The sequence below is a fragment of the Rutidosis leptorrhynchoides genome, chromosome 5, assembly GCF_046630445.1.
Source record: "Rutidosis leptorrhynchoides isolate AG116_Rl617_1_P2 chromosome 5, CSIRO_AGI_Rlap_v1, whole genome shotgun sequence".
Lineage (NCBI taxonomy): Eukaryota > Viridiplantae > Streptophyta > Magnoliopsida > Asterales > Asteraceae > Rutidosis > Rutidosis leptorrhynchoides.
This window is the reverse complement of record NC_092337.1, coordinates 53,990,420-54,062,508: the sequence shown is the minus strand read 5'-3', so window position 1 is coordinate 54,062,508 and position 72,089 is coordinate 53,990,420.

Below are 72,089 nucleotides of genomic sequence, written 5' to 3'. Positions count from 1 at the left end.
AAGTGTCTTGAAGTCTTTCAAAAGTTTATGAATACATATTAAAACACTACATGTATATACATTTTAACTGAGTCGTTAAGTCATCGTTAGTCGTTACATGTAAATGTTGTTTTGAAACCTTTAGGTTAACGATCTTGTTAAATATTGTTAACCCAATGTTTATAATATCAAAAGAGATTTTAAATTATTATATTATCATGATATTATGATGTACGAATATCTCTTAATATGATATATATACATTAAATGTCGTTACAACGATAATCGTTACCTATATGTCTCGTTTCAAAATCATTAAGTTAGTAGTCTTGTTTTTACATATGTAGTTCATTGTTAATATACTTAATGATATGTTTACTTATCATAATATCATGTTAACTATATATATAACCATATATATGTCATCATATAGTTTTTACAAGTTTTAACGTTCGTGAATCACCGGTCAACTTGGGTGGTCAATTGTCTATATGAAACCTATTTCAATTAATCAAGTCTTAACAAGTTTGATTGCTTAACATGTTGGAAACATTTAATCATGTAAATATCAATCTCAATTAATATATATAAACATGGAAAAGCTCGGGTCACTACAGTACCTACCCGTTAAATAAATTTCGTCCCGAAATTTTAAGCTGTTGAAGGTGTTGACGAATCTTCTGGAAATAGATGCGGGTATTTCTTCTTCATCTGATCTTCACGCTCCCAGGTGAACTCGGGTCCTCTACGATCATTCCATCAAACCTTAACAATTGGTATCTTGTTTTTCTTAAGTCTTTTAACCTCACGATCCATTATTTCGACGGGTTCTTCGATGAATTGGAGTTTTTCGTTGATTTGGATTTCATCTAACGGAATAGTGAGATCTTCTTTAGCAAAACATTTCTTCAAATTCGAGACGTGGAAAGTGTTATGTACAGCCGCGAGTTGTTGAGGTAACTCAAGTCGGTAAGCTACTGGTCCGACACGATCAATAATCTTGAATGGTCCAATATACCTTGGATTTAATTTCCCTCGTTTACCAAATCGAACAACGCCTTTCCAAGGTGCAACTTTAAGCATGACCATCTCTCCAATTTCAAATTCTATATCTTTTCTTTTAATGTCAGCGTAGCTCTTTTGTCGACTTTGGGCGGTTTTCAACCGTTGTTGAATTTGGATGATCTTCTCGGTAGTTTCTTGTATAATCTCCGGACCCGTAATCTGTCTATCCCCCACTTCACTCCAACAAATCGGAGACCTGCACTTTCTATCATAAAGTGCTTCAAACGGCGCCATCTCAATGCTTGAATGGTAGCTGTTGTTGTAGGAAAATTATGCTAACGGTAGATGTCGATCCCAACTGTTTTCGAAATCAATAACACATGCTCGTAGCATGTCTTCAAGCGTTTGTATCGTCCTTTCGCTCTGCCCATTAGTTTGTGGATGATAGGCAGTACTCATGTCTAGACGAGTTCCTAATGCTTGCTGTAATGTCTGCCAGAATCTTGAAATAAATCTGCCATCTCTATCAGAGATAATAGAGATTGGTATTCCATGTCTGGAGACGACTTCCTTCAAATACAGTCGTGCTAACTTCTCCATCTTGTCATCTTCTCTTATTGGCAGGAAGTGTGCTGATTTGGTGAGACGATCAACTATTACCCAAATAGTATCAAAACCACTTGCAGTCCTTGGCAATTTAGTGATGAAATCCATGGTAATGTTTTCCCATTTCCATTCCGGGATTTCGGGTTGTTGAAGTAGACCTGATGGTTTCTGATGCTCAGCTTTGACCTTAGAACACGTCAAACATTCTCCTACGTATTTAGCAACATCGGCTTTCATACCCGGCCACCAAAAATGTTTCTTGAGATCTTTGTACATCTTCCCCGTTCCAGGATGTATTGAGTATCTGGTTTTATGAGCTTCTCTAAGTACCATTTCTCTCATATCTCCAAATTTTGGTACCCAAATCCTTTCAGCCCTATACCGGGTTCTGTCTTCCCGAATATTAAGATGCTTCTCCGATCCTTTGGGTATTTCATCCTTTAAATTTCCCTCTTTTAAAACTCCTTGTTGCGCCTCCTTTATTTGAGTAGTAAGGTTATTATGAATCATTATATTCATAGATTTTACTCGAATGGGTTCTCTGTCCTTCCTGCTCAAGGCATCGGCTACCACATTTGCCTTCCCCGGGTGGTAACGAATCTCAAAGTCGTAATCATTCAACAATTCAATCCACCTACGCTGCCTCATATTCAGTTGTTTCTGATTAAATATGTGTTGAAGACTTTTGTGGTCGGTGTATATAATACTTTTGACCCCATATAAGTAGTGCCTCCAAGTCTTTAATGCAAAAACAACCGCGCCTAATTCCAAATCATGCGTCGTATAATTTTGTTCGTGAATCTTCAATTGTCTAGACGCATAAGCAATCACCTTCGTTCGTTGCATTAATACACAACCGAGACCTTGATTTGATGCATCACAATAAATCACAAAATCATCATTCCCTTCAGGCAATGACAATATAGGTGCCGTAGTTAGCTTTTTCTTCAATAACTGAAACACTTTCTCTTGTTCATCATTCCATTCAAATTTCTTCCCTTTATGCGTTAATGCAGTCAAGGGTTTTGCTATTCTGGAAAAGTCTTGGATGAACCTTCTGTTGTAACCAGCTAGTCCTAAAAACTGGCGTATGTGTTTCGGAGTTTTTGGGGTTTCCCACTTTTCAACAGTTTCTATCTTTGCCGGATCCACCTTAATACCTTCTTTGTTCACTATGTGACCGAGGAATTGAACTTCTTCCAACCAAAATGCACACTTTGAAAACTTAACGTACAATTCTTCCTTCCTCAATACTTCTAACACATTTCTCAAATGTTCACCGTGTTCTTGGTCATTCTTTGAGTAAATAAGTGTGTCATCAATGAAAACAATGACAAACTTGTCAAGGTATGGTCCACACACTCGGTTCATAAGGTCCATGAACACAGCTGGTGCATTAGTTAAACCAAACGGCATGACCATAAACTCGTAATGACCGTAACGTGTTCTGAAAGCAGTCTTTGGAATATCATCTTCTTTCACCCGCATTTGATGATATCCGGAACGTAAGTCAATCTTTGAATAAACAGACGAGCCTTGTAGTTGATCAAATAAGTCATCGATTCTCGGTAGTAGGTAGCGGTTCTTGATGGTAAGTTTGTTTAACTCTCGGTAGTCGATACACAACCTGAATGTACCATCTTTCTTCTTGACAAACAAAACAGGAGCTCCCCATGGTGATGTGCTTGGTCGAATGAAACCACACTCTAAAAGTTCTTGTAATTGGCTTTGCAGTTCTTTCATCTCGCTGGGTGCGAGTCTGTAAGGAGCACGAGCTATTGGTGCAGCTCCTGGTACAAGATCTATTTGAAATTCAACGGATCGATGTGGGGGTAATCCCGGTAATTCTTTCGGAAATACATCGGGAAATTCTTTTGCAATGGGAACATCATTGATGCTCTTTTCTTCAGTTTGTACTTTCTCGACGTGTGCTAGAATAGCATAGCAACCTTTTCTTATTAGTTTTTGTGCCTTCAAATTACTAATAAGATGTAGCTTCGTGTTGCCCTTTTCTCCGTACACCATTAAGGGTTTTCCTTTTTCTCGTATAATGCGAATTGCATTTTTGTAACAAACGATCTCTGCTTTCACTTCTTTCAACCAGTCCATACCGATTATCACATCAAAACTCCCTAACTCTACTGGTATCAAATCAATCTTAAATGTTTCGCTAAGCAGTTTAATTTCTCGATTCCGACATATATTATCTGCTGAAATTAATTTACCATTTGCTAATTCGAGTAAAAATTTACTATCCAAAGGCGTCAATGGACAACTTAATTTAGCACAAAAATCTCTACTCATATAGCTTCTATCCGCACCCGAATCAAATAAAACGTAAGCAGATTTATTGTCAATAAGAAACGTACCCGTAACGAGCTCCGGGTCTTCCTGTGCCTCTGCCGCATTAATATTGAAAAATCTTCCGCGGCCTTGTCCATTCGTGTTCTCCTGGTTCGGGCAATTTCTAATAATGTGGCCCAGTTTTCCACATTTATAACAAACTACATTGGCATAACTTGCTCCGACACTACTTGCTCCGCCATTACTCGTTCCGACACCATTTGTTCCTTTCGTTCTATTAACCCCTGGTCCGTAGACCTCACACTTCGCCGCGCTATGACCATTTCTTTTACACTTGTTGCAAAATTTGGTGCAGAACCCCGAGTGATACTTTTCACACCTTTGGCATAGCTGCTTCTGATTGTTGTTGTTGTTGCGGTTATTATTGTTGTTGGGATGATTGTTGTAGTTGTTGTTGTTGTTGTTGTTGTTGGGCCGTTTGTTGTAGTTGCGATTGATGTTGCGATTGTTGGGATAATTATTGCGATTATTGTTGTAATTGTTGTTGTTGTTGTATTGGTGATTCTTATCACTGTTTTCCTCCCACTTTCTTTTGACTTGCTTCACATTTGCCTCTTCAGCAGTCTGTTCTTTAATTCTTTCTTCAATCTGGTTCACTAGTTTGTGAGCCATTCTACATGCCTGTTGTATGGAGGCGGGCTAGTGTGAACTTATATCTTCTTGGATTCTTTCCGGTAATCCTTTCACAAACGCGTCGATCTTCTCTTCCTCATCTTCGAATGCTCCCGGACACAATAGGCACAATTCTGTGAATCGTCTTTCGTACGTGGTAATATCAAATCCTTGGGTTCGTAACCCTCTAAGTTCTATCTTGAGCTTATTGACCTCGGTTCTGGGACGGTACTTCTCGTTCATCAAGTGCTTGAATGCTGACCACGGTAGTGCGTACGCATCGTCTTGTCCCACTTGCTCTAGATAGGTATTCCACCATGTTAACGCAGAACCTGTGAAGGTATGCGTAGCGTACTTCACTTTGTCCTCTTCAGTACACTTACTTATGGCAAACACCGATTCGACCTTCTCGGTCCACCGTTTCAATCCGATCGGTCCTTCGGTTCCATCAAATTCCAAAGGTTTACAGGTAGTGAATTCTTTGTAGGTGCATCCTACACGATTTCCTGTACTGCTAGATCCAAGGTTATTGTTGGTATGTAGCGCAGCCTGTACTGCGGCTATGTTTGAAGCTAGAAAAGTACGGAATTCCTCTTCATTCATATTCACGGTGTGTCGAGTAGTCGGTGCCATTTCCTTCAAAATAATCAAATGGAACAAGTTAATCATACAGAATATTAAGAGTAGTTAATTGTATTTCGTAGCATAATATGAACTCATTTATAAAAGCTTTTTCTTCATATTAGCGATTTATAAGTTTAAATTCGGGTAGTACCTACCCGTTAAGTTCATACTTAGTAGCTAATATACAATTCAACTACTACAATTCTATATGAAAAACTGATTATAATAATATTTCGCGTTCAAACTTTTACACAATATTTTACAAACTTACAATACCGCTTATTTTACATATAGCATGAAATATAGCACACAATAAATTTAATTCAAGATGGTTGTGAAGATAATTCTAGCTAGTACACAAGTCGTTCAGCAAAGGCAATAAAGACACGTAATTCATACGTCCAGAAACAAGTCATGCATTCTGGTTTTACTAGGATTACTTCCCATCCTTGGTCTTGTGGAACATAACCGTTATGGCCGTTGATAAGACAGCGTGTTGTAACGTCGTCAAAGGGACGAGGGTTACGTAATGTCCAACAGTCCCGTAACAATCTAAAAACCTCATTTCTTACCCCAATTACCGACTCCGTCACTTGTGGGAACGTTTTGTTTAATAGTTGTAGCCCGGTGTTCTTGTTCTCACTTTGGTGAGAAACGAACATTACTAATCCGTAAGCATAACATGCTTCTTTATGTTGCATGTTAGCCGCTTTTTCTAAATCACGAAGTCCAATATTCGGATATATTGAGTCAAAATAATTTCTTAACCCATTGCGTAAAATAGCATTTGGGTTCCCCGCAATATATGCGTCAAAGTAAACACATCGTAACTTATGGATTTCCCAATGTGATATCCCCCATCTTTCGAACGAAAGCCTTTTATAAACCAAGGCATTCTTAGAACGTTCTTCGAATGTCTTATAAACTGATCTCGCCTTAAATAGTTGTGCCGAAGAATTCTGACCGACTCTAGACAAGATTTCATCAATCATGTCTCCGGGTAGGTCTCTTAAAATATTGGGTTGTCTATCTATTTTGTGTTTTTATACTGTAAAATAGACAAGAGTTAGATTCATAAAAAAAAATACTTATTAATACAAGCAATTTTTACATATATCATAAAGCATAAGCACACTATATTACATATATTACACCACACGAATACAACTATCTTATTCCGACTCGCTTGTTTCTTCTTCTTCGGTTTTGGTTCGTTTTGCCAAGTTTCTAGGGATATATGATGTTCCCCTAATACGAGCCGTCGTTTTCCACATTGGTTTAGAAAAACCTGGTGGTTTAGAGGTTCCCGGGTCATTGTTACAACTTAAGGACTTCGGGGGTTGACGATACATATAAAGTTCATCGGGGTTGGAATTAGATTTCTCTATTTTTATGCCCTTTCCCTTATTATTTTCTTTCGCCTTTTTCAATTCAGTTGGGGTAATTTCTATAACATCATCGGAATTTTCGTCGGAATCCGATTCATCGGAGAATTGGTAATCCTCCCAATATTTTGCTTCCTTGGCGGAAACACCATTGACCATAATTAACCTTGGTCGGTTGGTTGAGGATTTTCTGTTACTTAACCGTTTTATTATTTCCCCCACCGGTTCTATTTCTTCATCCGGTTCCGATTCTTCTTCCGGTTCCGATTCTTCTTCTGGTTCCGACTCTTCTTCCGGTTCCTCTTCGGGAACTTGTGAATCAGTCCACGAATCATTCCAATTTACATTTGACTCTTCATTATTATTAGGTGAGTCAATGGGACTTGTTCTAGAGGTAGACATCTATCACATAATATCAAACGCGTTAAGAGATTAATATATCACATAATATTCACATGTTAAAAATATATAGTTTCCAACAAAATTTGTTAAGCAATCATTTTTCAAGTAAACACGGTCGAAGTCCAGACTCACTAATGCATCCTAACAAACTCGATAAGACACACTAATGCAAAATTCTGGTTCTCTAAGACCAACGCTCGGATACCAACTGATTGTTTATATAACTTTAATAGCATATAACTATATTAAAGTTTTGCTTAAGTTATATTATAACTGAAATGTATGAATACGGGTGCATACGAGTAGAATTGTTGATGAAACTGAACGAGGATGTAATTGTAAGCATTTTTATTAAGTAGAAGTATTTTGATAAGTGTATTGAAGTCTTTCAAAAGTGTATAAATACATATTAAAACACTACATGTATATACATTTTAACTGAGTCGTTAAGTCATCGTTAGTCGTTACATGTAAGTGTTGTTTTGAAACCTTTAGGTTAACGATCTTGTTAAATGTTGTTAACCCAATGTTTATAATATCAAATGAGATTTTAAATTATTATATTATCATGATATTATCATGTATGAATATCTCTTAATATGATATATATACATTAAATGTCTTTACAACGATAATCGTTACATATATGTCTCGTTTAAAAATCATTAAGTTAGTAGTCTTGTTTTTACATATGTAGTTCATTGTTAATATACTTAATGATATATTTACTTATCATAGTATCATGTTAACTATATATATATATAAATCTATATATATGTCATCATATAGTTTTTACAAGTTTTAACGTTCATGAATCACCGGTCAACTTGGGTGGTCAATTGTCTATATGAAACATATTTCAATTAATCAAGTCTTAACAAGTTTGATTGCTTAACATGTTGGAAACATTTAATCATGTAAATATCAATCTCAATTAATATATATAAACATGGAAAAGTTCGGGTCACTACAGTACCTACCCGTTAAATAAATTTCGTCCCGAAATTTTAAGCTGTTGAAGGTGTTGTCGAATCTTCTGGAAATAGATGCGGGTATTTCTTCTTCATCTGATCTTCATGCTCCCAGGTGAACTCGGGTCCTCTACGAGCATTCCATCGAACCTTAACAATTGGTATCTTGTTTTGCTTAAGTCTTTTAACCTCACGATCCATTATTTCGACGGGTTCTTCGATGAATTGAAGTTTTTCGTTGATTTGGATTTCATCTAACGGAATAGTAAGATCTTCTTTAGCAAAACATTTCTTCAAATTTGAGACGTGGAAAGTGTTATGTACAGCCGCGAGTTGTTGAGGTAACTCAAGTCGGTAAGCTACTGGTCCGACACGATCAATAATCTTGAATGGTCCAATATACCTTGGATTTAATTTCCCTCGTTTACCAAATCGAACAACGCCTTTCCAAGGTGCAACTTTAAGCATGACCATCTCTCCAATTTCAAATTCTATATCTTTTCTTTTAATGTCAGCGTAGCTCTTTTGTCGACTTTGGGGGGTTTTCAACCGTTGTTGAATTTGGATGATCTTCTCGGTAGTTTCTTGTATAATCTCCGGACCCGTAATCTGTCTATCCCCCACTTCACTCCAACAAATCGGAGACCTGCACTTTCTATCATAAAGTGCTTCAAACGGCGCCATCTCAATGCTTGAATGGTAGCTGTTGTTGTAGGAAAATTATGCTAACGGTAGATGTCGATCCCAACTGTTTTCGAAATCAATAACACATGCTCGTAGCATGTCTTCAAGCGTTTGTATCGTCCTTTCGCTCTGCCCATTAGTTTGTGGATGATAGGCAGTACTCATGTCTAGACGAGTTCCTAATGCTTGCTGTAATGTCTGCCAGAATCTTGAAATAAATCTGCCATCTCTATCAGAGATAATAGAGATTGGTATTCCATGTCTGGAGACGACTTCCTTCAAATACAGTCGTGCTAACTTCTCCATCTTATCATCTTCTCTTATTGGCAGGAAGTGTACTGATTTGGTGAGATGATCAACTATTACCCAAATAGTATCAAAACCACTTGCAGTCCTTGGTAATTTAGTGATGAAATCCATGGTAATGTTTTCCCATTTTCATTCCGGGATTTCGGGTTGTTGAAGTAGACCTGATGGTTTCTGATGCTCAGCTTGACCTTAGAACACGTCAAACATTCTCCTACGTATTTAGCAACATCGGCTTTCATACCCGGCCACCAAAAATGTTTCTTGAGATCCTTGTACATCTTCCCCGTTCCAGGATGTATTGAGTATCTGGTTTTATGAGCTTCTCTAAGTACCATTTCTCTCATATCTCCAAATTTTGGTACCCAAATCCTTTCAGCCCTATACCGGGTTCGGTCTTCCCGAATATTAAGATGCTTCTCTGATCCTTTGGGTATTTCATCCTTTAAATTTCCCTCTTTTAAAACTCCTTGTTGCGCCTCCTTTATTTGAGTAGTAAGGTTATTATGAATCATTATATTCATAGATTTTACTCGAATGGGTTCTCTGTCCTTCCTGCTCAAGGCATCGGCTACCACATTTGCCTTCCCCGGGTGGTAACGAATCTCAAAGTCGTAATCATTCAACAATTCAATCCACCTACGCTGCCTCATATTCAGTTGTTTCTGATTAAATATGTGTTGAAGACTTTTGTGGTCAGTATATATAATACTTTTGACCTCATATAAGTAGTGCCTCCAAGTCTTTAATGCAAAAACAAAGGACGCCTAATTCCAAATCATGCGTCGTATAATTTTGTTCGTGAATCTTCAATTGTCTAGACACATAAGCAATCACCTTCGTTCGTTGCATTAATACATAACCGAGACCATGCTTTGATGCATCACAATAAATCACAAAATCATCATTCCCTTCAGGCAATGACAATATAGGTGTCGTAGTTAGCTTTTTCTTCAATAACTGAAACGCTTTCTCTTGTTCATCATTCCATTCAAATTTCTTTCCTTTATGCGTTAATGCAGTCAAGGGTTTTGCTATTCTGGAAAAGTCTTGGATGAACCTTCTGTAGTAACCAGCTAGTCCTAAAAACTGGCGTATGTGTTTTGGAGTTTTCGGGGTTTCCCACTTTTCAACAGTTTCTATCTTTGCCGGATCCACCTTAATACCTTCTTTGTTCACTATGTGACCGAGGAATTGAACTTTTTCCAACCAAAATGCACACTTTGAAAACTTAACGTACAATTCTTCCTTCCTCAATACTTCTAACACATTTCTCAAATGTTCACCGTGTTCTTGGTCATTCTTTGAGTAAATAAGTGTGTCATCAATGAAAACAATGACAAACTTGTCAAGGTATGGTCCACACACTCGGTTCATAAGGTCCATGAACACAGCTGGTGCATTAGTTAAACCAAACGGCATGACCATAAACTCGTAATGACCGTAACGTGTTCTGAAAGCAGTCTTTGGAATATCATCTTCTTTCACCCGCATTTGATGATATCCGGAACGTAAGTCAATCTTTGAATAAACAGACGAGCCTTGTAGTTGATCAAATAAGTCGTCGATTCTCGGTAGTAGGTAGCGGTTCTTGATGGTAAGTTTGTTCAACTCTCGGTAGTCGATACACAACCTGAATGTACCATCTTTCTTATTGACAAACAAAACAGGAGCTCCCCACGGTGATGTGCTTGGTCGAATGAAACCACGCTCTAAAAGTTCTTGTAATTGGCTTTGCAGTTCTTTCATCTCGCTGGTGCGAGTCTGTAAGGAGCACGAGCTATTGGTGCAGCTCCTGGTACAAGATCTATTTGAAATTCAACGGATCGATGTGGGGGTAATCCCGGTAATTCTTTCGGAAATACATCGGAAAATTCTTTTGCAAAGGGAACATCATTGATGCTCTTTTCTTCAGTTTGTACTTTCTCGACGTGTGCTAGAATAGCATAGCAACCTTTTCTTATTAGTTTTTGTGCCTTCAAATTACTAATAAGATGTAGCTTCGTGTTGCCCTTTTCTCCGTACACCATTAAGGGTTTTCCTTTTTCTCGTATAATGCGAATTGCATTTTTGTAACAAACGATCTCTGCTTTCACTTCTTTCAACCAGTCCATACCGATTATCACATCAAAACTCCCTAACTCTACTGGTATCAAATCAATCTTAAATGTTTCGCTAACCAGTTTAATTTCTCGATTCCGACATATATTATCTGCTGAAATTAATTTACCATTTGCTAATTCGAGTAAAAATTTACTATCCAAAGGCGTCAATGGACAACTTAATTTAGCACAAAAATCTCTACTCATATAGCTTCTATCTACACCCGAATCAAATAAAACGTAAGCAGATTTATTGTCAATAAGAAACGTACCCGTAACGAGGGAATTAACCCAATGATGAATTGTTGAATATAAAATGAAGATAATTCTACTCTAAGTTGATTCACGACCGTTATAGGATATTTATCTACTCATATTATAAACATTAAGTTTCTTGAATACAGAATGTATGATACCAACTGAAATGTCCCGTTCTTATTGATTAAAAACGTTCCATATTAATTGATTTCGTTGCGAGTTTTTGACCTCTATATGAGACGTTTTTCGAAGACTGCGTTCATTTTTAAAACAAACCATAACCTTTATTTCATAGATAAAGGTTTTAAAAAGCTTTACGTAGATTATCAAATAATGATAATCTAAAATATCCTGTTTACACACGACCATTACATAATGGTTTACAATACAAATATGTTACATCGAAATCAGTTTCTTGAATGCAGTTTTTACACAATATCATACAAACATGGACTCCAAATCTTGTCCTTATTTTTGTATGCAACAGCGGAAGCTCTTAATATTCACCTGAGAATAAACATGCTTTAAACGTCAACAAAAATGTTGGTGAGTTATAGGTTTAACCTAAATATATCAAATCGTAACAATAGACCACAAGATTTCATATTTCAATACACATCCCATACATAGAGATAAAAATCATTCATATGGTGAACACCTGGTAACCGACATTAACAAGATGCATATATAAGAATATCCCCATCATTCCGGGACACCCTTCGGATATGATATAAATTTCGAAGTACTAAAGCATCCGGTACTTTGGATGGGGTTTGTTAGGCCCAATAGATCTATCTTTAGGATTCGCGTCAATTAGGGTGTCTGTTCCCTAATTCTTAGATTACCAGACTTAATAAAAAGGGGCATATTCGATTTCGATAATTCAACCATATAATGTAGTTTCACGTACTTGTGTCTATTTTGCAAATCATTTATAAAACCTGCATGTATTCTCATCCCAAAAATATTAGATTTTAAAAGTGGGACTATAACTCACTTTCACATATTTTTACTTCGTCGGAAAGTAAGACTTGGCCACTGGTTGATTCACGAACCTATAACAATATATACATATATATCAAAGTATGTTCAAAATATATTTACAACACTTTTAATATATTTTGATGTTTTAAGTTTATTAAGTCAGCTGTCCTCGTTAGTAACCAACAACTAGTTGTCCACAGTTAGATGTACAGAAATAAATCGATAAATATTATCTTGAATCAATCCACGACCCAGTGTATACGTATCTCAGTATTGATCATAACTCAAACTATATATATTTTGGAATCAACCTCAACGCTGTATAGCTAACTCCAACATTCACATATAGAGTGTCTATGGTTGTTCCGAAATATATATAGATGTGTCGACATGATAGGTCGAAATATTGTATACGTGTCTATGGTATCTCAAGATTACATAATATACAATACAAGTTGATTAAGTTATGGTTGGAATAGATTTGTTACCAATTTTCACGTAGCTAAAATGAGAAAAATTATCCAATCTTGTTTTACCCATAACTTCTTCATTTTAAATCCGTTTTGAGTGAATCAAATTGCTATGGTTTCATATTGAACTCTATTTTATGAATCTAAACAGAAAAAGTATAGGTTTGTAGTCGGAAAAATAAGTTACAAGTCGTTTTTGTAAAGGTAGTCATTTCAGTCGAAAGAACGACGTCTAGATGACCATTTTAGAAAACATACTTCCACTTTGAGTTTAACCATAATTTTTGGATATAGTTTCATGTTCATAATAAAAATCATTTTCTGAGAATAACAACTTTTAAATCAAAGTTTATCATAGTTTTTAATTAACTAACCCAAAACAGCCCGCGGTGTTACTACGACGGCGTAAATCCGGTTTTACGGTGTTTTTCGTGTTTCCAGGTTTTAAATCATTAAGTTAGCATATCATATAGATATAGAACATGTGTTTAGTTGATTTTAAAAGTCAAGTTAGAAGGATTAACTTTTGTTTGCGAACAAGTTTAGAATTAACTAAACTATGTTCTAGTGATTACAAGTTTAAACCTTCGAATAAGATAGCTTTATATGTATGAATCGAATGATGTTATGAACATCATTACTACCTTAAGTTCCTTGGATAAACCTACTAGAAAAGAGAAAAATGGATCTAGCTTCAACGGATCCTTGGATGGCTCGAAGTTCTTGAAGCAGAATCATGACACGAAAACAAGTTCAAGGAAGATCATCACTTGAAATAAGATTGTTATAGTTATAGAAATTGAACCAAAGTTTGAATATGATTATTACCTTGTATTAGAATGATAACCTACTGTAAGAAACAAATATTTCTTGAGGTTGGATGATCACCTTACAAGATTGGAAGTGAGCTAGCAAACTTGAAAGTATTCTTGATTTTATGTAACTAGAACTTGTAGAATTTATGAAGAACACTTAGAACTTGAAGATAGAACTTGAGAGAGATCAATTAGATGAAGAAAATTGAAGAATGAAAGTTTTTGTAGGTGTTTTTGGTCGTTGGTGTATGGATTAGATATAAAGGATATGTAATTTTGTTTTCATGTAAATAAGTCATGAATGATTACTCATATTTTTGTAATTTTATGAGATATTTCATGCTAGTTGCCAAATGATGGTTCCCACATGTGTTAGGTGACTCACATGGGCTGCTAAGAGCTGATCATTGGAGTGTATATACCAATAGTACATACATCTAAAAGCTGTGTATTGTACGAGTACGAATACGGGTGCATACGAGTAGAATTGTTGATGAAACTGAACGAGGATGTAATTGTAAGCATTTTTGTTAAGTAGAAGCATTTTGATAAGTTTATTGAAGTCTTTCAAAAGTGTATAAATACATATTAAAACACTACATGTATATACATTTTAACTGAGTCGTTAAGTCATCGTTAGTCGTTACATGTAAGTGTTGTTTTGAAACCTTTAGGTTAACGATCTTGTTAAATGTTGTTAACCCAATGTTTATAATATCAAATGAGATTTTAAATTATTATATTATCATGATATTATCATGTATGAATATCTCTTAATATGATATATATACATTAAATGTCGTTACAACGATAATCGTTACATATATGTCTCGTTTCGAAATCATTAAGTTAGTAGTCTTATTTTTACATATGTATTTCATTGTTAATACACTTAATAATATATTTACTTATCATTTAACATAATTAACCAAGTGTATCAATATCTTAATATGATTCATATGTACCTAGTAAGACGTTGTTATAACGATAATCGTTATATATATCGTTTTCGAGTTTCTTAAATTAATAGTCTCATTTTTATGTATATAACTCATTGTTAAAATACCTAATGAGATACATACTTATAATAAAATCATGTTAACTATATATATAATCATATATATGTCATTCGTATAGTTTTTACAAGTTTTAACGTTCGTGAATCACCGGTCAACTTGGGTGGTCAATTGTCTATATGAAACATATTTCAATTAATCAAGTCTTAACAAGTTTGATTGCTTAACATGTTGGAAACATTTAATCATGTAAATATCAATCTCAGTTAATATATATAAACATGGAAAATTTTGGGTCACTACAGTACCTACCCGTTAAATAAATTTCGTCCCGAAATTTTAAGCTGTTGAAGGTGTTGACGAATCTTCTGGAAATAGATGCGGGTATTTCTTCTTCATCTGATCTTCACGCTCCCAGGTGAACTCGGGTCCTCTACGAGCATTCCATCGAACCTTAACAATTGGTATCTTGTTTTGCTTAAGTCTTTTAACCTCACGATCCATTATTTCGACGGGTTCTTCGATGAATTGAAGTTTTTCGTTGATTTGGATTTCATCTAACGGAATAGTGAGATCTTCTTTAGCAAAACATTTCTTCAAATTCGAGACGTGGAAAGTGTTATGTACAGCCGCGAGTTGTTGAGGTAACTCAAGTCGGTAAGCTACTGGTCCGACACGATCAATAATCTTGAATGGCCCAATATACCTTAGATTTAATTTCCCTCGTTTACCAAATCGAACAACGCCTTTCCAAGGTGCAACTTTAAGCATGACCATCTCTCCAATTTCAAATTCTATATCTTTTCTTTTAATGTCAGCGTAGCTCTTTTGTCTACTTTGGGCGGTTTTCAACCGTTGTTGAATTTGGATGATCTTCTCGGTAGTTTCTTGTATAATCTCCGGACCCGTAATCTGTCTATCCCCCACTTCACTCCAACAAATCGGAGACCTGCACTTTCTACCATAAAGTGCTTCAAACGGCGCCATCTCAATGCTTGAATGATAGCTATTGTTGTAGGAAAATTCTGCTAACGGTAGATGTCGATCCCAACTGTTTCCGAAATCAATAACACATGCTCGTAGCATGTCTTCAAGCGTTTGTATCGTCCTTTCGCTCTGCCCATCAGTTTGTGGATGATAGGCAGTACTCATGTCTAGACGAGTTCCTAATGTTTGCTGTAATGTCTGCCAGAATCTTGAAATAAATCTGCCATCCCTATCAGAGATAATAGAGATTGGTATTCCATGTCTGGAGACGACTTCCTTCAAATACAGTCGTGCTAACTTCTCCATCTTGTCATCTTCTCTTATTGGCAGGAAGTGTGCTGACTTGGTGAGACGATCAACTATTACCCAAATAGTATCAAAACCACTTGCAGTCCTTGGCAATTTAGTGATGAAATCCATGGTAATGTTTTCCCATTTCCATTCTGGGATTTCGGGTTGTTGAAGTAGACCTGATGGTTTCTGATGCTCAGCTTTGACCTTAGAACACGTCAAACATTCTCCTACGTATTTAGCAACATCGGCTTTCATACCCGGCCACCAAAAATGTTTCTTGAGATCCTTGTACATCTTCCCCGTTCCAGGATGTATTGAGTATCTGGTTTTATGAGCTTCTCTAAGTACCATTTCCCTCATATCTCCAAATTTTGGTACCCAAATTCTTTCAGCCCTATACCGGGTTCCGTCTTCCCGAATATTAAGATGCTTCTCTGATCCTTTGGGTATTTCATTCTTTAAATTTCCCTCTTTTAAAACTCCTTGTTGCGCCTCCTTTATTTGAGTAGTAAGGTTATTATGAATCATTATATTCATAGATTTTACTCGAATGGGTTCTCTGTCCTTCCTGCTCAAGGCATCGGCTACCACATTTGCCTTCCCCGGGTGGTAACGAATCTCAAACTCGTAATCATTCAATAATTCAATCCACCTACGCTGCCTCATATTCAGTTGTTTCTGATTAAATATGTGTTGAAGACTTTTGTGGTCAGTATATATAATACTTTTGACCCCATATAAGTAGTGCCTCCAAGTCTTTAATGCAAAAACAACCGCGCCTAATTCCAAATCATGCGTCGTATAATTTTGTTCGTGAATCTTCAATTGTCTAGACGCATAAGCAATCACCTTCGTTCGTTGCATTAATACACAACCGAGACCTTGCTTTGATGCGTCACAATAAATCACAAAATCATCATTCCCTTCAGGCAATGACAATATAGGTGCCGTAGTTAGCTTTTTCTTCAATAACTGAAACGCTTTCTCTTGTTCATCATTCCATTCAAATTTCTTCCCTTTATGCGTTAATGCAGTCAAGGGTTTTGCTATTCTGGAAAAGTCTTGGATGAACCTTCTGTAGTAACCAGCTAGTCCTAAAAACTGGCGTATGTGTTTCGGAGTTTTCGGGGTTTCCCACTTTTCAACAGTTTCTATCTTTGCCGGATCCACCTTAATACCTTCTTTGTTCACTATGTGACCGAGGAATTGAACTTCTTCCAACCAAAATGCACACTTTGAAAACTTAGCGTACAATTCTTCCTTCCTCAATACTTCCAACACCTTTCTTAAATGTTCACCGTGTTCTTGGTCATTCTTTGAGTAAATAAGTATGTCATCAATGAAAACAATGACAAACTTGTCAAGGTATGGTCCACACACTCGGTTCATAAGGTCCATGAACACAGCTGGTGCATTAGTTAAACCAAACGGCATGACCATAAACTCGTAATGACCGTAACGTGTTCTGAAAGCAGTCTTTGGAATATCATCTTCTTTCATCCGCATTTGATGATACCCGGAACGTAAGTCAATCTTTGAATAAACAGATGAGCCTTGTAGTTGATCAAATAAGTCGTCGATTCTCGGTAGTGGGTAGCGGTTCTTGATGGTAAGTTTGTTCAACTCTCGGTAGTCGATACACAACCTGAATGTACCATCTTTCTTCTTGACAAACAAAACAGGAGCTCCCCACGGTGATTTGCTTGGTCGAATGAAACCACGCTCTAAAAGTTCTTGTAATTGGCTTTGCAGTTCTTTCATGAAAATAATCAAACTTGATTCACGACTCAGTTAAAATGTATATACATGTAGTGTTTTAATATGTATTTATACACTTTTGAAAGACTTCAATACACTTATCAAAATACTTCTACTTAATAAAAATGCTTACAATTACATCCTCGTTCAGTTTCATCAACAATTCTACTCAAATTTGTTTTAGGATATTTATCTACTCAAAGTGGTATACATTTGATTACTCTTCATTTTAAACGCCTTAATTCTAATTAGAGTAGAATTATAGGATATGAGTAGATAAATATCCTATAACGGTTATAGTTATAAACATTGATATTATAATACTATTAGAAATACTATTAAAACGCCTTAATCAACGAAATCAAACGTTTTTAATAAATATTATCTTGAATCAAGGAAGACCCGGAGCTCGTTACGGGTACGTTTCTTATTGACAATAAATCTGCTTACATTTTATTTGATTCGGGTGCGGATAGAAGCTATATGAGTAGAGATTTTTGTGCTAAATTAAGTTGTCCATTGACGCCTTTGGATAGTAAATTTTTACTCGAATTAGCAAATGGTAAATTAATTTCAGCAGATAATATATGTCGGAATCGAGAAATTAAACTGGTTAGCGAAACATTTAAGATTGACTTGATACCAGTAGAGTTAGGGAGTTTTGATGTGATAATCGGTATGGACTGGTTGAAAGAAGTGAAAGCAGAGATCGTTTGTTACAAAAATGCAATTCGCATTATACGAGAAAAAGGAAAACCCTTAATGGTGTACGGAGAAAAGGGCAACACGAAGCTACATCTTATTAGTAATTTGAAGGCACAAAAACTAATAAGAAAAGGTTGCTATGCTGTTCTAGCACACGTCGAGAAAGTACAAACTGAATAAAAGAGCATCAATGATGTTCCCGTCGCAAAAGAATTTCCCGATGTATTTCCGAAAGAATTACCGGGATTACCCCCACATCGATCCGTTGAATTTCAAATAGATCTTGTACCAGGAGCTGCACCAATAGCTCGTGCTCCTTACAGACTCGCACCCAGCGAGATGAAAGAACTGCAAAGCCAATTACAAGAAATTTTAGAGCGTGGTTTCATTCGACTAAGCACATCACCGTGGGGAGCTCCTGTTTTGTTTGTCAAGAAGAAAGATGGTACATTCAGGTTGTGTATCGACTACCGAGAGTTGAACAAACTTACCATCAAGAACCGCTACCTACTACCGAGAATCGACGACTTATTTGATCAACTACAAGGCTCGTCTGTTTATTCAAAGATTGAATTACGTTCCGGGTATCATCAAATGCGGGTGAAAGAAGATGATATTCCAAAGACTGCTTTCAGAACACGTTACGGTCATTACGAGTTTATTGTCATGCCGTTTGGTTTAACTAATGCACCAGCTGTGTTCATGGACCTTATGAACCGAGTGTGTGGACCATACCTTGACAAGTTTGTCATTGTTTTCATTGATGACATACTTATTTACTCAAAGAATGACCAAGAACACGGTGAACATTTGAGAAAGGTGTTAGAAGTATTGAGGAAGGAAGAATTGTACGCTAAGTTTTCAAAGTGTGCATTTTGGTTGGAAGAAGTTCAATTCCTCGGTCACATAGTGAACAAAGAAGGTATTAAGGTGGATCCGGCAAAGATAGAAACTGTTGAAAAGTGGGAAACCCCGAAAACTCCGAAACACATACGCCAGTTTTTAGGACTAGCTGGTTACTACAGAAGGTTCATCCAAGACTTTTCTAGAATAGCAAAACCCTTGACTGCATTAACGCATAAAGGGAAGAAATTTGAATGGAATGATGAACAAGAGAAAGCGTTTCAGTTATTAAAGAAAAAGCTAACTACGGCACCTATATTGTCATTGCCTGAAGGGAATGATGATTTTGTGATTTATTGTGATGCATCAAAGCAAGGTCTCGGTTATGTATTAATGCAACGAACGAAGGTGATTGCTTATGTGTCTAGACAATTGAAGATTCACGAACAAAATTATACGACGCATGATTTGGAATTAGGCGTCCTTTGTTTTTGCATTAAAGACTTGGAGACACTACTTATATGGGGTCAAAAGTATTATATATACTGACCACAAAAGTCTTCAACACATATTTAATCAGAAACAACTGAATATGAGGCAGCGTAGGTGGATTGAATTGTTGAATGATTACGACTTTGAGATTCGTTACCACCCGGGGAAGGCAAATGTGGTAGCCGATGCCTTGAGCAGGAAGGACAGAGAACCCATTCGAGTAAAATCTATGAATATAATGATTCATAATAACCTTACTACTCAAATAAAGGAGGCGCAACAAGGAGTTTTAAAAGAGGGAAATTTAAAGGATGAAATACCCAAGGGATCGGAGAAGCATCTTAATATTCGGGAAGACGGAACCCGGTATAGGGCTGAAAGGATTTGGGTACCAAAATTTGGAGATATGAGAGAAATGGTACTTAGGGAAGCTCATAAAACCAGATACTCAATACATCCTGGAACGGGGAAGATGTACAAGGATCTCAAGAAACATTTTTGGTGGCCGGGTATGAAAGCCGATGTTGCTAAATACGTAGGAGAATGTTTGACGTGTTCTAAGGTCAAAGCTGAGCATCAGAAACCATCAGGTCTACTTCAACAACCCGAAATCCCGGAATGAAAATGGGAAAACATTACCATGGATTTCATCACTAAATTACCAAGGACTGCAAGTGGTTTTGATACTATTTGGGTAATAGTTGATCATCTCACCAAATCAGCACACTTCCTGCCAATAAGAGAAGATGACAAGATGGAGAAGTTAGCACGACTGTATTTGAAGGAAGTCGTCTCCAGACATGGAATACCAATCTCTATTATCTCTGATAGAGATGGCAGATTTATTTCAAGATTCTGGCAGACATTACAGCAAGCATTAGGAACTCGTCTAGACATGAGTACTGCCTATCATCCACAAACTAATGGGCAGAGCGAAAGGACGATACAAACGCTTGAAGACATGCTACGAGCATGTGTTATTGATTTTGAAAACAGTTGGGATCGACATCTACCGTTAGCATAATTTTCCTACAACAACAGCTACCATTCAAGCATTGAGATGGCGCCGTTTGAATCACTTTATGATAGAAAGTGCAGGTCTTCAATTTGTTGGAGTGAAGTGGGGGATAGACAGATTACGGGTCCGGAGATTATACAAGAAACTACCGAGAAGATCATCCAAATTCAACAACGGTTGAAAACCGCCCAAAGTCGACAAAAGAGCTACGCTGACATTAAAAGAAAAGATATAGAATTTGAAATTGGAGAGATGGTCATGCTTAAAGTTGCACCTTGGAAAGGCGTTGTTCGATTTGGTAAATGAGGGAAATTAAATCCAAGGTATATTGGACCATTCAAGATTATTGATCGTGTCGGACCAGTAGCTTACCGACTTGAGTTACCTCAACAACTCGCGGCTGTACATAACACTTTCCACGTCTCGAATTTGAAGAAATGTTTTGCTAAAGAAGATCTCACTATTCCGTTAGATGAAATCCAAATCAACGAAAAACTTCAATTCATCGAAGAACCCGTCGAAATAATGGATCGTGAGGTTAAAAGACTTAAGCAAAACAACATACCAATTGTTAAGGTTCGATGGAATGCTCGTAGAGGACCCGAGTTCACCTGGGAGCATGAAGATCAGATGAAGAAGAAATACCCGCATCAATTTCCAGAAGATTCGACAACACCTTCAACAGCTTAAAATTTCGGGACGAAATTTATTTAACGGGTAGGTACTGTAGTGACCCGAACTTTTCCATGTTTATATATATTAATTGAGATTGATATTTACATGATTAAATGTTTCCAACATGTTAAGAAATCAAACTTGTTAAGACTTGATTAATTGAAATATGTTTCATATAGACAATTGACCACCCAAGTTGACCGGTGATTCACGAACGTTAAAACTTGTAAAAACTATATGATGACATATATATGGATATATATATAGTTAATATGATACTATGATAAGTAAACATATCATTAAGACTACTAACTTAATGATTTTTATAGTTAATATGATACTATGATAAGTATATTAACAATGAACTACATATGTAAAAACAAGACTACTAACTTAATGATTTTTAAACGAGACATATATGTAACGATTATCGTTGTAAAGACATTTAATGTATATATATCATATTAAGAGATATTCATACATGATAATATCATGATAATATAATAATTTAAAATCTCATTTGATATTATAAACATTGGGTTAACAACATTTAACAAGATCGTTAACCTAAAGGTTTCAAAACAACACTTACATGTAACGACCAACGATGACTTAACGACTCAGTTAAAATGTATATATATGTATTGTTTTAATATGTATTTATACACTTTTGAAAGACTTCAATACACTTATCAAAATACTTCTACTTAATAAAAATGCTTACAATTACATCCTCGTTCAGTTTCATCAACAATTCTACTCGTATGCACCCGTATTCGTACTCGTACAATACACAGCTTTTAGATGTATGTACTATTGGTATATACACTCCAATGATCAGCTCTTAGCAGCCCATGTGAGTCACCTAACACATGTGGGAACCATCATTTATCAACTAGCATGAAATATCTCATAAAATTACAAAAATATGAGTAATCATTCATGACTTATTTACATGAAAATAAAATTACATATCCTTTATATCTAATCCATACACCAACGACCAAAAACACCTACAAACACTTTCATTCTTCAATTTTCTTCATCTAATTGATCTCTCTCAAGTTCTATCTTCAAGTTCTAAGTGTTCTTCATATATTCTACAAGTTCTAGTTACATAAAATCAAGAGTACTTTCAAGTTTGCTAGCTCACTTCCAATCTTGTAAGGTGATCATCCAACCTCAAGAAATCTTTGTTTCTTACAGTAGGTTATCATTCTAATACAAGGTAATAATCATATTCAAACTTTGGTTCAATTTCTATAACTATAACAATCTTATTTCAAGTGATGATCTTACTTGAACTTGTTTTCGTGCCATGATTCTGCTTCAAGAACTTCGAGCCATCCAAGGATCCGTTGAAGCTAGATCCATTTTTCACTTTTCCAGTAGGTTTATCCAAGGAACTTAAGGTAGTAATGATGTTCATAACATCATTCAATTCATACATATAAAGCTATCTTATTCGAAGGTTTAAACTTGTAATCACTAGAACATAGTTTGGTTAATTCTAAACTTGTTCGCAAACAAAAGTTAATCCTTCTAACTTGACTTTTATAATCAACTAAACACATGTTCTATATCTATATGATTTGCTAACTTAATGATTTAAACCTGGAGACACGAAAAACACCGTAAAACAGGATTTACGTCGTCGTAGTAACACCGCGGGCTGTTTTGGGTTAGTTAATTAAAAACTATGATAAACTTTGATTTAAAAGTTGTTATTCTGAGAAAATGATTTTTATTATGAACATGAAACTATATCCAAAAATTATGGTTAAACTCAAAGTGGAAGTATGTTTTCTAAAATGGTCATCTAGACGTCGTTCTTTCGACTGAAATGACTACCTTTACAAAAACGACTTGTAACTTATTTTTCCGACTATAAACCTATACTTTTTCTGTTTAGATTCATAAAATAGAGTTCAATATGAAACCATAGCAATTTGATTCACTCAAAACGGATTTAAAATGAAGAAGTTATGGGTAAAACAAGATTGGATAATTTTTCTCATTTTAGCTACGTGAAAATTTGTAACAAATCTATTCCAACCATAACTTAATCAACTTGTATTGTATATTATGTAATCTTGAGATACCATAGACACGTATACAATGTTTCGACCTATCATGTCGACACATCTATATATATTTCGGAACAACCATAGACACTCTATATGTGAATGTTGGAATTAGCTATACAGGGTTGAGGTTGATTCCAAAATATATATAGTTTGAGTTGTGATCAATACTGAGATACGTATACACTGGGTCGTCGATTGATTCAAGATAATATTTATCGATTTATTTCTGTACATCTAACTGTGGACAACTAGTTGTAGGTTACTAACGAGGACAGCTGACTTAATAAACTTAAAATGTCAAAATATATTAAAAGTGTTGTAAATATATTTTAAACATACTTTGATATATATGTATATATTGTTATAGGTTCGTGAATCAACCAGTGGCCAAGTCTTACTTCCCGACGAAGTAAAAATCTGTGAAAGTGAGTTATAGTCCCACTTTTAAAATCTAATATTTTTGGGATGAGAATACATGCAGGTTTTATAAATGATTTACAAAATAGACACAAGTACGTGAAACTACATTCTATGGTTGAATTATCGAAATCGAATATGCCCCTTTTTATTAAGTCTGGTAATCTAAGAATTAGGGAACAGACACCCTAATTGACGCGAATCCTAAAGATAGATCTATTGGGCCTAACAAACCCCATCCAAAGTACCGGATGCTTTAGTACTTCGAAATTTATATCATATCCGAAGGGTGTCCCGGAATGATGGGGATATTCTTATATATGCATCTTGTTAATGTCGGTTACCAGGTGTTCACCATATGAATGATTTTTATCTCTATGTATGGGATGTGTATTGAAATATGAAATCTTGTGGTCTATTATTATGATTTGATATATATAGGTTAAACCTATAACTCACCAACATTTTTGTTGACGTTTTAAGCATGTTTATTCTCAGGTGATTATTAAGAGCTTCCGCTGTCGCATACTTAAATAAGGACGAGATTTGGAGTCCATGCTTGTATGATATTGTGTAAAAACTGCATTCAAGAAACTTATTTTGTTGTAACATATTTGTATTGTAAACCATTATGTAATGGTCGTGTGTAAACAGGATATTTTAGATTATCATTATTTGATAATCTACGTAAAGCTTTTTAAACCTTTATTGATGAAATAAAGGTTATGGTTTGTTTTAAAATGAATGCAGTCTTTGAAAAACGTCTCATATAGAGGTCAAAACCTCGCAACGAAATCAATTAATATGGAACGTTTTTAATCAATAAGAACGGGACATTTCAGTTGGTATCATATAATTGACTTAATAATAATCTTGATGAACTCAACGACTCGAATGCAACGTCTTTTGAAATATGTCATGAATGACTCCAAGTAATATCTCTAAGGTGAGCAAATGCACAGCGGAAGATTTCTTTCATACCTGAGAATAAACATGCTTTAAAGTGTCAACTAAAAGGTTGGTGAGTTCATTAGTTTAACATAAATAATCATTTCATAATTTTAATAGACCACAAGATTTCATATTTCCATTTCTCATAAACATACGTCCCATGCATAGAGACAAAAATATCATTCATATGGATTGAACACCTGGTAACCGACATTCACAATATGCATATAAGAATATCCCCATCATTCCGGGATCCTCCTTCGGACATGATATAAATTTCGAAGTACTAAAGCATCCGGTACTTTGGATGGGGCTTGTTGGGCCCGATAGATCTATCTTTAGAGTTCGCGTCAATTAGGGTTTCTGTTCCCTAATTCTTAGATTACCAGACTATATAAAAAGGGCATATTCGATTAGATAATCCAACCATAGAATGTAGTTTCGATCACTTGTGTTCATTTCGTAAAACATTTATAAAAGCAGCGCATGCATTCTCAGTCCCAAAAATATATATTGCGAAAGCATTTAAAAAGGGATTAATGAAACTCACCAAATGTATTTTGTAGTAAAAATACATATAACTATATTGAACAAAGCAGGGTTGGCCTCAGATTCACGAACCTATATTAGTTATATATATTAACACATTATAATATAAATCAACTAAGTTTATGTATATTCTGATATGTATTAAGATTAATGTTTTTATATATAATTTCATTAATACTTATAATATGTTACGATACTTGTTTGATATTAATGTTACATTACTAATATTAGTTAAAATAAAATTTTATGTAATGGTAGTATACTTTGTATATATCTCATTAGGTATTTTAACAATGAGTTATATACATATTATTAAGTCATGAATGATTACTCATATTTTTGTAATTTTATGAGATATTTCATGCTAGTTGCCAAATGATGGTTCCCACATGTGTTAGGTGACTCACATGGGCTGCTAAGAGCTGATCATTGGAGTGTATATACCAATAGTACATACATCTAAAAGCTGTGTATTGTACGAGTACGAATACGGGTGCATACGAGTAGAATTGTTGATGAAACTGAACGAGGATGTAATTGTAAGCATTTTTGTTAAGTAGAAGTATTTTGATAAGTGTCTTGAAGTCTTTCAAAAGTGTATGAATACATATTAAAACACTACATGTATATACATTTTAACTGAGTCGTTAAGTTATCGTTAGTCGTTACATGTAAATGTTGTTTTGAAACCTTTAGGTTAACGATCTTGTTAAATGTTGTTAACCCAATGTTTATAATATCAAAAGAGATTTTAAATTATTATATTATCATGATATTATGATGTACGAATATCTCTTAATATGATATATATATACATTAAATGTCGTTACAACGATAATCGTTACATATATGTCTCGTTTCAAAATCATTAAGTTAGTAGTCTTGTTTTTACATATGTAGTTTAACAACAAAAATGTTGGTGAGTTATAGGTTTAACCTATATATATCAAATCATAATAATAGCCCACAAGATTTCATATTTCAATACACATCCCATACATAGAGATAAAAATCATTCATATGGTGAACACCTGGTAACCGACATTAACAAGATGCATATATAAGAATATCCCCATCATTCCGGGACACCCTTCGGATATGATATAAATTTCGAAGTACTAAAGCATCCGGTACTTCGGATGGGGCTTGTTGGGCCCAATAGATCTATCTTTAGGATTCGCGTCAATTAGGGTGTCTGTTCCCTAATTCTTAGATTACCAGACTTAATAAAAAGGGGCATATTTGATTTCGATAATTCAACCATAGAATGTAGTTTCACGTACTTGTGTCTATTTTGTAAATCATTTATAAAACCTGCATGTATTCTCATCCCAAAAATATTAGATTTTAAAAGTGGGACTATAACTCACTTTCACATATTTTTTTACTTCGTCGGGAAGTAAGACTTGGCCACTGGTTGATTCACGAACCTATAACAATATATACATATATATCAAAGTATGTTCAAAATATATTTACAATACTTTTAATATATTTTGATGTTTTAAGTTTATTAAGTCAGATGTCCTCGTTAGTAACCTACAACTAGTTGTCCACAGTTAGATGTACAGAAATAAATCGATAAATATTATCTTGAATCAATCCACGACCCAGTGTATACGTATCTCAGTATTGATCACAACTCAAACTATATATATTTTGGAATCAACCTCAACCCTGTATAGCTAACTCCAACATTCACATATAGAGTGTCTATGGTTGTTCCGAAATATATATAGATGTGTCGACATGATAGGTCGAAACATTGTATACGTGTCTATGGTATCTCAAGATTACATAATATACAATACAAGTTGATTAAGTTATGGTTGGAATAGATTTGTTACCAATTTTCACGTAGCTAAAATGAGAAAAATTATCCAATCTTGTTTTACCCATAACTTCTTCATTTTAAATCCGTTTTGAGTGAATCAAATTGCTATGGTTTTATATTGAACTCTATTTTATGAATCTAAACAGAAAAAGTATAGGTTTATAGTCAGAAAAATAAGTTACAAGTCGTTTTTGTAAAGGTAGTCATTTCAGTCGAAAGAACGACGTCTAGATGACCATTTTAGAAAACATACTTCCACTTTGAGTTTAACCATAATTTTTGGATATAGTTTCATGTTCATAATAAAAATCATTTTCTCAGAATAACAACTTTTAAATCAAAGTTTATCATAGTTTTTAATTAACTAACCCAAAAAAGCCCGCGGTGTTACTACGACGGCGTAAATCCGGTTTTACGGTCCTACAAACACTTTCATGAACATGAGGTTTTACGATTATCCCAAAAATTATAGTTAAACTCAAAGTGGAAGTATGTTTTCTAAAATGGTCATCTAGACGTCGTTCTTTCGACTGAAATGACTACCTTTACAAAAACGACTTGTAACTTATTTTTCCGACTATAAACCTATACTTTTTCTGTTTAGATTCATAAAATAGAGTTCAATATGAAACCATAGCAATTTGATTCACTCAAAACGGATTTAAAATGAAGAAGTTATGGGTAAAACAAGATTGAGGAAAACGGTGATAGGAATCACCAATACAACAACAACAGCAATTACAACAATAATCGCAACAACTATCCCAACAATCGCAACATCAATCGCAACTACAACAAACGGCCCAACAACAACAACAACAACAACAACAACAACAACAGCAACTACAACAATCATCCCAACAACAATAACAACCGCAACAACAACAACAATCGAAGCAGCTATGCCAAAGGTGTGAAAAGTATCACTCGGGGTTCTGCACCAAATTTTGCAACAAGTGTAAAAGAAATGGTCATAGCGCGGCGAAGTGTGAGGTCTACGGACCAGGGGTTAACAGAACGAAAGGAAAAAATGGTGTCGGAACGAGTAATGGCGGAGCAAGTAGTGTCGGAGCAAGTTATACCAATGTAGTTTGTTATAAATGTGGAAAACCGGGCCACATTATTAGAAATTGCCCGAACCAGGAGAACACGAATGGACAAGGCCGCGGAAGAGTTTTCAATATTAATGCGGCAAAGGCACAGGAAGACCCGGAGCTTGTTACGGGTACGTTTCTTATTGACAATAAATCTGCTTACGATTTATTTGATTCGGGTGCGGATAGAAGCTATATGAGTAGAGATTTTTGTGCTAAATTAAGTTGTCCATTGACGCCGTTGGATAGTAAATTTTTACTCGAATTTGCAAACGGTAAATTAATTTCAGCAGATTATATATGCCGGAATCGAGAAATTAAACTGGGTAGCGAAATATTTAAGATTGATTTGATACCAGTAGAGTTAGGGAGTTTTGATGAAGAAGGTGAAAGCAGAGATCGTATGTTATAAAAATACAATTCGCATTGTACGAGAAGAAGGAGAACCCTTAATGGTGTACGGAGAAAAGGGCAACACGAAGCTACATCTTATTAGTAATTTGAAGGCACAAAAACTGATAAGAAAAGGTTACTATGCTGTTCTAGCACACGTCGAGAAAGTACAAACTAAAGAAAAGAGCATCAATGATGTTCCCGTCGCAAAAGAATTTCCCGATGTATTTCTGAAAGAATTACGGGGACTACCTCCACATCGATCTGTTGAATTTCAAATAGATCTTGTACCAGGAGCTGCACCAATAGCTCGTGCTCCTTATAGACTCGCACCCAGCGAGATGAAAGAACTGCAAAGTCAACTGCAAGAACTATTAGAACGTGGTTTCATTCGACCAAGCACATCACCATGGGGAGCTCCTGTTTTGTTTGTCAAGAAGAAGGATGGTACATTTAGGTTGTGTATTGACTACAGAGAGTTGAATAAACTTACCATCAAAAACCGTTATCCACTGCCGAGAATTGACGACTTATTTGATCAACTACAAGGCTCGTCGGTTTATTCGAAAATCGATTTACGTTCTGGATATCATCAAATGCTAGTAAAGGAGGATGATATTCCAAAAACTGCTTTTAGGACGCGTTATGGTCATTACGAGTTTATGGTTATGCCGTTTGGATTGACTAACGCACCAGCTGTACTCATGGACCTTATGAACAGAGTGTGTGGGCCATATCTTGACAAGTTTGCCATTGTTTTCATCGATGACATACTTATTTACTCAAAGAATGATCAAGAGCACGAAGAACATTTGAGAAAAGTGCTAGAAGTATTGAGGAAAGAAAAACTGTACGCTAAGTTTTCAAAGTGTGCATTTTGGTTGGAAGAAGTTCAATTCCTCGGTCACATAGTGAACAAAGAAGGTATCCAGGTGGACCCGGCAAAGATCGAAACCGTTGAAAAGTGGGAAACCCCAAAAACTCTGAAGCATATACGTCAATTTTTAGGATTGGCTGGTTACTACAGAAGATTCATCCAAGATTTCTCCAAAATAGCAAAACCCTTGACTGCATTAACGCATAAAGGGAAGAAATTTGAATGGAAGGATGAACAAGAGAAGGCGTTTCAATTATTGAAGAAAAAGCTAACTACGGCACCTATATTGTCATTGCCTGAAGGGAATGATGATTTTGTGATTTATTGTGACGCATCAAACCAAGGTCTCGGTTGTGTATTAATGCAACGAACGAAGGTGATTGCTTATGCGCCTAGACAATTGAAGATTCACGAACAAAATTATACAACGCATGATTTGGAATTAGGTGCGGTTGTTTTTACATTAAAGACTTGGAGGCACTACTTATATGGGGTCAAAAGTATTATATATACCGACCACAAAAGTCTTCAACACATATTTAATCAGAAACAACTGAATATGAGGCAGCGTAGGTGGATTGAATTGTTGAATGATTACGACTTTGAGATTCGTTACCACCCGGGGAAGGCAAATGTGGTAGCCGACGCCTTGAGCAGGTGTAGCGACCCGACCAAATCATCATTGACGGCGCCGTCTACTTAGGTCCCGTTACGTGGTCATAAGTCTTTAAAACAACGTTTGACCAAAAGATATGTCGCATTCATTTCAAATGTAAAGGTTGTTCAAGTTTACAAGAATAGTTCCACCACAAGTTACGATACGAAGTTTTAAGTACAAATGAAACTTATGCGACACAATTTAAAAATATTCAAAAGACGCTCCATGTATGCATATATACTCGACATCCAATGCAAGTATCAAAATAATGAGCGGAAGCATGTATCATGTATCGTTCAAGGACCTGAGAAAAACATAGAAATCTGTCAACGAAAACGTTGGTGAAATCATAGGTTTAAGTAAGTAAGTACAAGTGAACCACAAGATTTGCATCAATGAAATCATAGTAATACATTCCAAAAGTTTGTTTCACGAGCACCCAATTATCAAAGCTTAACATTCCTTCCATTGTATACCCCATCAATTAGTGCTAGAACAAACACTGATTCTCGAAAATATATTTCATCCGTAGACGGTAGCGAACCGTCAGAGATGAGGGTTGTCAACCCATATGGCCATATAACATAAGTTCTCGCTTACACCCGGCAAGTGTAACTAATGATAATCGAATTGAGGATTTTTGTTCTAAACTCGTATGTAGAATGTTTGTTTTCCCGTTCTTGTGTTCACTTAGTTCAAAAGAATCGTTTATGTTTTCTCATCCCAAATATAAGTTCAAAAAGAGTAAAAGTGGGACTATGATCTCACCTTGAGTGCACGAGTAGTAAAGTACTTCAACAAGTAAACGTGTGCAAAGAACAATGCTAATCTTGACCTAAACAATAGGTTGTATCAATAACGGTAAACACGATAGGTCAAAGATGTTCAATTAGTCCTATGGCTCGTTACGACTCGATTATGTAGCATGTGAATCAAATTGTCATGTTTCATGCAAGGTACAAGTATAAAAAACATGTTAGAACGATTGTACAAATATTTGGTTAAGTTTGATTAAAAGTCAACTTGGTCGGGTCAAAGTCAACGAAAAAGTCAACATGTTCGGGTCGGGTCCCGAACTATTTTTCTGAGGTTTTTAATCATATATGAGCATGTTAGAACAAGTTTCATGTGAATCGGAGGTCCGTAGTATGCCAAACATTTTCCATAAAATGGACACCGGAGACAGAAGCTGGGCACGGCTTATGCCGCGCCGCGGCACCATTCTGTCGCGCCGCGACAATAGGCGGGTGCTGGTGCCTGGTCTGTTTCACTTGTCCAACTTGATCCAAACTTCAAATAAGCATAAAATGCAAACCACAAACACTTAGGACTCGCACCTTATATCGTTGGAAAGCTCTTTTGACATAGAATGCAACTAAACACAATTTAACAATCAAAAACCTCATTTGTAACAACCGAGTTTTCCAACCAAGTGATCATTCAATGCCCACATTAATGCTTCCAACTCACCAATGCACATTTAATGATTTGGGCATTCAATGCATACATATGACATGCCATTTTGTAGGTAATGGAGCATACAATACAACTAACAACTTACTAACAACAATTCATGGCAATCAATGCATCAAATAATCACTTCAAGTTCTTCAAACCCTAACTCAATTCCACCACAAATCAATAATCAAGTTCATGAAGTTTTCTAAGGCAACCTACACATCAAATTGAAGCTAGTGATGCTAGTAACACAATTAAAACATCAACTTTCAACATCTAACAACATATGATCATCCAAAATTCAAGAACAACACACCAAAATTCAAGTTCATGCTAGTTACACTAAAACAACGAGATCGAGCATATAAATCATATATTCATGTTAGACTTGAGCCATAGACACTAATTAACACTTTTATAAGTTAAAAACATCAAGAACACAAAATCTAGTGATTTTAGAAAGTTACCCAAATGAGATGAAGTTGGTACCAAAATGAAGAGGATGAAGAGAGGATCACGAATATGTAATTTATTTGGTTGCTAGCTCCCTAATCCGGATTTAGATGATGAATGAATGAGAAAGGAAATTGGGTGTGTTCTTGCTAGAGAGAAAGAGAGAGAGAGAGAGAGAGATGGTAATGAATGGGTGAAAGGGGGTTGACCCTTTGACCTAGTCAAGGGTTTGATCCCTTGTCAAGTTTAGTCCCTCAACTTTCGTTCGGGTGCGGGAATTACCTAAACGAGATAATTTAAAACGCGTATCAACGGGAGATGTTATAAACATATAACGGACTTTATATTAGTATAACGGAAAAGTAAATGGAAAAAGGCGGGATGTTACATTACCTACTCCTTAAAAGAAATTTCGTCCCGAAATTTAAGTAGGCGTAGTAGTCGTTGTTTCTTCCTCGAGATCTTGCGTTTCTGAATTCACGAATAGATGAGGATACTTCCTTTGCATTTGATCTTGTCTTTCCCAAGTAAACTCGGGTCCCCTTTTGGCGTTCCAACGGACTTTAACAATCGGGATTCGGCTTTGTTTCAATGTCTTGACGGAGGTGTCCACAATTTCAACCGGTTCCTCCACAAAATGAAGCTTGTCATCAATAGTAAGTTCCTCAAGAGGGATGATGATATCGGGTTCGGCAAGACACTTTTTCAAGTTAGATACATGGAAGGTAGGATGAACGGAACTCAGTTGGGGCGGAAGGTCTAAACGATAAGCAACGGTTCCAATACGCTCCAAGATTTCGAAAGGACCAATATACCGCGGATTTGCATTCCCGCGTTTACCAAAACGGATTACACCCTTCCAAGGTGCGACTTTTAACATTACTCGGTCACCGACTTGAAATTCAAGATCGTTGCGTCGTTTGTCGGTATAGCTCTTTTGACGACTTCGGGCCGTCCTAAGCCTATCTCGGATTTGAACGATTTTCTCGGTGGTTTCGTGAATGAGTTCGGGTCCGGTGAATTGCACATCGCCTACCTCGGCCCAACAAAGAGGTGAACGACATTTGCGGCCATATAGCGCTTCAAAAGGTGCGGCTTTAATACTCGCGTGATAACTATTGTTGTAAGAGAACTCGGCGAGAGGTAAGTGCTTGTCCCAAGCTTTTCCGAAATCAACCACGCAAGCTCGTAACATGTCCTCTAAGGTTTGAATTGTACGTTCGCTCTGTCCATCGGTTTGAGGATGATATGCGGTGCTCATGTCTAAACGCGTTCCCAACGCTTCTTGCAATGTACGCCAAAATCTAGAAACGAAACGGCCATCTCGGTCGGAGATAATCGATAATGGTACACCGTGTCGGGCTACGATCTCCTTAATGTAAAGTTGTGCAAGTTTCTCCATTTTGTCCGTTTCTTTCATGGCAAGGAAGTGTGCGGATTTGGTGAGACGGTCAACAATAACCCAAATGGTATCATAACCGCCCGTCGTTTTTGGTAGCTTGGTGATAAAATCCATTGTTATCCTTTCCCACTTCCATTGCGGAATCTCGGGTTGTCGAAGTAGTCCGGACGGTCTTTGGTGTTCGGCTTTGACTTTGGAACATGTCAAGCACTTGGAAACATAAGTAGCTACGTCCCTTTTGATGTTCGGCCACCAATATAGTTGTTTAAGGTCGTGGTACATCTTATTGGCACCAGGGTGAATCGAGTATCGTGACTTATGGGCTTCATCTAAAATAAGGCTTCGTAGGTCCCCATAACTAGGCACCCAAATCCTTCCGGCGTAATATCGGAGTCCGGTCTCCCTAATTTCGAATCGAGAGACGAGAATGTTCAAGAGCTCGTGTGAAAGGTTTTCATCCTTGAGAGCCTCATCTTGGGCTACCCGAATTTGGCTATTAAGGTTGGTGTGAATGGTGATGTTTAAAGCTCGGACACGGAGAGGCACCGCTCTTTCTTTTCAACTTAAGGCATCGGCTACTACATTTGCCTTCCCGGGATGGTAACGAAGCTCGCAATCGTAATCGTTTAAGGTTTCAATCCACCTTCGTTGTCTCATGTTTAGTTGTTTTTGATCGAAAATGTGTTGAAGGCTTTTGTGATCGGTGAAGATAGTACTCTTGGTTCCATAAAGATAGTGTCTCCACATTTTAAGTGCAAAGACAACGGCTCCGAGTTCGAGATCATGTGTCGTATAGTTTCGTTCATGAATTTTGAGTTGTCGAGAAGCATAAGCAATGACTTTCGTTCGTTGCATCAATACACACCCAAAACCATGTTTTGAGGCATCGCAATATACAACAAAGTCATCATTGCCTTCGGGAAGTGACAAGATAGGAGCGGTGGTTAGCTTCGTTTTCAAGATTTGGAATGCGGATTCATGTTCGGTCGCCCAAATGAATTTCTTTCCCTTGTGAGTCAATGCGGTTAGAGGACGTGCAACCAAAGAGAAATTTTCGATGAATCTACGATAGTACCCGGCGAGACCCAAAAATTGACGAATGTGAGTAGGAGTAGTAGGAGTCTCCCATTTGCTAATGGCTTCGATTTTCGTTGGATCGACTTTAATACCTTGGTCACTTACAACATGACCAAGAAATTGAACTTCCTTTAACCAAAATTCACACTTGGAGAATTTGGCATAGAGTTGTTCTTGTCTTAAAAGTTCAAGCACAAGTCGGAGATGTTGTTCGTGCTCTTCTTCATTTTTAGAATAAATCAATATGTCATCGATGAACACAATAACGAATTTATCGAGATACGGTTTGCACACGCGGTTCATAAGATCCATGAACACCGCCGGTGCATTAGTGAGACCAAATGGCATGACAAGGAATTCATAACTACCATAACGAGTTCGGAAAGCGGTTTTGGAGACATCTTCCCCCTTAACCCTCAATTGATGATAACCCGAGCGGAGATCGATTTTCGAATATACACAAGACCCTTGTAGTTGATCAAAGAGGTCATCGATGCGAGGAAGAGGATATCGGTTCTTAACCGTCAATTTATTTAGTTCACGATAATCAATGCACATTCGTAGGGATCCGTCTTTCTTTTTAACAAACAAAATCGGAGCGCCCCAAGGTGAATGGCTAGGTTGGATAAAACCTCGATCAAGTAGTTCTTGGATTTGACTTTGCAATTCTTGCATTTCAGATGGAGCGAGTCTATATGGTGCACGTGCTACGGGTGCGGCTCCCGGAATAAGATCGATTTGGAATTCAACTGGTCGATGAGGCGGAAGACCCGGCAATTCGTCGGGAAATACATCGGAATAGTCACTAACAATTGGCACATCATCGATGTGCTTCTCATCGGACTCGACTTTCTTAACGTGAGCAAGGATCGCAAAACAACCCTTACGGAGTAGTTTTCTAACTTTAACACACGAAACGAGGTTGAGTCCGGTGCAACTCTTATCGCCATAGACGATCAAAGGTTCACCATTCTCGATAGGAATTCGGATTGCGTTAAGATCACAAAGAATGTGAGATTTCGTTTTGACTAACCAATTCATACCGATTATTACATCAAAGCTTCCTAGTTCCATGGGTATCAAGTCAATTTCAAATTCCCTACCCAAAATGTTTAACGTACACCCCCGGTAATATGTGTCGGCACTTAATAGTTTTCCGTTAGCCACTTCAATGGTATAAGTGGTATCTAATGGAAGAGGTGGAGTGCTAAAAGAATGAGTCAAAGTCTTGGATACAAAGCATTTATCGGCACCCGAATCGAATAAGCAAGAGACATAAGAATTGTTGAGAAGAAACGTACCCGTGACTAGTTCAGTGTCATCCCGGGCTTCCTCGGTGTTTATGTTGAAAGCTCGGCCGCGCGTATTGGGGTTATCTTTCCTCTTCGGGCATGCATTTCTATAATGGCCCGTTTGGCCACATTCATAACAAGTGCCCGTCTTTGGTGCATTGAGCCATTTTCGAGCGACGGGAGTGGCACTTTTACAATCGTTGGCCTTATGACCAATTCCTTGGCACCGGTGGCAAATTAACTTACTACATTCGCCAAAGTGATGTTTGTTGCATTTGTTGCAAAGAGGTAGGTTCCCGGCATAACCTTTCTTGCCGTCGGAGGTGTAAGGCTTCTTAGCAAAGTTGTTGTTGCTTGATTGGGAGGGTTCCCACTTTCTTTTGTTGCCGCCCGATTTATCCTCGGCCTTAGGTGCCGGAACTACGATTTCGTCAACCGTTTCAATTAGTTGGCGAGCCATGTTCATAGCGGCTTGATGAGTAGTGGGTTTGGATGACATCACCCCTTGTTTGATGCTTTTTGGAAGACCGAGCATGTAGAGCTCAATCCTTTGAGATTCGGGGTTAACAAGATTAGGACACATCAAGGATAGTTCGGCGAAGCGTTGATTATAAGCTTTAAGATCGTTTCCGACCGCTTTCAAAGCTCTTAGTTCTTCCTCAAGCTTTCGGGTTTCTTCGCGCGGAAAATATTCAACAATCATCTTTTCCTTTAGATCGGCCCAAGAGAGGGCATGAGCTTCATCGGTACCCACCGATTGAACATAGGTGTTCCACCATGTTAGAGCAATTTCGGAGAAAGTGTGAGTGGAGTATTTGACCTTGTCTTGGTCCCGACAACCGCTTATGCTAAAGACGGCTTCCGTTTGCTCAAACCATCGGGTGAGCACGACCGGTCCCCCGGTTCCATCAAAAGTGTGAGGTTTGCACCCCATGAAAGCTTTATAGGAGCATCCCTCGTTTGAGTTTCCGGCTCCATTGTTGTTGTTGTTGTTGTTGTTGTTGTTGTTGTTGTTGTTGTTGTTGTTATTATTATTGTTGTTGGATGAGTGACCGGCCATGGCCGCATCTACGGCGGTAGCTATCATCCGTTCGAGAGCTTGTTCGGGAGTTTCATTGCGGCGTACACGACGAGGAGCCATTGTTCCTTCAAGACACAAGAATATCATAGATTAGTATTCTCAATAATACTAACCGTGATATAGAATAAAGATAAAGAGAAGTTTTTCCTCGACTCGCCTTAAATTCTTTATGTCATAATGTCGGAACGTTCATATGAGTCACCGTAATATAATCCCGGAAATTATATTACCCTGATTCATATGTGCATTCGACATCATTTCATATAGTCAAGGTGGCGCGTCAATCAAATTAAACAACGTGAGATTAAGATGAACTAAGAGTAGATATGAGTAGAAGCGTTCGAGTATAAATGCACAAGTAGTCAAGTAATTCCTACTTCAAGTCTATATGCCGGTTGTAGTCTAGACTCATCAATGTACCCTATGACTCGGGGTTGACACTAATGAACTCTAAATCCCTACAACCAACGCTCTGATACCATCTGTAGCGACCCGACCAAATCATCATTGACGGCGCCGTCTACTTAGGTCCCGTTACGTGGTCATAAGTATTTAAAACAACGTTTGACCAAAAGATATGTCGCATTCATTTCAAATGTAAAGGTTGTTCAAGTTTACAAGAATAGTTCCACCACAAGTTACGATACGAAGTTTTAAGTACAAATGAAACTTATGCGACACAATTTAAAAATATTCAAAAGACGCTCCATGTATGCATATATACTCGACATCCAATGCAAGTATCAAAATAATGAGCGGAAGCATGTATCATGTATCGTTCAAGGACCTGAGAAAAACATAGAAATCTGTCAACGAAAACGTTGGTGAAATCATAGGTTTAAGTAAGTACAAGTGAACCACAAGATTTGCATCAATGAAATCATAGTAATACATTCCAAAAGTTTGTTTCACGAGCACCCAATTATCAAAGCTTAACATTCCTTCCATTGTATACCCCATCAATTAGTGCTAGAACAAACACTGATTCTCGAAAATATATTTCATCCGTAGACGGTAGCGAACCGTCAGAGATGAGGGTTGTCAACCCATATGGCCATATAACATAAGTTCTCGCTTACACCCGGCAAGTGTAACTAATGATAATTGAATTGAGGATTTTTGTTCTAAACTCGTATGTAGAATGTTTGTTTTCCCGTTCTTGTGTTCACTTAGTTCAAAAGAATCGTTTATGTTTTCTCATCCCAAATATAAGTTCAAAAAGAGTAAAAGTGGGACTATGATCTCACCTTGAGTGCACGAGTAGTAAAGTACTTCAACAAGTAAACGTGTGCAAAGAACAATGCTAATCTTGACCTAAACAATAGGTTGTATCAATAACGGTAAACACGATAGGTCAAAGATGTTCAATTAGTCCTATGGCTCGTTACGACTCGATTATGTAGCATGTGAATCAAATTGTCATGTTTCATGCAAGGTACAAGTATAAAAAACATGTTAGAACGATTGCACAAATATTTGGTTAAGTTTGATTAAAAGTCAACTTGGTCGGGTCAAAGTCAACGAAAAAGTCAACATGTTCGGATCGGGTCCCGAACTATTTTTCTGAGGTTTTTAATCATATATGAGCATGTTAGAACAAGTTTCATGTGAATCGGAGGTCCGTAGTATGCCAAACATTTTCCATAAAATGGACACCGGAGACAGAAGCTGGGCACGGCTTATGCCGCGCCGCGGCACCATTCTGTCGCGCCGCGACAATAGGCGGGTGCTGGTGCCTGGTCTGTTTCACTTGTCCAACTTGATCCAAACTTCAAATAAGCATAAAACGCAAACCACAAACACTTAGGACTCGCACCTTATATCGTTGGAAAGCTCTTTTGACATAGAATGCAACTAAACACAATTTAACAATCAAAAACCTCATTTGTAACAACCGAGTTTTCCAACCAAGTGATCATTCAATGCCCACATTAATGCTTCCAACTCACCAATGCACATTTAATGATTTGGGCATTCAATGCATACATATGACATGCCATTTTGTAGGTAATGGAGCATACAATACAACTAACAACTTACTAACAACAATTCATGGCAATCAATGCATCAAATAATCACTTCAAGTTCTTCAAACCCTAACTCAATTCCACCACAAATCAATAATCAAGTTCATGAAGTTTTCTAAGGCAACCTACACATCAAATTGAAGCTAGTGATGCTAGTAACACAATTAAAACATCAACTTTCAACATCTAACAACATATGATCATCCAAAATTCAAGAACAACACACCAAAATTCAAGTTCATGCTAGTTACACTAAAACAACGAGATCGAGCATATAAATCATATATTCATGTTAGACTTGAGCCATAGACACTAATTAACACTTTTATAAGTTAAAAACATCAAGAACACAAAATCTAGTGATTTTAGAAAGTTACCCAAATGAGATGAAGTTGGTACCAAAATGAAGAGGATGAAGAGAGGATCACGAATATGTAATTTATTTGGTTGCTAGCTCCCTAATCCGGATTTAGATGATGAATGAATGAGAAAGGAAATTGGGTGTGTTCTTGCTAGAGAGAAGGAGAGAGAGAGAGAGAGAGATGGTAATGAATGGGTGAAAGGGGGTTGACCCTTTGACCTAGTCAAGGGTTTGATCCCTTGTCAAGTTTAGTCCCTCAACTTTCGTTCGGGTGCGGGAATTACCTAAACGAGATAATTTAAAACGCGTATCAACGGGAGATGTTATAAACATATAACGGACTTTATATTAGTATAACGGAAAAGTAAATGGAAAAAGGCGGGATGTTACAGCAGGAAGGACAGAGAACCCATTCGAGTAAAATCTATGAATATAATGATTCACAATAACCTTACTACTCAAATAAAGGAGGCGCAACAAGGAGTTTTAAAAGAGGGAAATTTAAAGGATGAAATACCCAAAGGATCGGAGAAGCATCTTAATATTCGGGAAGACGGAACCCGGTATAGGGCTGAAAGGATTTGGGTACCAAAATTTAGAGATATGAGAGAAATGGTACTTAGAGAAGCTCATAAAACCAGATACTCAATACATCCTGGAACGGGAAAGATGTACAAGGATCTCAAGAAACATTTTTGGTGGCTGGGTATGAAAGCTGATGTTGCTAAATACGTAGGAGAATGTTTGACGTGTTCTAAGGTCAAAGCTGAGCATCAGAAACCATCAGGTCTACTTCAACAACCTGAAATCCTGGAATGGAAATGGGAAAACATTACCATGGATTTCATCACTAAATTACCAAGGACTGCAAGTGGTTTTGATACTATTTGGGTAATAGTTGATCGTCTCACCAAATCAGCACACTTCCTGCCAATAAGAGAAGATGATAAGATGGAGAAGTTAGCACGACTGTATTTGAAGGAAGTCGTCTCCAGACATGGAATACCAATCTCTATTATCTCGGATAGGGATGGCAGATTTATTTCAAGATTCTGGCAGACATTACAGCAAGCATTAGGAACTCGTCTAGACATGAGTACTGCCTATCATCCACAAACTGATGGGCAGAGCAAAAGGACGATACAAACGCTTGAAGACATGCTACGAGCATGTGTTATTGATTTCGGAAACAGTTGGGATCGACATCTACCATTAGCAGAATTTTCCTACAACAACAGCTACCATTCAAGCATTGAGATGGCGCCGTTTGAAGCACTTTATGGTAGAAAGTGCAGGTCTCCGATTTGTTGGAGTGAAGTGGGGGATAGACAGATTACAGGTCCGGAGATAATACAAGAAACTACTGAGAAGATCATCCAAATTCAACAACGGTTGAAAACAGCCCAAAGTCGACAAAAGAGCTACGCTGACATTAAAAGAAAAGATATAGAATTTGAAATTGGAGAGATGGTCATGCTTAAAGTTGTACCTTGGAAAGGCGTTGTTCGATTTGGTAAATGAGGGAAATTAAATCCAAGGTATATCGGACCATTCAAGATTATTGATCGCGTCGGACCAGTAGCTTACCGACTTGAGTTACCTTAACAACTCGCGGCTGTACATAACACTTTCCACATCTCGAATTTGAATAAATGTTTTGCTAAAGAAGATCTCACTATTCGGTTAGATGAAATTCAAATCAACAAAAAACTTCAATTCATCGAAGAACCCGTCAAAATAATGGATCGTGAGGTTAAAAGACTTAAGCAAAACAAGATACCAATTATTAAGGTTCGATGGAATGCTCGTAGAGGACCTGAGTTCACCTGGGAATGAGAAGATCAGATGAAGAAGAAATACCCGCATTTATTTCCAGAAGATACGTCAACACCTCCAACTGCTTAAAATTTCGGGACGAAATTTATTTAACGGGTAGGTACTGTAGTGACCCGAACTTTTCCATGTTTATATATATATTAAATGAACATGGAAAACATTTCGTCCCGAAATTTTGGTACTGTAATATATATATATAAACATGGAAAAGTTCGGGTCACTACAGTACATACCCGTTAAATAAATTTCGTCCCGAAATTTTAAGCAGTTGGAGGTGTTGACGTATCTTCTGGAAATAAATGCGGGTATTTCTTCTTCATCTGATCTTCTTGTTCCCAGGTGAACTCGGGTCCTCTACAAGCATTTCATCGAACCTTAACAATTGGTATCTTGTTTTGCTTAAGTCTTGTAACCTCACGATCCATTATTTCGACGGGTTCTTCAATGAATTGAAGTTTTTCATTGATTTGGATTTCGTCCAACTGAATAGTGAGATCTTCTTTAGCAAAACATTTCTTCAAATTCGAGACGTGGAAAGTGTTATGTACATTTGCAAGTTGTTAAGGTAACTCAAGTCGGTAAGCTACTGGTCCGACACGATCAATAATCTTGAATGGTCCGATATACCTTGGATTTAATTTCCCTCGTTTACCAAATCGAACAACGCCTTTCCAAGGTACAACTTTAAGCATGACCATCTCTCTAATTTCAAATTCTATATCTTTTCTTTTAATGTCAGCGTAGCTCTTTTGTCGACTTTGAGCGGTTTTCAACCGTTGTTGAATTTGGATGATCTTCTCAGTAGTTTCTTGTATTATCTCCGGACCCGTAATCTGTCTATCCCCCACTTCACTCCAACAAATCGGAGACCTGCACTTTCTACCATAAAGTGCTTCAAACGGCGCCATCTCAATGCTTGAATGGTAGCTATTGTTGTAGGAAAATTCTGCTAACGGTAGATGTCGATCCCAACTGTTTTTGAAATCAATAACACATGCTCGTAGCATGTCTTCAAGCGTTTGTATTGTCCTTTCGCTCTGCCCATCAGTTTGTGGATGATAGGCAGTACTCATGTCTAGACGAGTTCCTAATGCTTGATGTAATGTCTGCCAGAATCTTGAAATAAATATGCCATCCCTATCCGAGATAATAGAGATTGGTATTCCATGTCTGGAGACGACTTCCTTCAAATACAGTCGTGCTAACTTCTCCATCTTGTCATCTTCTCTTATTGGCAGGAAGTGTGCTGATTTGGTGAGACGATCAACTATTACCCAAATAGTATCAAAACCACTTGCAGTCCTTGGCAATTTAGTGATGAAATCCATGGTAATGTTTTCCCATTTCCATTCTGGGATTTCGGGTTGTTGAAGTAGACCTGATGGTTTCTGATGCTCAGCTTTGACCTTAGAACACGTCAAACATTCTCCTACGTATTTAGCAACATCGGCTTTCATACCCGGCCACCAAAAATGTTTCTTGAGATCCTTGTACATCTTCCCCGTTCCAGGATGTATTGAGTATCTGGTTTTATGAGCTTCTCTAAGTACCATTTCTATCATATCTCCAAATTTTGGTACCCAAATCCTTTCAGCCCTATACCGGGTTCCGTCTTCCCGAATATTAAGATGCTTCTCCGATCCTTTGGGTATTTCATCCTTTAAATTTCCCTCTTTTAAAACTCCTTGTTGCGCCTCCTTTATTTGAGTAGTAAGTTTATTGTGAATCATTATATTCATAGATTTTACTCGAATGGGTTCTCTGTCCTTCCTGCTCAAGGCGTCGGCTACCACATTTGCCTTCCCCGGGTGGTAACAAATCTCAAAGTCGTAATCATTCAACAATTCAATCCACCTACGCTGCCTCATATTTAGTTGTTTCTGATTAAATATGTGTTGAAGACTTTTGTGGTCGGTATATATAATACTTTTGACCCCATATAAGTAGTGCCTCCAAGTCTTTAATGCAAAAACAACCGCGCCTAATTCCAAATCATGCTTCGTATAATTTTGTTCGTGAATCTTCAATTGTCTAGACGCATAAGCAATCACCTTCGTTCGTTGCATTAATACACAACCGAGACCTTGCTTTGATGCGTCACAATAAATCACAAAATCATCATTCCCTTTAGGCAATGACAATATAGGTGCCGTATTTAGCTTTTTCTTCAATAACTGAAACACTTTCTCTTGTTCATCCTTCCATTCAAATTTCTTCCCTTTATGCGTTAATGCAGTCAATGGTTTTGCTATTCTGGAAAAGTCTTGGATGAACCTTCTGTAGTAACCAGCCAATCCTAAAAATTGACGTATATGCTTCGGAGTTTTTGGGGTTTCCCACTTTTCAATGGTTTCGATCTTTGCCGGGTCCACCTGGATACCTTCTTTGTTCACTATGTGACCGAGGAATTGAACTTCTTCCAACCAAAATGCACACTTTGAAAACTTAACATACAATTCTTCCTTCCTCAATACTTCTAACACCTTTCTCAAATATTCATCGTGTTCTTGGTCATTCTTTGAGTTAATAAGTATGTCATCAATGAAAACAATGACAAACTTGTCAAGGTTTGGTCCACACACTCGGTTCATAAGGTCCATGAACACAGCTGGTGCATTAGTTAAACCAAATGGCATGACCATAAACTCGTAATGATCGTAACGTGTTCTGAAAGCAGTCTTTGGAATATCATCTTCTTTCACCCGCATTTGATGATACCCGAAACGTAAGTCAATCTTTGAATAAACAGACGAGCCTTGTAGTTGATCAAATAAGTCATCGATTCTCGGTAGTGGGTAGCGGTTCTTGATGGTAAGTTTGTTCAACTCTCGGTAGTCGATACACAACCTGAATGTACCATCTTTCTTCTTGACAAACAAAACAGGAGCTCCCCACGATGATGTGCTTGGTCGAATGAAACCATGCTCTAAAAGTTCTTGTAATTGGCTTTGCAGTTCTTTCATCTCGCTGGGTGCGAGTCTGTAAGGAGCACGAGCTATTGGTGCAGCTCCTAGTACAAGATCTATTTGAAATTCAACGGATCGATGTGAGGGTAATCCCGGTAATTCTTTTAGAAATACATGGGGAAATTCTTTTGCGACGGGAACATCATTGATACTCTTTTCTTCAGTTTGTACTTTCTCGACGTGTGCTAGAACAGCATAGCAACCTTTTCTTATTAGTTTTTGTGCCTTCAAATTACTAATAAGATGTAGCTTCGTGTTGCCCTTTTCTCCGTACACCATTAAGGGTTTTCCTTTTTCTCGTATAATGCGAATTGCATTTTTGTAACAAACAATCTCTGCTTTCACTTCTTTCATCCAGTCCATACCGATTATCACATCAAAACTCCCTAACTTTACTGGTATCAAGTCAATCTTAAATGTTTCGCTAACCAGTTTAATTTCTCGATTCCGACATATATTATCTGCTGAAATTAATTTACCATTTGCTAATTCGAGTAAAAATTTACTATCCAAAGGCGTCAATGGACAACTTAATTTAGCACAAAAATCTCTACTCATATAGCTTCTATCCGCACCTGAATCAAATAAAACGTAAGCAGATTTATTGTCAATAAGAAACGTACCTGTAACAAGCTCCGGGTCTTCCTGTGCCTCTGCCGCATTAATATTGAAAACTCTTCCGCGGCCTTGTCCATTCGTATTCTCCTGGTTCGGGAAATTTCTAATAATGTGGCCCGGTTTTCCACATTTATAACAAACTACATTGGCATAACTTGCTCCGACACTACTTGCTCCGCCATTACTCGTTCCGACACCATTTGTTCCTTTCGTTCTGTTAACCCCTGGTCCGTAGACCTCACACTTCGCCGCGCTATGACCATTTCTTTTACACTTGTTGCAAAATTTGGTGCAGAACCCCGAGTGATACTTTTCACACCTTTGGCATAGCTGCTTCTGATTGTTGTTGTTGTTGCGGTTGTTATTGTTGTTGGAATGATTGTTGTAGTTGTTGTTGTTGTTGTTTTGCCGTTTGTTGTAGTTGCGATTGTTGTTGCGATTGTTGGGATAGTTGTTGTTATTTTGGTGACTCTTATCACCGTTTTCCTCACACTTTCTTTTGACTAGCTTCACGTTGGCCTCTTCGGCCGCCTGTTCTTTAATTCTTCCCTCAATCTGGTTCACTAGTTTGTGAGCCATTCTACATGCCTTTTGTATGGAGGCAGGCTCGTGTGAACTTATATCTTCTTGGATTCTCTCTGGTAACCCTTTCACAAAAGCATCGATCTTCTCTTCCTCATCTTCGAAAGCTCTCGGACACAATAGGCACAATTCTGTGAATCGTCTTTCGTACGAAGTAATATCAAATCCTTGTGTTCGTAACCCTCTAAGTTCTGACTTGAGCTTATTGAACTCGGTTCTAGGATGGTACTTCTCGTTCATCAAGTGCTTGAATGCTGACCACGGTAGCGCGTAAGCAGCATCTTGTCCCACTTGCTCTAGATAGGTATTCCACCATGTTAACGCAATACCTGTGAAGGTATGTGTAGCGTACTTCACTTTGTCTCCTTCAGCACACTTACTTATGGCAAAGACCGTTTCAACTTTCTCGGTCCGCCGTTTCAATCCGATTGGTCGTTCGGTCCCATCAAACTTTGATACAAAGTAGTTGCGAAGATAATTCTAGTTAATAAATAAGGCGTTCAGCAAAGGCAATAAAGACACGTAATTCATACGTCCAGAAACAAGTCATGCATTCTGGTTTTACTAGGACTACTTCCCATCCTTGGTCTTGTGGAACATAACCGTTATGGCCGTTGATAAGACAGCGTGTTGTAACATCGTCAAAAGGATGAAGGTTACGTAATGACCAAAAGTCTCGTAATAACCTAAAAACCTCATTTCTTACCCCAATTACCGACTCCGTCACTTGTGGGAACGTTTTGTTTAATAGTTGTAGCCCGATGTTCTTGTTCTCACTTTGGTGAGAGGCGAACATTACTAACCCGTAAGCATAACATGCTTCTTTATGTTGCATGTTAGCCACTTTTTCTAAATCACGAAGTCCTATATTCGGATATATTGAGTCAAAATAATTTCTTAACCCGTTGCGTAAAATAGCATTTGGGTTCCCCACAATATATGCGTCAAAGTAAACACATCGTAACTTATGAATTTCCCAATGTGATATCCCCCATCTTTCGAACGAAAGCCTTTTATAAACCAAGGCATTCTTGAAACGTTCTTCGAATGTCTTACAAACTGATCTCGCCTTAAATAATTGTGCCGAGGAATTCTGACCGACTCTAGACAAGATTTCATCAATCATGTCTCCGGGTAGGTCTCTTAAAATATTGGGTTGTCTATCCATTTTGTATTTTTAAACTGTAAAATAGACATGAGTTAGATTCATAAAAAATACTTATTAATACAAGCAATTTTTACATATATCATAAAGCATAAGCACACTATATTACATATTTTACACCACATGAATACAACTATCTTATTCCGACTCGCTCATTTCTTCTTCTTCGGTTTTGGTTCGTTTTGCCAAGTTTCTAGGGATATATGATGTTCCCCTAATACGAGCCGTCGTTTTCCACATTGGTTTAGAAAAACCTGGTGGTTTAGAGGTTCCCGGGTTATTGTCACAACTTAAGAAATACGGGTGTTGACGATACATATAAAGTTCATCAGGTTTGGAATCAAATTTCTCTATTTTTATGCCCTTTCCCTTATTGTTCTCTTTTGCCTTATTAAATTGTGTTGGGGTAATTTCTATAACATCATCGGAATCCTTTTCGTGATCCGATTCATCGGAGAATTGGTAATCCTCCCAATACTTTGCTTCCTTGGCGGAAACACCATTGACCATAATTAACTTTGGTCGGTTGGTTGAGGATTTTCTTCTACTTAACCGTTTTATTATTTCCCCCACTGGTTCTATTTCTTCTTCCGGTTCCGATTCTTCTTCCGATTCCGACTCTTCTTCCGGTTCCTCTTCGGGAACTTGTGAATCAGTCCACGAATCATTCCAATTTACATTTGACTCTTTATTATTATTAGGTGAGTCAATGGGACTTGTTCTAGAGGTAGACATCTATCACATAATATCAAACACGTTAAGAGATTAATATATCACATAATATTCACATGTTAAAAATATATAGTTTCCAACAAAAATGTTAAGCAATCATTTTTAAAGAAAACACGGTCGAAGTCCAGACTCACTAATGCATTCTAACAAACTCGATAAGATACACTAATGCGAATTTTTTGGTTCTCTAAGACCAACGCTCGGATACCAACTGAAATGTCCCGTTCATATTGATTATAAACGTTCCATATTAATTGATTTCGTTGCGAGGTTTTGACCTCTATATGAGACGTTTTTCAAAGACTGCATTCATTTTTAAAACAACCATAACCTTTATTTTATCAATAAAGGTTTCAAAAGCATTACGTAGATTATCAAATAATGATAATCTAAAATATATTGTTTACACACGACCATTACATAATGGTTTACAATAGAAATATATTACAGCGACATATGTTTCTTGAATGCAGTTTTTACATAATATCATACAAACATGGACTCCAAATCTTGTCCTTATTTTAGTATGCAACAGCGGAAGCTCTTAATATTCACCTGAGAATAAACATGTTTTAAACGTCAACAAAAATGTTGGTGAGTTATAGGTTTAACCTATATATATCAAATCGTAACAATAGACCACAAGATTTCATATTTCAATATACATCCCATACATAGAGATAAAAATCATTCATATGGTGAACACCTGGTAACCGACATTAACAAGATGTATATATAAGAATATCCCCATCATTCCGGGACACCCTTCGGACATGATATAAATTTTGAAGTACTAAAGCATCCGGTACTTTGGATGGAGTTTGTTAGGCCCAATAGATCTATCTTTAGGATTCGCATCAATTAAGGTGTCTGTTCCCTAATTCTTAGATTACCAGACTTAATAAAAAGGGGCATATTCGATTTCGATAATTCAACCATAGAATGTAGTTTCACGTACTTGTGTCTATTTTGTAAATCATTTATAAAACCTGCATGTATTCTCATCCCAAAAATATTAGATTTTAAAAGTGGGACTATAACTCACTTTCACAGATTTTTACTTCGTCGGGAAGTAAGACTTGGCCACTGGTCGATTCACGAACCTATATCAAATATGTACATATATATCAAAGTATGTTCAAAATATATTTACAACACTTTTAATACATTTTGATGTTTTACGTTTATTAAGTCAGCTGTCCTCGTTAGTAACCTACAACTAGTTGTCCAACGTTAGATGTACATAAAAAAATTGATATATATTATCTTAAATCAATCCACGACCCAGTGTATACACGTCTCAGGCTAGATCACAACTCAAAGTATATATATTTTTGGAATCAACCTCAACCCTGTATAGCTAACTCCCACATTACTGCATATATAGTGTCTATGGTTGTTCCAAATAATATATACACATGGGTCGATATGATATGTCAAAACATTTGCATACGTGTCTATGGTATCCCAAGATTACATAATATATTAGAATACATGTATAATACAATATAAGTTAGCTAGGATATGTTAATATAGATTTGTTACCAATTTTCACGTTGCTACAACAAGAAAAATTATCCAATCTTGTTTTACCCATAACTTCTTCATTTTAAATCCGTTTTGAGTGAATCAAATTGCTATGGTTTCATATTGAACTCTATTTTATGAATCTAAACAGAAAATGTATAGGTTTATAGTCATAAATATAAGTTACAAGTCATTTTTGTAAAGGTAGTCATTTCAGTCGAAACAACGACGTCTAGATGACCATTTTCGAAAACATACTTCCACTTTGAGTTTAACCATGATTTTTGGATATAGTTTCATGTTCATAAGAAAAATCATTTTCCCAGAAGAACAACTTTTAAATCAAAGTTTATCATAGTTTTTAATTAACTAACCCAAAACAGCCCGCGGTGTTACTACGACGGCGTATGTCCAGTTTTACGGTGTTTTTCGTGTTTCCAGGTTTTAAATCATTAAGTTAGCATATCATATAGATATAGAACATGTGTTTAGTTGATTTTAAAAATCAATTTAGAAGGATTAACTTTGTTTGCAAACAAGTTTAGAATTAACTAAACTATGTTCTAGTGATTTCAAGTTTAAACCTTCGAATAAGATTGCTTTATATGTATGAATCGAATGATGTTATGAACATCATTACTACCTCAAGTTTTGTGGATAAACCTACTGGAAAAGAGACAAATGGATCTAGCTTCAAAGGATCTTGGATGGCTTGAAAGTTGTTGAAGTAGAATCATGACACGAAAACAAGTTCAAGTAAGATTTCCACTCGAAATAAGATTGTTATAGTTATAGAAATTGAATCTAAGTTTGAATATGAGTATTACCTTATATTAGAAAGATATCTTACTGTAAATAAGAAAGATTTCTTGAGGTTGGATGATCACTCTACAAGATTGGAAGTAAGCTAGCAAACTTGGAATTATTCTTGATTTTATGAAACTAGAACTTGTAGAATTTATGAAGAACACTTAGAACTTGAAGATAGAACTTGAGAGAGATCAATTAGATGAATAAAATTGAAGAATGAAAGTGTTTGTAGGTGTTTTTGGTCATTGGTGTATGGATTAGATATAAAGGATATGTAATTTTGTTTTCATGTAAATAAGTCATGAATGATTACTCATATTTTTTGTAATTTTATGAGATATTTCATGCTAGTTGCCAAATGATGGTTCCCACATGTATTATGTGACTCACATGGGCTGCTAAGAGCTAATCATTGGAGTGTATATATTAATAGTACATACATCTAAAAGCTGTGTATTGTACGAGTACGAATACGGGTGCATACGAGTAGAATTATTGATGAAACTGAACGAGGATGTAATTGTAAGCATTTTTGTTAAGTAGAAGTATTTTGATAAGTGTCTTGAAGTCTTTCAAAAGTGTATGAATACATATTAAAACACTACATGTATATACATTTTAACTGAGTCGTTAAGTCATCGTTAGTCGTTACATGTAAGTGTTGTTTTGAAACCTTTAGGTTAACGATCTTGTTAAATGTTGTTAACCCAATGTTTATAATATCAAATGAGATTTTAAATTATTATATTATCATGATATTATGATGTACTAATATCTCTTAATATGATATGTATACATTAAATGTCGTTATAACGATAATCGTTACATATATGTCTCGTTTCAAAATCATTAAGTTAGTAGTCTTGTTTTTACAAATGAAGTTCATTGTTAATATACTTAATGATATGTTTACTTATCATAATATCATGTTAACTATATATATAACCATATATATGTCATCATATAGTTTTTACAAGTTTTAACGTTCGTGAATCACCGGTCAACTTGGGTGGTCAATTGTCTATATGAAACCTATTTCAATTAATCAAGTCTTAACAAGTTTGATTGCTTAACATGTTGGAAACACTTAATCAAGAATGTAGTTTCGATTACTTGTGTCTATTTCATCAAACATTTATAAAAGCAGCGCATGTATTCTCAGTCCCAAAAATATATATTGCAAAAGCATTTAAAAAGGGAGCAAATGAAACTCACCTAATGTATTTTGTAGTAAAAATACATATGACTATATTGAACAACTGAACAATGCAGGGTTGGCCTCGGATTCACGAACCTATATCATTTGTATATCTATATTAAAACATATAATCGTAACTGAACAAATTTATTTATTGTATCTTTAATTTATATATTATGTATGTTTAATTTGTGTATATATATTCATAATAGTTAATATTTATATAGTTTATTAATATCTATATTTATATATATACTTGTCTAATGTTATATTTAAAAATCGATAATTTGTTATTTGTAAGTATTTATATAAATAATATTAGTAGGTTTGATATATATAGTTAAGTTTATGTTAAATATATTTTTATACAAATAGCTTTTGTTTGAGAATTTAATAATTATGACAATATTAATATTAGTAGTAATAATAATTATATTATATAATAATAATAATAATAATAATAATAATAATAATAATAATAATAATAATAATAATAATAATAATAATAATAATAATGTTAATAAAAGTAATGATATTAATAATGATAGTAATATTAAGCTTTATAACAATGGCAACAATAATTATGTTAATTGTAGTAATTCTTTTAAATTATAATTCAATTAAAATATTAATCATTTTCATAATAACATTTATACTCGATTTTTATATTCATAAGTTAACAATATTATTAAAACTTTTATATTCATGGTCATAGTAATCATAATCTTCATATTTAGTTTCTAAACTAATGATTATAGTTTCTTATAACATTATTTAATAATCAACTCATAACTTTCACATGAATTCTTATAATCACTTCCTATAATCTCTATTATGTCATCTTTTATTATATACTTACGTTATCAACATGTTAAATCTCCTTTTAGTTATAATGATACAAGCAATACCAATACAATGATAATAATACTAATAATAATAATAATTTTTATAATGATAATACTAATAATTTTTGGAATGATAATACTAATATCAAAAATGATAATGTCCTAAGTTATGTTAATGATGATAATATTTAATAATACTATCCTTTAGTAATACATATAATACCTGTATCTAGGATATTCATAATAATAATTACTATAATACTAATAATAATAATAATAATAATAATAATAATAATAATAATAATAATAATAATAATAATAATAATAATAATAATAATAATAATAGTCATAGTGATAACAATAATAATCATAATAATAACATTAATAATATTAAATTATACCTTAGTAGCATTAAAAAGAAGCAGACTGCCCGAGACGGGACTCGAACCCGCGACCTTCCGCTCACTCTCAAACACACTTAACCACTTATCCAATATTGTTTTTCTGAATTAGTGACACCCCTTATAAACTTAACCCGTTTCTCTTTCTGTTTCTATTCCTTCTTCCTTTCTAATGAACTAGTCGACCTAAAGTATACCAATCATTAAAACAAAGCTTTAAATACAACAAAATAATAATAACCATTTAATATTAAATGTTTAGATTAATTGAAAACAAAAACAAAACAAAAAAACTTGAAACCCACCCTCTGCTGTTCGACGAGCAGAAAAAAAACATTAATTTCGCGTTTGAAACATTTTTAGACTTTGTTATCTACATGAACTATCTTTCAAATCATCATTAAAACACTCTAGCATCATCAATTGAACCTTATTTGTAACAGATTTTACTAATTCACTCCAAAGAAAAATGTTTGACTTTTTAAAAACAAAACTTTGACTTCGAAATTCGAATTGGTTTTGAGGAATTGGAACTTGAAATTTTACAGAAAGTTTAAGTGTATGATTCCTAACAACACTACATTATTACTTTTTGTAATTGAATTCGAATTCTAATTTTTTGAATAATTGAACCAAGAACATTATAAACTCTAAATTGGATTTTAAGTTTTAGGTAATTTTAGATTATAATTACAACATGAAATATACTATAAATGATTACTGGAAACTTTTTGAATACTCAATTGAACCTGAAACATTAAAAGAACTTCGAATTTCTCCATGAACAAAATATTTGACTTTTTAATTTAAATGTTTGACTTCAAAATTCGAAATGAATATAACGAATTGATGTTTGAAAACTTACAGATAGTTTATATATGTGATTCTTAGTGCTTCTGCATTATTAGATTGTGAGGATTGCTTTGAATTCGAATTATGTCAAGTAGAGTTCATAACAGAGGGTACGGTTCCTTTATATGTAATTTTTTTATTTTAATTCAAAGTGATCAGTTAAATCTTTATATGATGAACGAATCCTTGTTTGCTAATGAGATTGAAACAGACGTATAACAAAACCCGACACAAACAAATTTCATGTACAGTGATGATAGCTATGGGTAACAAATTATGTATGGTTTATTGATTTTTAATATATTAATAATAATAATAATAGAAATAAAAATTGAATAATAATACAGATTTCCTAATACATATTTGTATATATATATATATATCTATTTGTATTTATATATTTCTATATATGTATAGTTCTTATATGTATATATTTATTTTATGGATTATAATTAATATTATTAGTAAATATAACAATAATAATAATGATCTTAATATTATACATACCAATTTATAATAATATGATTGTAAGGATAATGTTACTAACGATAACAATAACAATTACCATAGATGTATAATATAGTTATAATTAATAGCAATAATACCAATTATACTATTATTAATAATAATAACATTGATAATAATTATAATACATCATATTATATATATCAACTTATTTCATACCAATTTATATATATATATATAATTTGTATTAAAAATAATAATATTAATGATACAGATATTAATATTAATATTAATATTAATAATAATAATGAAAGTAATAATAATAATGCTACTATAACAATCATATTTTGAATGTGTAATTATATTTAACATAATAATAGTATATATTATAGTTGTACCATATATATATCATATATTGAGTATTATTTATTCATTTTGATAAAAATTATAATATATGTGTTTGTATATTAAATATAACTGTTTTATAATTATTAGATATATATTTATTTACTATGTTATATTCAGTTAAAATAATTTCGACGTATAATATTTATAGTTTTTATATATATTCTAATTTACATATGATGATAATTATTATAGGAGTCATATATACCTATACATAGATTTATTCTAGTAACAATTTACTTTGTATAATATTTTACATATTTAATTTTTAATGATTTAATAATATTTTATCATTTCCAATACTTACATTTACATAAGTATACATTTATTTAATTATATATTTATTTACCATCAATTTTTTCGTGAATCGTCGGAAATAGTCGAACGGTAATTGCATAAACGAAAATAGTTCAAAATTTTTGGAGACTCAACATTACAGATTTTTGCTTATCGTGTCAGAATAATATAAAGATTAAGTTTAAATTTAGTCGGAAATTCTCGGGTCATCACAGTATGAGTTGATAATTAGAGGTTTATCATCATTGAATAATAATGATAAAATAATTCGATTATTCTAAGAATACTAGTGAAGCTATCGCAAAAGAGTGAATTGAAGAAAATAAGATTTTCCTTAGCTTTTGACGTAAACAGGGTTGCATTTAGAAAATAAGGTGTGTCTTAACTTTTGACGTAGAGGGTTGAATTCCGGAATCCAAGGAATTAAAGAAAATCTTCGAAATCTAAAAGATTTGATTCTTCGGCGGACAAGGAAATTAAGATCTCTATAGTTAAATACGGTGATATGCCTCGGATCCTCTGTCTGATATTTTCCATTATAAATTAAACTATTCTCGTTCCATAATTTTTACCATCCCTATGCTTTCTTTCATGGTTCTTACATCCAAAAGATTGTGAAAATGCTTAATCCAGTTCTAATCCTTGATATTTTTCTAATTATTATTTCTGTCATCCTTCTTTTCAATCTTCCACCAGAAGAATCTGTTTACTTTTACTATTACCTTGGAGTGATACTATTCTTAATTACCGTGTCTTTATATTGCTATTCGTATTAATATCCATGGTTTGTAATTTCTGGGTTGTTGTTGGGTTTTATATCTTCCCTTATATTTCACTGTCTGTGCTTCTGTCTCCCATAATCATTGTCATCCACAGTTAATGCTGTCTCTTATTTGTTGCGATTTATACCCTAATTTCTATTTCAGAGCTTTATCCCTTCGTTTCTTCTTCTTGCGATTTGGCATCTATTGTAATGGTCCAGAATTCGCAGATATAAGTTTCAGAATAAACATTGTTAATGTTCTAAGAAAGAAACGGTAATAGCACAATATAACTTGTCAAATTACCAGAATTCAAGGAAAAGATAGGACTATCAAGAATATATTTTCTTGATATGTTCGGAGGTTAATTAGAATGAAGGAGTTATGTAACATGACACATGTTGACGTTATAATCTATGAATCATCATGTTCCATTTAGAAACTCAGCATGACTTACTGTAATATAATCACGTTGATCAAGTGTCATTATATTATACTAACTCATGCATCAGTTCCCAACATTACTTCAATAACATTCATATTTAAGCTCGAATGTTTACAGAATATAGAAACTAACAGTTTCTATATGATATAACACTGATAGCACTAAGAGATTAATGATTTCTGATAAGAATAATTATAAAAATATCTTCAGAAATATGGAGGATATTTATAATGATAGATACGATGATATCTTGGAATTTCTAATATCGAAGGATGATGAAGAAGATTTATCCGTAAGGGTTTAGATTCTGAAGCATGGTGTTGGCTAAAGATTTCATCAGATATAGAATTATCAGGATTTTTAATGTACAAGTTTAGTCCTTGTGATTTGTTCAGAGACTCCTTCGTAGTTCGCTCAATCAGTTTTCCAGTTCCAACTTTTCTGAGTTTTTCCAACATACTATTCTTTATCATCAAACTTCCAATGATTAAGGTCATTTATGGTTGCCTACAGTTTTTGCTGCTTCATTCAACTTTTTCAAAGTTCAATGTATTGATTCGTAAGCTGGGTGCCTTTTCAAAATTTTAGAATTGAATATTGTAATTCTAGGAGATAATTGTTATATGTATACATATAACTATTGATGTAGACATGCTGCGAGATTTCAAAATACTGATTGCTAATTCCCGATGGTTGGTATAGTAATTCTTGTTATAAGATGTAAATAAGTAAATGATAGGGTTTCACTGAATATAGTGATTTTTCGAAAAGTCAGAGATCAACGGAGTTGTTGGTAAATTTACTGCTAATGTGGTGAGATATAAACGGTTTCCCGGTATCGATGACGAAAGACAACTTATATATCAAGGTTATAATAAGCTAATCCAAGTGAAAAGTCGAAGTTGATTTGTTGGAGCTGTGACAACATTTGCTATTTTGAAAGGAATTACCAAGTTATTTTGGGTAATAATAACACTAAAGAAATTAGCACAACTACGTGTTAAACGTTTACTCAGTTTCCGAGAGTTTTTCAGATGCATAACTAAATGCATCAATCTTTTCTCCCGTAGATGAAGTGTGGTTGGTTCATCCTCTCGTTTGAGATGTTTTCAAGAATCATGAAGGGTTTGAACGCAGATTGTAATCGTCAAGATACAAATGAAGTTTAAGATGAAATCAAGTGGCAAACTTGAAGAATTGTTTAGTTTCATATGTTATAATCAATATTTTAATTCATTTTTAATTGTACAATCTTATTAGTCCACAGTCGATAGTCCACAATTAACAGTCCAATAATTCATATATTATTTAATATATAATATTCGAATTAATTAATACGTATCGTGACCCGTATTCGTCTTAGACTCGATCACAACTCAAAGTATATATATTATTATAGAATCAACCTCAACCCTGTATAGAGAACTCGATCATTACTGCATATAGAGTGTCTATGGTGATTCCAAATAATATATATAGATGCGTCGATATGATATGTCAAAACCTTGTATACGTGTCCCGATATTTAAAGTGCGTAAAATAAATAACATAAATTAAATGACGATAAATAAAATTGCGAGAATATAAATTGCGATAAATAAACTGCGATAAATAAATTGTGATAATTAAATTGCTATAAATAAATTGCGATAAAATAAAATATAATACGGAATAAACAGTTAGCTAGGAACAATTAGCTAGGATCTTGTTAGCGTGGATTCTTAACAAAATTTCATATTGTTAATTAGTCTGTTTCTAATCAATTTTTATTGTGTCCATTATTTCTTCATTATGCCACTTGTTGGATTCTGATAGGTCAAAATCCAAATATGAAATTGAATGAAAATGGTTGTTCTGTGGTGAATCAGATTCGTATATCTGTGGATGTAAGTAGGATGGTAATTGACCGTTGAATCAGGTTCGAAGAATGTACAGCGTAACTTATTAATGTGAAATCTAAATATTCCTCGGGTATTACCTACCCGTTAAAATATTTTCACCATTAACAGTTTGTACGAAAGAATTTTTAATTACAATCTTTATGAAAATATACTTTCATATATATTTTCTTCAGATGTAATCATAGATTCAATGAGTTAATATAATATGCAACTCATTTGATTTACCGTTATAACTAGAATACATAATCTCTAAAACATTAGAGATTACATAATCGCCATGAAGAACGAAGATAATTGATGTAGAACGATACGTAGAACAATGATTGTACTCGAGGTACAAAATGAGATGTTGAGGCATGGATTGTTGATAGTACTGGTGCTGTTACTGATGGTACTGTTGGTGCTGGTGATGTTGCTGAAGCTGATAGATTTTACACCATATTCTCCAAATTGATGACTCGGGCGCGAAGTTCGCTAACTTCTTCTATTATTCCGGGATGACTGTCAGTCGGAATGAGCGGATGAAAAAGGTTTAGAGTTTTAGATAGTACATATTCATAGCGAGATATTCAGGAAATGATGGTGGAAATGGTGGTTCAGATTGGTTTTTCGGTAAGTGCTTCAGATTCTTTGCCAAGAGTGCAGGTTGGTGGGTGGAAAGAATTGCTTTCTACTCGTCTCCATTGAATAAGTCGACTATGAACCCATCAGATGAATTGAGGATGGATGATTGGTTGATTCATTCTGGTGACGCTGTTTTCGGAGCTTAGGTGAATATCCATGTCGGAATAGCTGTCGGAATATCTATCGAAATAGCTATCGAAATCTGAGGGACTCGAACTGGTTGAGGGATTTATCTCGTACGATCAGATGAAGGATTTTCGATAAGAAATAGATTATAGGATGTAGATTAGTATCCTGCAATACATAATTTACAGATGCATATATAATACTAAAATCCCATAAGTTACGGAGGAATCTACGGAAACTGTCAGGCAAAGGTAATAAATACAGATACACTAAGATATTAATTTTGTCTATACACTATTCATGCAGTCAATGCAGTAAAACGTGTCTAGACTAAGAATGATAAGCAGGTAATTTCTGACAAAAATGATAAGCAAAACTTTTGACATGCAGACACGGTCGAAGTCCAGACTCACTAATGCATTCCTAATGACTTATCAGTTAGACACACTAATGCAGACTTGGTTCGCTAAGACCATCGCTCTGATACCAACTGCAAGGACCCGTCCTAATCCATCCGGACAAAGTCCATATCGATTATAAACGATTCACAACAGTTGATTACATCGCGAGGTACTTGACCTCTATATGATACATTTTACAAACATTGCATTCGTTTTTGAAAAGACAATCTTTCATTTCATCGAAAGTTAACAACATGCATACCATTTCGTAATATATCTTACTATAATTAACTTAATAATAACCTTGATGAACTCAACGACTCGAATGCAACGTCTTTTGAAATATGTCATGAATGACTCCAAATAATATCTCTAAGATGAGCAAATGCACAGCGAAAGTTTTCTTTCGTACCTGAGAATAAACATGCTTTAAAGTGTCAACCAAAAGGTTGGTGAGTTCATTAGTTTAACATAAATAATCATTTCATAATTTTAATAGACCACAAGATCTCATATTTCCATTTCTCATAAACATACGTCCCATGCATAGACACAAAAATATCATTCATATGGACATTCACAATATGCATATAAGAATATCCCCATCATTCCGGGATCCTCCTTCGGACATGATATAAATTTCGAAGTACTAAAGCATCCGGTACTTTGGATGGGGCTTGTTGGGCTCGATAGATCTATCTTTAGAGTTCGCATCAATTAGGGTGTCTGTTCCCTAATTCTTAGATTACCAGACTTAATAAAAAGGGCATATTCGATTTCGATAATTCAACCATAGAATGTAGTTTCGATTACTTGTGTCTATTTCGTCAAACATTTATAAAAGCAGCGCATGTATTCTATGAAGACCCGTCCTAATCCATCCGGACGAAGTCATCAACCTTTGATCCCAGAGCGATGATCGACTCCAAGTATTGTCCTTAAAATGAGCAAATGCACAGCGGAAGGTTTCTTTCATACCTGAGAATAAACATGCTTAAAAGTGTCAACCAAAAGGTTGGTGAGTTCATAGATTTATCTTAAAACAATAAAATTCATCATTTTGATAGACCACAAAATTTAAATACTGCATGGTACAAATGGGCCCGAATCCTATACCCACCTGTAATGTACATGCTATATCTTTTAAATACAGTACATCTTTCTCGTGTATGAAACCATTTTCATAAATCATAGTAACCGTACACATATCTTGTACACAAAATAACATACACATAACATATGTATAAAATCATTCTCTCGATATATAACATTCACATTAACTGGTGGCAATTATCATGTCCACATAATTCAATGGTGGCAATTATCATGTCCACATAATTCAATGGTGGCAATTATCATGTCCACATAATTCAATAATAATTCGCAGAACTTCTGTCTGCATAATAATTCATTCGAGGAATGTTTTGCTTGTGTCTATCTCGTCAAACATTTATAAAAGCATTTCATGTATTCGCAGTTCAAAATATATTTCAAAAGCATTTAATAAAGCAATTGTAAAAACAGTGCATGTATTCTCAGTCCCAAAAATATAAAGAGTAAAAGGGAATCAAATGAACTCACTATACTGTATTTTGTAGTAAAAATACATATGACGTCATTGAACAAAAATGTAGGGTTGGTCTCGGATTCATGAACCTATATCATTTATATATATATATATATATATATATGTATATATATATATATATATATATATATATATATATATATATATATATATATATATATATTAATACATATATTTGTAATCGAACAAATTTATTATATTTTAAATTATATATTATATATTAATTTGTGTGTACATTCAAAATGTTTAGTATTAATATAGTTATATATATATTTGATTAGTATTTTAATAAAAATCCTAACTTGTTATATATAGATATTTATATAAATTTTGTTAATATGATTAAAACATACTTATAACCTTAATAATATCTTTAAAACTTTTATTTTCATAAACGTAACTATTTTAATAATAATGATATAGATAATATTGGTACCAATAATAATGATAGTTTTAATGAAAAAAACAAAATAATAAATTTAGTAACAATTATCATAATGATTAATGATACTAATAATAACAATATTGCTAATGATAATCATGTTAATAATAATAATGATTATATTTATAATAATACATATGTTACTAATAATAATAATAATAATAATAATAAATTTTATTATTTTTATTATTATAATAATCATAATCATAATAATGATAAAATACTTATTTTTACAAAAAAAAATTAAATGTTAAAAATCATATTTTTAATGATGTTAATAATATTGATATTAACTACAATTTTAATTATAATCGTAATGATAATAATGAATAATACTTACTGCTTTAACATTAATAATTGTAATAACTATAATACTTGTAATAATAATAATAACTAATAATAACAATACTAATAATAATAATAATTTATAATAACAACAATAATATTAATGATTTTTAAGAAAAACAAACTACCTTAGAAACCCATTTCAAAAAGATTTGTACCAAGCCGGGCTCGAACCCGAGACCACTTGCTCTCCTGCTAACACCTTAAACCACTCCATTGCTACTTAATTATCTGTTCTAAATTCATAACTCAATTTTATATAACTCCTTAAACCTTCTGATCTTTCTCTTTTTCTAAAAAAATATATGCAGCACCCGGGGCTCGAACCCTTGAGCCCTTGATTAAACCCAACATCTCCCCTAACGACTCCTCCATCCTTGTTTATTTGATTTATTCTTCGATTTTATTTTATTATCATGTTTTCTGTTTGAAATTTCTCTTCTTCTTTTTCTAAAAAGAAATGTCACGGCCCAGGATTGAACACGAGACCTCCTGATTAACATCAACACACCTAACTATCTAAGCTGCTCCATATTTCTTGATTGGTTGCACAACTAGATCTTTAAAACCTTTCAATTCGACTTTTGTATTTCTTCTCCAAAATAAAATCACTGTAATCTTTATTCTTTTTTTTCATCTTATTCATGGCATTAATGACTACTTCATCATTCATAATCATAATTATCATTATCATAATCTACTCGTCATCATCTACATCCGTCAAACATAATCGTTTGTATCATCCGTCGTCTCACATAAAATTATAACAATATCAATAATCATAATAACATCAATTTCGACTCGTCATTACCATGATCATAATCATCATCATTCTCCTACCCTAACCCTAATCGTGATTCCTATCATCATAATCACGATCACCATGCTTTACTATTATAACAAATACCAATCTAAATCGTTTACATTAGCCTAACAAACTAACGGATCTCATCTCATAATTAAGATAGTTCTCAGCCCACTAACTATCACTAAACACTCGGCCCACTATAATAATCTCATCCTCGGCCATAATGATTTGAAACAAGAAACGTAATTAGTTGTATCCCTTAATTCCTTTATGCTTTATTATCTTTAAAATTTGCAATCACAACTAGTGGATGATCATTACAAGTGGGGTTGGTAAATTGTCGGCCAATAATAGCAATAAAAAGAAGTGTAAACTTATCATTTATCTTTAGCAACCCTTAACACCATATTATCATTATATATCTTCGATTAACATAGAAACTAGCGAACCTCATAGTGGAAGTGATGGTTGATCAAAGAAATAATGAAGATTGTGGTGATTGTTTGTAATGGTGAATATGGTTGTTTTAATGAAGGAGAAAGTGGAGAGAGAGTGAAAAGATAAAGTGACAGTTTATGGTTTTGGTTTTGATTTCTGGGTTTGTTTTGACGTCGACCGAATATGGTGGTTTGCAAGGTGTTTTGTCAAGAAGAGGAACACGAAGCAGGAATAAGAAACAATAACTAGAAATAAATAGCAATTTGATTTGTTCGGGTTTGAATTGCTTCGATGGTAACAGTTGAAGGGAATTGTAGTTGTACAAAAAGAAAGAACAGAAGTATAGATATGGTTATAGTAGTATCAGCTTACAGTTGTGGTGGTGACGGTTGCATAGTGGGGGCTGTTATGGTGATGCATTCACAAGGAAACAGAAACTAGCGGGTAGCGGTGATGATGGTGTTTGGGTTATAGTGGTCGAAAGTGGTGGTGTTTTAGTGGTAGAAGCTCACAATGGACAACAAGCCCAAGAGATGGTTGTGAGGAGGAAAAGGGTGATCGAAGGTAGCTCTTGAGTTGTGGTTCGATCAAGATATCATAAGCTTGTAAATTGATAGTTGGTAGTGACGACGTAAAAGAGGATGGTTTCATACATAACTTTGCTAATATAATCTATTTATGTTCCAATTGAATTCAACAGCTATATTCGTTCGTACAAAAAAATATATAAAAATAAAAGGTGATATAGATTGTTAACAGAATTTGGATTGTTTTGGTTGGGATTTCATCGATTAGAATCAGAGAGTACCATTCTAAAACAGTTTGACAAGAATTTAACTTGACTTTGGATTCTTTAAATATTACTACGTATTATTCTATACATTTAAATATATATCAGTATTTAAGTATATATATATATATATATATATATATATATATATATATATATATATATATATATATATATATATATATATATATATATATTCTGTATATGTATTGATATATTTAATTTGAATTTTGTATATATATCTGACTCTTGATATTTAACAGATCAATCGAGCTTTTTGTTCAATAATAATTAATATCAAAAATTTGAAATTATGATTATATTAATAATACTATTTTTAATGTTATTAATAATACTAAAAATATTAATAATACTATTAATAATGATAAGATCATAATTTTATTACTAATTAATAATGATAACATTTTTAGTAATGATAACCAATAATATTTGTAATAATAATATAACATATCAAAATGTATTAAATCTCATATTAAAATTTTAATAATATTAATAATATTGATATTAATATTAATGTTAATATTTATTGACATTAACATAGTAATAATATTAACTTGGAATTACCTTTAATATGTTAATATCATCATTTATTATTTATGTAATATCTAATAATTTATATAATATATATAATCGAATATTTAAACATTTCAATATATATACAATAATATTCATGTATAGAGATGATTTATATATATATATATATATATTTATATATATCTATTTACAAGTAGTTGTTCGTGAATCGTCGAGCATAGTCAAAGGGTAATTGATTACATGAATATAGTTTTCAAAACTTTCGAGACTTAACATTACAGATTTTGCTTATCGTGTCGGAAACATATAAAGATTAAAGTTTAAATTTGATCGGAAATTTCTGGGTCATCACAGTACCTACCCGTTAAAGAAATTTCGTCCCGAAATTTGATAGAGGTCGTCATGGAATATAATAAGAATGTTTTCATGACAAATATGAGTTGATAAATTGGGTTTATCATTATTGAGTAATATGGATAAAACTATTTGATTTTGTGAAGAGTACAAGTGAAGCTATCACCAAAGAATGAAATGAGTAGGTATAGATTCGTCATATCGTTTGACGTAGATAGGATTGATTTTCAAGTTCAAGAGATTTAGAGAAAATCTTCGTAATAAGATTTGATTCTTCGGTAATCAAGGGAATTAGGATCCGCTTTAAATGCGATCATCTATTTTGATTGCTCTGTCGGATATTTTACTATAAATCCACCCCCTTCGTTTCTTTATTCTCCACAACTCACATCTTCTATTCTTTCTTCTCAATTCATACTTTAAAACATTCGTCAATATGCTCCATCCTATTCTGATCCTTAATATCCTCTTAACTTTCACATCTGTCATTCTTCTTTTTCATCTGCCATCGGAAGAATCTATTTACTTCTACTATACCCTTGGGTTTATAGTGTTTTTAGTTCTCCCGTGTCATTACGTTGCAATACGTATTGATATGCACGGTTTGTAATTTATGTGTTGTTGTCGAGCTTTATATTTTCTTTTATATTCAAGAGAGTTCCATACTTTTGTCTCCTCTTCCTGACTTCAAGTCAAGCGAATAATGGTCCTAAATTCGTAGGTATGTAGTTTTGGATGAACATAATTAATGTTATAAGAATGAAATTGAAATGGCACGATTTTGATTTGGTAAATTACCAGAATATCCGGAAAGATAGAACTATCAGGAAGATATGTTCTTGATATGTTTGGAGATTGGATAGAATGTAAGAGTCGTGTAAATGGCACATGATGACGGTATGTTCTGTGAATCATCACTTTCCATTAGAAACTCAGCATGAATTAGTGTAATATAATCACATTGATCAAGTGTCATTATATTATACTAACTCATGCATCAGTTTTCAACACTACTTCAAAAACATTCATAATTTAACTTCAAAGATTTATAGAATATAGAAACTAAAACAGTTTTCTTTTATGAGATAACACAGATAGCGTGGAGAGATAATTAATATCGAATGAGAATATTTATGAAGATATCTTCAAAAATATTAAGGATATTAATAAAGAAAGGTACGATGATATCTTAGGATTTTAGAATTAAATTGCGATGAAGAAATTCATTCACGATGATTTAGAGCGGTTAAGGAGTAAGGTATTCGCTAAAGATTTCATCAGAAACAGAATCATCAGGATTCTTTAAATACAGGGTTTGGTCATTGTATTTGTCCTTGGTCTCCTTCATGTTTGCTCGATTCATTTTTCAGAACTCAGAGATCTGATTCGTAGGCTATAGTGCTTTTTAGAATTTCAGAATGAAAGTTCATAATTCTATGAGATAAATGTTATATGTATACATATAACTGTTGATGTAGAAATGCTACGAGATTCAAAATACTGATTGCTGATTTCCTGTAATTGGTATGGCAATTCTCGTTACAAGATGCAGATGAGTATATGATAGGGTTTCAATGAATAAATATAATGATTTATCAGAGAGATTTAAGCCAAGAAGCAACGATGTTGCTGGTACGTCTGCTGATAATATGGTGGAATATAAAAGGTTTCCTGGTAACAATAAAAGAGCACACATATATTTCAAAGTTATAATAAGGTTGTTTCGAACGAAAAGTCGAAGTTGACTTGCTGGAGCTGTGACAAAATTGGCTAATTTGGAAAAGGATTGCAAAGTTATTTTCGGTGATAACAACGCTAAAGAAGCTAGCACAGATACGTTTTAAACGTCTACTCAGTTTCTGAGAGTTTTTCAGGTGCATAACTATTCTTTTCTTCCGTAGATGAAGTGCTGTTGGTTCATCCTCTCGATTGAGGTGTTTTCAAGAATTATGAAAGGTTTGAACGCAGATTGGAATCGTCAAGATACAAATGAAGTTAAGATGAAATCAAGTGGCAACCATGAAGAATTATTTAGTTTCATATGTTATAATCTATATTTTAATTCATTTTAATTGTCCAATGTCATTAGTCCACAGTCGATAGTCCACAGTTAACAATCCAATAATTCATATATAATTTTATATAATATTCGAATTAATTAATACGTATCGTGACCCGTGTACATGTCTCAGACTCGATCACAACTCAAACTATATATATTATTGTAGAATCAACTTCAACCCTGTATAGCTAACTCCCACATTACTGCATATAGAGTGTCTATGGTTATTCTAAATAATATATATAGATGGGTCGATATGATATGTCAAAACCTTGTATACGTGTCCCGATATTTAAAGTGCGTAAAATAAATAATAGAAATTAAATGACGATAAATAAAGTGCGTAAAGTAAATAACAGAAATTAAATGACGATAAATAAAATTGCGATAAATAAACTGCGATAAAAAAATGTAATCAGTTAGCTAGGAACAGTTAACTGGAAACAGTTAGCGTGGATTCTTAACAAAATTTCTCATAGTTAATTTGTTTGTTTCTAACAAATTTTATTTTGTCCAATGTTTTCTTCATTATGTCACTTGTTGGATTTTGATAAGTCAAAATTCAATTATGAAATTTGATTTTGAATGAAAATAGTTGTTCTTTGGTGAACGGATACGTATATGTGTGGATTTGAGCAGTATTGTTAATGACTGCTGAATCTGATTTGAAGAATGTACAGTGTAACTTATTAATGTGAAATCTAGATATTCCTCGGGTATTACCTACCCGTTAAAATATTTTCATCATTAACAGTTTGTACGAAAGAATTTTTAATTACAATCTTTATAAAAAAAATATATATATACATATATATTTTCTTCAGATGTAATCATGAATTTAATGAGTCAATATGATATTAAACTCATTTGATTTACCGTTAGAACAAGATTATATAATCTCTAAAACATTAGAGATTACATAATCTTCATGTCGAACGAAGATAAATAATGTAGAACGATTCGCAGATTGATGATTATGCTCGAGGTACAACATGAGATGTTGAGGCATGGATTGTTGATGGTACGGGTGCTGTTACTGATGGTACTGTTGGTGCCGTTGATATTGCTGCGGCTGGTAAAAAAAAAATTTTCACCATATTCTCCAAATTGATTACTCGAGCGCGAAGTTCGCTAACTTCTCCTATTATTCCGGGATGATTGTCGGTCGAAACGAGCGGATGAATAAGGTTTAGAATTGTGGATAGAATATAATCGTGTCGAACTACTCTAGAAATGAGGCTGAAAATGGTGTTTCGGATAGATTCGCCGGTAAGTGCTTCAGGTACTTCACCAAAAGGGAAATTTGGTTGATAGAAAGGAATTGCCTTCTTCTCGTTTTCGTGGATTAAGTCGACTACGAACTCATCAGATGAATTGGGAATGGCTGATTGATTGATTCATTCTAGTGACACCACTTTCGGAGCTTAGGTGAATATCCATGTCGGAATAGCTGTCGGAATAACTATCGGAATAGCTATCAAAATCTGAGGGACTCGAAATGGTTGAGGGATTCATCTCGTACGATCAGATGAAGAATTTTCGATAAGAAATAGATTATAGGATGTAGATTAGTACCCTGCAATACATAATTTACATATGCATATATAATACTAAAATCCCATAAGTTACTGAGGAATCTACGGAAGCTGTCAGGTAAAGTCTACAGTAACAGATATGCTAAGATATGAATTGTCAGATACGCTAAGATATGAATTGTCTATACACTATTCATGCAGTCATTGCAGTAACATGTGTCTAGACTTAGAATGATAAGCAAATGATTTCCTAAGAATGATAATCAGGTAATTTCCTAAGGATGAAGTAAAACAGAAATCGTAAACCATATGTATTGATATATTTAATTTGAATTTCGTATATATATCAGAAGACCACCTTAAATTGCTACATATGGTTTACGATTTACGATCTTTCCTTGGTTTAGTAAACTACTATCGTCGTTTTATCAAGGAATACTCGGCAAAAGCAGCTCCATTGACAGAATTGTTGAAGAAGAATAAAGCTTGGTTGTGGGATGAGAAATGTCAAGTAGCATTCGAGGAGTTGGAAGGAGCTGTCATGGAAGAACCAGTGTTGAGACTTCCAGATGTGACCATTCCGTTCGAGTTACACACAGACGCATTGTACTTTGCTATTGGAGGAGTTCTAATGCAAGAAGGTCACCCAATCGCGCTCGAAAGTCGAAAACTTAACGAGGCGGAAAGGAAGTACATTGTGCAAGAGAAAGAGATGACAGCGATTATTCATTGTTTGAGGACATGGAGGCATTATCTTTTGGGATCAAGGTTCGTGATCAAGACGGATAATGTGGCAACGAGTTATTTTCAAACCCAAAAGAAGTTGAGTCCCAAACAAGCTCGTTGGCAAGACTTCTTAGCCGAATTTTACTATGTGTTGGAGTATAAGCCTGGGAAAGCCAATGTGGTAGCTGATGCCCTAAGTCGTAAGGCGGAGTTTGCAGCGATCACAAAACCACAATTCTTCCTTCAAGATTGTATAAAGGAGGGATTAGAGCATGATCCTATAGCAAAAAACCTTGTTGGATTGGCTCGAGAGGGGAAAACGCGAAGGTTTTGGCTCAAAGGTGATCTATTATTCACCAAAGGAGACCGGTTATATGTGCCTAAGTGGGGTGATATTAGACGGACAATCTTGAAGGAGTGTCATGATTCAAAGTGGGCTGGTCATCCAGGTATCAAGAGGACACTGGCATTAGTAGAAGGCACTTATTATTGGCCAAGGATGGAAGACGACGTAGAGACGTACGTGCGGACATGCCTAATATGCCAACAAGACAAGATAGAGCAACGCCAACCAGGAGGACTATTACAGCCGCTACCTACACCGAAAGGACCATGGAAGAGTGTTTCCATGGACTTCATTACTTGCTTACCCAAGTCGGAAGGGTGTGGGGTATTATAGTCATGGTAGACCGGTTTTCTAAGTATGGTACCTTCATAGCCGCATCATCCGAAGTTACCGCGGATGAAACCGCAAAACTATTTTTCAAGAATGTGGTGAAGTATTGGGGGATACCACATGTGATAGTAAGTGATCGAGATCCGAGGTTCACGGGGAATTTTTGGACGGAGTTGTTCAAGATCATGGGGACAGACTTGAATTTCTCCACGAGTTTTCATCCCCAAACGGATGGACAGACGGAAAGGGTGAATGCACTATTGGAGCTCTATCTTCGACACTATGTAAGTGCGAATCAACATGATTGGGCTAAGCTTCTTGATATTGCTTAGTTCTTTTATAACATGCAAAGGAGTGAGTCCACGGGGAAGAGTCCTTTTGAGTTGGTGACAGGACGCCAACCTTTGACCCCGAATGCTTTGGCCGCTTCATATGATGGAAGCAGCCCAGCCGCTTATAGAACGATGAAGGAGTGGCACGAACAAGCCGACTTGGCGCGAGCATCACTAGATAAGGCGGCCAAGAAAATAAAGAAATGGGTGGATGAGAAAAGACGACATGTTGAGTTCAAAGTTGGGGACCAAGTGATGGTGAAGCTTTTACCTTAACAATTCAAAACATTTAGGAAGGTGCACAAAGGATTGATCCGGAGATATGAAGGCCCATTCCCGGTAATTGGACGTGTTGGGAATGTATCTTATCGAGTTCAACTACCGCCCAAATTAAAGATTCATCCAGTCTTCCACGTAAGTTTTCTAAAACCTTATCATGGAGACGAGGAAAACCCAGAACGAGGAGTTTCCAAACGTGCACCAATGGCAGTTGCGACTTCGTTTGATCGTGAGGTGGAAGATATCTTGTTGCATCGAACTGTACGGAGACGATGTGTGCCGAGCTATAGAGAATACCTAGTTAAGTGGTGTAACTTGCCCGATAGTGAAGCAAGCTGGGAAGCCGAAGACTTATTATGGCAGTTCACAGGAAAATCAAGAAGTATCACGAGGATCACACGACGAGGACGTCGCGAGCTTAGGTGGGGGAGAATGTCATAACCCAACAACTTTGTGGCCCAACCCACTAAGATTATAACCCAAATCATGGAAGGCCCGAGAAGCATATGGAAGATATCTAGAATTCTCTCCTTGATTCTTCTATGGAATGGTATGGAAACTCCATAGATATTTCTAGGTCATGAAGTTTCTAGTACTTAGATCATAGCCATTGATTTAGTTTAATCATAGCCATCCATTTTGATGTAAGAGTAGTATAAATAGGGGTGGCCTCATTTGGCACACCATACCTCAAATCTCAAACATTCTCTCTTGTAAAGCATTCTCAAGCAATATAAGTATTTTCTTCAATTCCACTTGTTCTATAATATTTTCTCTTTTGATTACTTGAATCATTTAAGGTCCGAGTAAGGCTGACTTAGTAGAGACTAAGTGCCGCACGTGAGCTTATCGAGATAAGTCTGTGACATATCGCTGGCTTTTGATAACAATACAAATATAACTACTATGGATTTTAATAAAAAATAATAATTATATGAAGGTTTCCAGCCTACAATCTAGAAGCCCACCTTCTAGATGTTCAAAGTAGCCTTCTTTGAACACCATGTGGAAGTAGCAAAGTTGAAAACGATGACGGCCGCCAACCTTCCTCGTTCACACCTATCTACCGCTATAAGATCTTAGCTATAAATAGAGGTGCAAACCTCAGTTGTAAATCATTCCAAAATCACTTAGAGAAGTGTAATCACAACCTAGATAGTGTGTGTGAGTTTGAGAGTTTTTTTTTTGTAAGAGTTTTGTAATACTCTGTAAATTTATTCTTGTAAGTAATAGAGTTATTTTCTCTCAAATTTGTATATCCCAACGTCCAGGCGATCCTCTCTTCCTAACAAGTGGTATCAAGAGCTTGGTTAGAGACGTTGGTTGAGTTTTTGGGTCTTCTAAAGTTTCCTCAAAATCCAATTTTGAGTGTACCATTGGATTCGTCTCGTCGAACCGAGTCCAACGCAAAAAATGGTGACTTAAACGGAGTTATAACGAGCCCAGAAAACACGGTCAAAGTTTGGTCAACTCGCCGGAATCTCGCTGGAGAAGACGACGGGTGCCGGAATTTTCGCCGGAGAAGAAAGTCATGTAGCAATTCACTGTAGCAGCGCGGCACTGTAACAAATTCCTGTAGCAGTACTGTAGCAGTACTGTAGCAATTCTGAAATTGTACAATTTGGTCCCTGAAATTTTCAGAATTACATTTTTGGTCCCTGAACTTTATAAAAATTATAATTTTGCCCCGTAAGTGAAATTTAAGCCGCGAATGTCTATTCCACCATTTTCAACCGTTCCGGACGTAACGGTGATCTCTGTTTTCTACAATTCAACCCTGTTTGTGTTGAAAAATTATTTGTAAGGTGATAATGTCCATAGAAGAGTCAACATCATATTCAGGAGCTATGATTATGCTCATAGCCACAAACTACACGCTGTGGAAACCTCGGATGGAAGATCTCCTCAGCTGTAAGGATTTGTTTGATCCTATTGAATTAAAGGGTATAAACCCTGATTCTGCCAAAGAGAAAGAGTGGAAGAAATCAAACCGAAAAACTATTGGTCAGATCCGTCAATGGATTGATCATAGTGTCTTCCACCATGTTGCACAAGAGACAGACGCGTATGCCCTCTGGAAAAAATTGGAGGACATGTACCAGGCCAAGACTGCTCGAAATAAAGCCCGTTGATGAGGCGTTTAGTCAACATGAAGCTCAAAAGTGGAACTTCAGTTGCCGAGCATACCAATGAGTTCCAGAGCTTGGTCAACCAGTTATCATCTGTAGAGATGCCTCTTGGCGATGAAGTTCAAGTGCTATTGCTACTTAGTTCCCTTCCCGATAGTTGGGAAACACTGGTAGTAACACTTATCAACTCAGCCCCGAATGGCAAACTTATCATGTCAATGGTCAAGGATGCCCTATTCAGTGAAGAGGCAATGAGAAAGGACATGGACACAGATCAGACCCATGCCTTTATCACAGAGAATCGGGGGAGACAGCGAATGAATAGCAAAAACAAATGGAGAAGCAGAAGCAAGAGCAGGGGCAGGTCTGCTGATGGCAGAAAACCAATATATAAATGCCATCATTGTGGATTAGAAGGACATATGAAGAAGATCTGCTACAGATTGAAAGAGGAACAAGATCAAAGCAGTTCACAGTAAAAGAACAAGGGTGGAGAAACATTAGTTACTATCACTGGTGATGTCGCTTATTGTTCAACCCATGATGAGACATGCCTTCACGTCTCACGAGAAGATACGGAATGGGTGGTAGGTACTGCAGCTTCCTACCACGTGACTCTATACAAGGAATACTTCACAACATTCAGAGCTGGTGACTTTTGAGCTGTGAATATGGGAAATACCAGTTCCGCTGAGATTGTCAGAATT